The sequence below is a fragment of the Setaria viridis genome, chromosome 2 (genome assembly GCF_005286985.2).
Source record: "Setaria viridis chromosome 2, Setaria_viridis_v4.0, whole genome shotgun sequence".
NCBI classification, from domain to species: Eukaryota; Viridiplantae; Streptophyta; class Magnoliopsida; order Poales; family Poaceae; genus Setaria; species Setaria viridis.
The window spans coordinates 29,972,541-30,040,996 of record NC_048264.2 but is presented as its reverse complement, the minus strand read 5'-3'; the positions used below and the strand labels follow the sequence as shown (position 1 = coordinate 30,040,996).

Here is a 68,456-nt window from a genome sequence, read left to right as displayed (position 1 = left end):
TATGCTGAGCAGTGTATCCTTTTGGGCATACTAATGGTAGGTGTATACTAGTAGTCGCTAATCTTAGGAAGAATTGACAATTGGCTTGCTCAAAAAAGAAAAAAGGATTGACAATTGGCTATGCTTAAGCTACCTAGCTGGCCTGTTGCTGAAACAGTCCAATGCACAACCTTCTACTACAGGTCTTTCTAGTTTACAATAATAGTAGAAAAGTATGGCAAAGCGAACACAAAAGAAAAATTTTGTGCAGGTAAAGTTCCTCTCAAACTGATGTCATAGAGCATTTTCTAGTGAAATATTCCATCGAGCAATATAATGCCAGCTCTGTCACTTCATTTCTGAAAAGACCAAACCGTCGGTCCCGTCCCAGTCACCTTGGATATTTCCAAGCGAACCAGCAACAGTCACCACCACTTCTGGAGTCAGTAACTCCACTAGTAACAGCAATCGCGTTTACTGATTAACATATGTGGGCCTAATCAAGTCATCAGCCCATGTGCTCATGGATTCCATTGAAGTTACACCATTCTCAGTTCATTCAAGTTTTACCATCTTTCAGACTCGCTGTTTCTGACAATGGTAATGCTAATACTCAGACATGCTGATTTTCTTTTTCTTTATCCTTTTCTATCTGCATAATACTAATTTTATTTTTCAAGAATAGACTGGAGAACTGCATTTCATTTTAGGCATGCTAGCGATAGTTGCAATGTTTCATGCTAGTGTCAAGCTTTCCAAAGGAATTAAAAATGATCTGCTTCCATACTATTCAACTATCCTATTACCAAAAAATAGTCCAATGCACAACCTGCAAGTCTTCTTCTAGCTAATCATGATTTTTGGAAGAGTATTGCAGTAAAAAAAGGCAAAGCATCATGTGTTGGCAAGATTTTTTTTTAAAAAAAATAATGGTGTCATAGAACATTTCCTAGAGAATGTTCCGTCAAACAATATAATGCCACATCTCTCACTTTATTTTCTGAGAAATCAAATCATTGGCCTCAATTGTCGGATTTGTATGCCGTGCCGTTATGTAAAGCTGAGATGCAAAAAAGCAATATAATGACTACCAATTCTAGCAACTCCAAACGTAAATGGACCTAAAATGCAGATTGTTTGTGTAAGATTAGAGTGCCAAACTAATCTTTTTTTTATGCCGAATCACACAGTACAAACTAACCTTTCTGAACCGTTGTTATCTAAGAACGCGATCAATGAAAATACTCAAACATGCTGGGTTTTTTTATAATACACTGGAGAATGTCGTGTTTAAGTTGTACTAATGGTAGTTGAATGTTTCACGTTAACATATAACCTTTGAAAAGCGATTGAAAATTAGCTATGTTTAAGGCTTTAAGCTATCTAGCTGCCCTGTTGCGGTAACAGTCCAATGCACAACCTGCAAGTCTTCTCTAGTTTACAATACTTATAGAAGAGTATTGCAAGGAAAAACAAAATAAGAAATTTGGGTGGGCAAAGTTCCTCTCAAATTCATTTCATAGAGCATTTTCTAGTGAAATAGTCCATCGAGCAATATAATGCCGGCTCTATCACTTCATTCTCTGAAAGGACCAAGCCGCTGGCCCCAGTCAGTCCCCTTGGATATTTCCAGGCGAACCAGCAATAGTCACCACCACTTCTGGAACCAGTAACTCCACTAGGAACAGCAAGCGCATTTACGGATTTACACATTTGCGCCTACATCAAGTCATCAGCCCATGTGCTCATGGACTCCACTGAAGTTACACCTTTCTCGATCCATTCAAGTTTTAGCATCCTTTTGGAACCTGATATTGGTGCCCGTAACAATCTGCCGAGCCTTCATTGGCTGGACCATCCATCGATCTATCACTGTCTAATATCTGCTGCCATCGCTAAGATATTTCTCATCTGACAAGGAAGATGCCAAGGACATAGTCCCGTGTTAAGCATGACCATTAGGTTGATAGGAAAGAATCGTACACCGAAGACGACAAAGCAAGATGGTGGTGCCCGGAGTTGTTTTCGGAACCTGGGCAGTGAAAGTGGGAAGGGGTGGATATTTTCAGACGGCACGTTAGGCTGCACTTGCCTCTCATGGGGCACCACAGCTTTCCTATCGCTTCGTCATGGCTCAAGACTTGGAGCCTTCGTCTCCCACCCTTTCTTGGATTACTTCATCGGGGACGGTCAGTAGCAGAACCGTGTGCTACTTTGTGTGCAGTGCAGGACGGGGATAAGTGCAATAGTTTTGTGCAACCCGTCCGAAATGGTGATTAGCTCAACAACTTCAGGTTGGTGATATCATGGCAAGAAAACAGAGTAAAGATTGACAGAGATCGCTGGAAAGAGTAGAAATTAGCTAGCTAATCCTCTCTCTCTCTCTCTCTCTCTCTCTCTCTCTCTCTCTCTTAAAAAAATGGGACTAGCTAATCCTCTGCCGTGTCAAGCAAAGATCTCGTTGTTTCGTGTCAAGCGAAGAAGTTTTGGAAAGAAAGTGGAAAACCGAAAAGCCTTCACCAAAGTAACATGTAGAATAAAGGCATCCACATACGAATATAGAGCAGTATATCAAAATCAACGAACAGCATGTACAAAACCTACTGCTGACCAGTGATCAGATCATAACAAAGTGACTAGCAGACGATAAGAAGCTGTAACAACCTCGACTGTACAGAGCTAGATGAAGCCTAAACATATAGGACGAAAGCGACCGCAGGACAGCGAGAGCAGAGCACTGAGCTGGCACGCTCGACCAATCGAGCAGCGGATCTCGTCTGCTAGGCTCCGAAACGACGGTGGATCGACCAGATCAGGCGTACCCGCCCTTCCAGCCGCCGTGGTAGGCATTGTCCCTGCGGTTATTCCTGAAAGCGCAGCATCCGATGGAGTAGACGATGATGATGAAGACGAGGAAGACGATGCAGACGATGGCGGTGCGCTTCCAGTCCCGCTTGACGGTGGCCACCACGCCGGCCTTGCACGACTGGCAGTCGTAGCAGAGCGCATCGTTGCTCCAGGTGTTGCAGTCCGGATCCGACGACGAGTTGGTGGCGGTGGTCTTGGTCCAGTCCGTGCCGCTGACGTAGGTGAAGCCGCAGCTGGTGGGGGGCTTGCAGCACCCAGACTGCACGAGCAACAAGAACAGCGATGAGCCTTTGAAACAGAGCAGCACATATGCAGGGCTACTACTCAATACTCATGACTGGGAACTTTCAACATCACATGACGTTGTTTAGGTAAATACTACAAGTAAATAAAACAGTTTCAGTTGTTTATGGGGGTGTTTGGCAACTCCCTCATAAACTTTAGTACCTATCACATCGGATGTTTGATACTAATTAGGAGTATTAAACATAAGCTAATTACAAAACTAATTGCACAGATGGAGTATAATTTGCGAGACGAATCTATTAAGCCTAATTAGTCCATGTGGTGCTACAGTAACCATTTGCTAATGATGGATTAATTATGTTTAATAGATTCGTCTCGCGAATTAGTATAGGGGTTCTGCAGTTAGTTTTATAATTAACTCATGTTTAGTCCTTCTAATTAGCGTCCGAACATCCGATGTGACCTCTCCTAAAGTTTAGTACCTCGCATCCAAACACCCCCTATGATAGTTTCAGGTGGAGCCGTTTCGTGAAACGATTGGGTTACGCGACCTAAAAGTTGAGTGCAAGTGCACCAGAGCGTTGAAATGCAAGCATGTGCGATGAACGAAAATTCTTCCTTCAATAATGCAGCGGTCAGAGCATCGGGAGCAGTTCAGACTTCAGAGCAGGTAGTAAAGGTTGATATGGACCGAAGATATGTCACTATAAAATAGGAGTAATCCGTTGACAATATCAACGCTAAGCCCAATGCATTTTTAGACAGAATTCCAAATTGTGTACGTCTGATCGAGATGCACAACCGTACAAGTAACCATCAGCCGGGCCTAAGATAAGGTTTTGCGTTTCACAAGCTACCGTTTCTTCAAAGTCTTTTGGCATTACTACTATCCTCCCAAAGTCACATCGCAATTCGCGACCACTAAAGTATGAATGACACGTGAATGAAAAAGAAGTATTCTTTTTCTGTAAGACAAAACGCCGGCTACAGATAGATAGAGTTTGTTTTAGAATCTGTCTTGGTGATTTGTCAAAAAAAAAACTGAGACTGAAGATTAAGGGAAGAAAAATGCATTTTTCACGTAATTAAGCAAGTACCTCGATCGGGGAGAGGTCGGAACGCATGAAGTCGGTGACCGACTCCTTCTTGTCCTGCAGGTTCTTGCAGACCTTGGAGCCCTGGAGGCAGCTCCTGATCCTGTTCCAGTTCTTGTTGTTCTCCACCCGCTTCTGCAGCCAGTTGGAGTAGTCCCCAAGCCTGTACTCCTTGTACCCCCGGCCCGACACGGCCTCCCCGGCGCCCCGGTTGGTGACGACGAAGGCGAAGACGGTGAAGCAGAAGAGGGCGACGATGAGGACGAACATGGCGAGGAGGTAGACCCAGAGCAGCCAGGTGACGCGGCAGCAGGCGCCGACGAGCCCCGCGATGGAGACGACGAGGAGGAAGACCCCCAGCGCGATTACGGGCGCCGAGAGGTAGCGCTCGCACTCGGTGCCGTCGGCGCGGTGGCCCAGCCAAATGCCCGCGCCCAGGATCGGGATGGAGAGAAGGAAGGTCACCGCGTTCAGGATCCCGATCAGGTTGTTGCTCAGCCGGAACGCCATGGTTGAGACTGGGAGGCGGTGGTTTGGGGGATCGGAGGATATCGTTCTGGGGCTCGGTGGTTTGTGGGGTTTTCGGGGGATGGGCACGGTGGGGTTTGATGGTTTTCGATCGGGAACGTGGTGGGCGGGGGCGTATTTGTAGGGGTGCCGCCGGGTGCTTGGCCGCGTGTTGGGTGTGCGGAAGGAGCCTGGGAAAGTTCGTGGGCTTTTGGGTAGGGGGAGTTGGAGAGGAAAATGGTGCGGCGGATGTTGACGGAATGACATGGCCTTTGGCTCGTTGGGTGGCTGCCGCTGGGGCCAGGGTGGTCAGAGGGCACGCACCCCCACGCGCAAGCGTAACTGACCGGGGCAACTCCTCCGATCCTGCTTGGTTTCACGTTGTTTTCGCTTTTAAAACATGTCCATCGATGACAACAATTAGCGTTAGCAATCCACACGGATGGTTGAAAGATTCAAACGGTGTGGCTGAGGCTGATGAGGGTGAGCATTCAGCGTCCTGCCTGTTATTACGAGCTCACGCGTTCGACCCTCGGAGTCGTTGTCAATGATCGCTGGCGGTTTCCAAGTTGGTAACGACCTGCAGGCAGAGAAGAAAACACAAGCACACGCACCGCGTCAGCGGCCGCTGGCGGTGAGAAACGAAAGGCCTCGACGCGCGGAAGGACAATATGACGAGAGGCACGGGAGGGTAGAAAACTAGTGCACGGCCGTGAGCGATCTGGCAAATCGTATCGCATGCATCAGTAACCGTACCTGGTGCTTTTGATCACGCCAAGCTACCGCGATTTGTCAGCACCGGCCATGAGCGCGGATCGGTCTCACGCGGAGTCTCGTGATCTCGACGGGAGGAGACTTGACACGGGTGCACGCGGCCATGTTGGGGACTTTTTATTTCGTGCGTTTCCGTCACACTGCTTGACCTGCTATTAACAGAGTGATGGTACTTGACCTGCTATCAACAACTGATGGTTGTGCTATTAACGCGAGAGGAGAAGCTACTGACAGAAGAAGGTTGCTAACGGGAAGATTTGGGCCATGGAAACATCCTATGCTCGAACCCAACCCTCGAGGAGTTCGAAAGTCCTTTTATGGGCCATGAAAAATTCTATATGGGCTGACCACCAAGGAAGGGAGGGCAGCGAGACTTCGTGTGTGAATTGTGATGCTAAAATTCTCGAAACCGGTGGCCCTGATTCCTACGAAGGGATGGTTTCATCACCACCTAAGAAAAAGAGGACTACTCTCGCGAAAAATCATCTGAATTCGTAGGCTCCAAACTCACTCAGATGAAAATTGAAATTGAGTGATATGTAGTCCGAAGAATCGTCCTAGTAGCAATAGCTATTTGGGAGCCATTTAATTAGATGTGAGATAAACTGACCAAGAAAGCTTCTTTGGATCATGATCAAGAAACTGACCGTCAAAAGGCATGAAGTGCCAAACACAAACAATTTTGTTTATTTCATACGCATCACAAACCGAAAAGGACAATACACTCCTCTTTAAGGCAAACAAATATACACTTAAATAAAAAGGATTTTGACCTAACATTACACACACCATATTGGCCATGTTTGGCGAGGGTAGTGGGTCGGGGCTATGCCACACGGCAAGATTAAGCAGGGTTCGACTAAATACATAGTAGAGTAAGCATGATAAGCTTTTCCAAAATACAGATTCAGATAGGGTGGTGATCAAGGGTTTCCACCCGAGCCAGCAGGCGACCCATGACCGTATCCCTCACTATACCCTACGCCGACCACCCCATTACCCGACCCACGCCCAGACCCACTACCCTCACCATACCCAGAACCGAACCCACTCCCACCACCCTGCCCATACCCTTGCCCGCCACCCGACCCAGCAGAAGACCCGGCACCTGATCCATTCGACCCAGCTGACGATCCAGCGCTCGAACCCGCGGACGAGCTCGCCCCACCGACGGAAATTGACCCGGACCTCGACCCGGACGTCGACCCCACACCCGCCACAGACCCGGACCCAGAACCGGACCCGGACGCCGAGACGCCTCCCGTGCCAACTCCGACACCCAGCCCCAGCCCGAGGCCCAGCCCCGCGCCGCCACCGCCACCGCCGCCCAGGTCGATGCCGAGGCCGAGGTCCTTCCTCGCCACGCGGGCCTGCGCGAGGCCGCAGGACATCAAGCACACGAACGCCACCAGCACTACTAGCAGAGCACTTGCCGCCGCGCCGCCCCTGCCGCTCGCCGCCATCCCTCTCGCACAGCACGCGGGCTCGAACACCTGGGCGATCAGTGATCACCGATGCAAGAAAAAGCCTCTGGCGCGCCGCTCGGTTATATAGGGGGGCGGCGGGGCGCGCGTGCGACGCCAAGGGGAAGGGGACGCGACGGGGGCGACACTTTGGCCGCGAGACGACGTCCGCCTGCAAAGCTAGGGCGGTTGGGGCGCGACCGCGATCATGGAGTGGTGGTGGCGCTGTGCGGAAAAGGCGACGACGACCTTGATTGGGCTGTAGTGCGGGGAGTGGTTGGTGATGACGGCGTGCGCTGCAGCTGCACGTCTGCCGGACCGGGAGGAGATCAGCGTCTGTCCGGTGTGTCTCGGGACCGACGCGCGCACACGCACAAAGGTGAAAGGGTGGTGTGGTTGGCTGCCTCGTATGGCCATGTCAAAAGTTGGAGATATATAGAGCTTTTTGGGTTGGGATCGCGCATGCATGGATTATTTTCGCGTTAGGAAAAGTTAGGCAGATCAAGTTGCGGTGTAGATTCGTTAACTCACTCACGGACGGTTTTGCACTATGTCATGCTCTGCTCTCTTGATCGATCGAGTCCTGAGGTTGCATTTACTACGGTTAGTCAAAGTTAAGCTGGTCTCAGTGAGCAGTCGCTACTCATCACTAGCAAGGTTGTCAGAATACGATAGCTATATAGTGGCTCCAAGTCACTGGGATTTGAATCGTCCACTTTTTGACTTGGTTGGATCGAGCCATCGGGTCAGGCCCATGGCCAAAAGCTGGAGGCGCGTGTATTTTGTCCTCGGCAAAATTTTCCCCGTAATTTGCTCCCAGTTTGCACCCTGCTATTATGATGTTCCATTTGTGCTGTGCTCCTCAAAGCTAGTAAATTGTGTACGGTCGGCGACACACACACACACACACATATATATATATAGTCGGCCTCTAAACATTACTGTATTGATGGGGATGTATTTCGATGGCATGTTTTGTTTACTTCATTTTCTCAGTTTCATTTCATCCCCTCTTTAGTCCTGGGTCATTCACCCGGGACTAAACAACTTCTTTAGTCTCGGTTGATATTACCAACCGGGACTAAAAGATTTAAAAAAAGTGACCCCCCGTCCATGCTCGCGCCGCTGCTACCCAACGCCAGCGGGGGAGGCCGTCGGCCGACACGGGGCTGGTTAGGGAGGCCCGCACGCCGGTGGCCCGCGGCAAGGCCAAGGAGGCCCGCGCACGGACGGCAGGAGGCGGCCGGGGAGGCCCACGCGCCAGCGACAGGCGCTAGTGGAGGGAGGAGAGAGAGTAGGAGATGGAGGAGAGGAAGCGGTGGAGGGAGAGAGAGGCCGGTGGTGGGGAAAGGATAAGGTAGTGAGGAGAGAGATAAGGTCGGTGGGGTGATAAAGACCGCCAGGCCGGTGCGGAGAGATATAGTCCCGGTTGTTGGTTTCAACCGGGACTAAAGATCGCTATTTAGTTCCGATTGGAACCACTAGATCTAGTCCCGGTTGGAAACGTGGTCTTACTAACCGGGACTAAATGCCCCACCAGATTTTCTTATTGTTCATAGCCATCACAACCGGGACTAAAGGGGACTCTTTAGTCCCGGTTGATATTACTGATAAGGACTAAAGCTCCTTTAGTCCTGGATCCAAAACGACTGGGACTTTTGTAGCCGGATGGAAGTTCGTTTCCCTACCGGTGTTGGTCTGTGCCGAACGCATACAGCATGTTCTCCCTCAAAAAAATAATTAATTTTATGGAGTCATTTCTTTTTCAAAATAAATGCACAGGTATGGATGGTGAGACTATAGCAAGGCAATGCAAATAAATAGCTGTAGAGTTGACCAGCAGCGGCTACAAAAGTCTGAACCAAATAAATGGAGAAAAGGAACGCGCGTGCTTGGGTATCTATCTGTTTACATCGATCGATAGGTATCGTCAGCCATGCACGCAGCTAGTCGTCGCACCACCACTCTACTTGCATGCGGCAGGTAAGCTCTGGCCATTCTCTCCCAATCCCCAGCTTTATTTCAGCCGCACTAACCATGCCACCGCACCGATACGTATCCCACAAGTTTCAGATCAGGGCCGCCAAACGTGTCGCACAGCGCTAGGCAACAGCTCGCCGCCCGGCAGCGACTAGACCACAGGCCACAGCCGCCCACTCCACACCATGCATCATGGCCGTGAGCACACGCACGGCGGCCTGCCGTGCCAGAACTCTCACTTTGCTCTGCAAAGCTAAGGCACAGCTCGCAGCCACATGTACGCACGGAATTCCCCGGATCAAGCACGCGAGAGAGATTCAACTAACCACACCACTCAGGAAACACCCTTATCACCAGGACGCATGGAATCCCTGATCTGATCGAACTATAAATTCCCAGGGGACTGACAAAGTTTGCATCAATCGCCCATAAGAACCTGTTTTTTACACAGTCCAGATCAACAAGGCGCGATGGTCTGCACGAAGGCCATTCCGTTAGGAATTGTGCTCGCGATCGCCGTGTCGTTGCTGGCGGCGGTGGGTGAGAGCCGTGCTGCTCGGAAGGACCTCGGCATCAACCTCGGGAATGGCCTTGGGATCGGGATCGGGATCGGCGTAGGTGCAGGCGTTGGTGCCGGGGGTTCCGGCTCCGGCTCCGGTTCTGGTTCAGCGTCTTCGTCTGGCTCTGGTAGCTCGGGATCAGGCTCAGGGTCAGGGTCTGGCTCGGGCTCTGGATCAGGGTCGGGAGGAGGTCTGGGCCTTGGGCTTGGTGTTGGAGTTGGTATAGGTTTAGGTGGCAGTGGCTCCGGCTCAGGTTCTGGATCAGGCTCGGGATCTGGTTCTGGATCAGCGTCGGCTTCTGGTTCAGGTTCAGGTTCTGGCTCGGGCTCAGGCTCAGGAGGGGGTCTTGGGGTTGGACTCGGTGCTGGAGTTGGTATTGGATTAGGTAGCACTGGTGGTGGTAATGGTGGTTCAAGCTCAGCTTCAGCTTCTGGCTCTGGGTCAGGTTCTGCAAGTAGTTCGGGTGCTGGATCAAGTGCTTCGTCTTCTGCAGGTTCTAGTTTAGGCTCCAATGCTGGGTCCAGTGCAGGATCAAGCGCAAGGTCACGATCTCGAAGTGGGCAAGAGCACCATTGATATGTGTGTTACCTTGAGGACCTGGCCCTCTAATAATCATATGGACAATTAGCTACAGGATATGCATAAGAATGGCAACTATGTGTTTTGCGTATTTTAGTAATCCAATAATCTTTTACATCTGTACATTTTGGCTATACAGGGTCGTATATTTTAATTCCCACGTTAAAAGTAATATAGGTTGCCATTGTAAAGTGTTAAGTACTGTACAAAACTAATCCATGGAAGAAACTATTATACTGTTGTTTATTTGTCTCGGAAACACGTATATTATTGTTACCTTTCATAGCATATATATGTCATATAATATTACCTAAAGTCTTCATTATAGGCCTTCAAAACCGGATCATGGGCTGCAGCCCCTATTAACTAAGCATAAGCCGCTCAACAAAACGATAATGTGTGGTCAAAGCCTTAAACCCAGCAGTCTTTTCCAGCAAGTAGAACCACTGAATGAGAAACCACTAAGTCATAATGATTGAACAAGAAAAAACATGCATTTACTGGTTCATATAACAAAGGATGCATGAAAAGAAGAACAACACTAAGAAAAGTGGGTTTCTCTGTGTGTATAACAGTGGGTTGATAACCCTCTGGCGGTCTGGCCTGTATATGTGGCTGCGAGTATACTGTCTTAGCTTGCTAAAAATTGGAAAATGGCACTGCCAAAGGAGAAGGGATATCATCCGGAGGCGTCAACTCTGAGGTTGATAGCACAAAGTAGGCAGAAGAACAGGACTAGCACTAGCTTGATAGGCTTACAAGTAAGCCTCCACTAATCATACATGCATCCATTAGCTAAAATTGAAAGGATAAAAAGCAAGAGCTTCCAGAATCTTCCAGTGACCTGTTCCATCAGAAAGAGCTAGCCTCAAAACCCCACGTCACTTTTCAACGGTGACGATTACATTCCTTCTCGTAGCATGCATGAGAATTGAAACGTATCACTTAGATGTTCTCAATGTGGAAGGCCATTCATTCCTTTGCACCGTCCTCGCTCCACTACACTGGACAAGACCCACCACCGGAAGCAAAATCCAGCCGTCCAATGGCCACAGCACCACACATTTCCTGCCACCAGCAATGAGCCAAGCACTATTTGTGAAGCTCCACTTCTGGTTCTGGCTTCTATAAATGCCAATCCATCCCAAGCCCATGGGCATGCACACACATTTGAACCGAGTAGCAAGCCAAAACCAGAGCAGCTGTGTTCCTAGCTTCTTCCTAGAGGCTATTCCAGGATGTCTCGCCCCCAAACCATGCCCATTTTGCTCGGCATCGCCATGCTAGCTGCCCTTGTTCTCACTTCCGAGGGCCGCATTTCTAGAAAGGACTTAAGCATCGACCTTGGTGGTGGCGGAGGTGGAAGCATTGGGATCGGGACCGGGATTAGCATTGGCATAGGTGGTGGTGTCAGTGGCTCTGGCTCCGGGTCGGGATCAGGTTCTGGCTCGGCATCTGGGTCAGGATCAGGCTCTGGCTCAGCCTCAGGTTCCGGGTCCGGTGCTGCTTCAGGTGCAGGCTCATCAGCGGGATCCGGTGCAGGCTCTGGTGCAGGATCATATGCTGGCTCGGGTACAGGCTCCGGTGCGGGATCAGGTGCTGGGTCTGGTGCAGGCTCTGGCGCAGGTTCAGGGTCTGGTTATGGTCAAGGGCAAGGTGCAGGTGAAGGCCAAGGCCAAGGATCCGGGTATGGCGAAGGTCATGGCTCGGGTCACGGACAAGGTTCAGGGTCTGGCTCGGGGTACGGTGAGGGGTACGGTGAAGGTCATGGTCAAGGAAGTGGCTCCGGTCAAGGATCGGGCTATGGCGAAGGTCACGGCTCTGGTCATGGCCAAGGCTCTGGCCAAGGATCCGGATCCGGTTACGGCGAAGGCTATGGCTCGGGTCACGGAAAAGGCTCCGGATATGGCGAAGGGTACGGCGAGGGTTCGGGCAGAGGATACGGTGATGGTTCAGGCTCAGGCTACGGCGAGGGACACGGCTACGGGTACGGTTCTGGACACGGCAAATAAGACGATGAACAAGGGGTTTTGTATTACCAACCACTATGTACGTGTTTGCTGATGTTCTCTGTGCATCCGCAAAATAAATCTATGTGATGAACTATATGGATGTACAAACCATGCATGCTCACTGTTTTTTATTCGTCCAAGGCTTGATGAACTGATGAGTTGATTGTTGATGCAAATTGCAAAGCGAAGTCCAATCAATTTCTCTTTCTGTCCTCTTCTTTTCAAAAACATATGCTTGCAGCTACTGTTTCCATCACAAAATTTGCAACAAAACCGCCTTCCTTGCCTGTACGCCACACCGACGGTTATATAACTTTTGTTTCTTGAGGGTGGCGGTTATATAGCTAGATGGGCCGCTCAGCCCTAGCCCGACACTCGCCTAAATTAGCCCAGCCAAGTTAGGCCCAGCAGTATCAAGCCCGATGATTTTTTCGTGCCGGGCCGGGCTAGCACTGCGTGCCGAACTGCTTACCCAGGCCCGGCACTATGGCCTGATGGCCCGGCTGGGACTACAATGCTAGTGCCGAGGCCGGCACTACAAACCAGAGAGGATCAATCGAATCAAGATGCTAAATTCAAAGAAAACCACCACATGAATCACTAAAGTTCATGGATCCATCACAAAAATATACACACATCACACAAATCCAACAACAACAAATCCCCATCAGTGTCTCCATTGGCGACGGGCGGCGTGACTCCTAGCCATGGCACCCGGTGGCAGCAGAGGCCGGCGTGGCTGCCTACCATGCCCTCGTGGTGGAGGTCGGCGGGTCCCCACGGCGGAGGCCCGTGTGGCCGCCTGCCATGCCTCCTAGTAGCGGCGGCCGGCGTGGCTCCCCAGCCGTTGCCCCTAGCGGTGGCAGCCGGCGCGGCTCCTGGTGGCGGCGGTCGGCGGAGATCCCGACCGAAGAAGAAGGAAGGGCCTGGTGGTGCTCGGCGATGGAGGGGCTGAGGGGGAGCGGGAGGGAGCCAGGGAAAGAGAGGGGCGGCTGCAGGGTGAGGGAGGGGAGAAATGAGTGAGATGCTAGGGTTTCTTGTATTGTGATAGTAGTATCGGACCGTCGAGCTAGCCAAAAACCGTGCCATGCCCGGGCTGGCCCCACGTGCCGAGGTTGCGGCCCAGGCCCGTGCATAGGGCTGGGCCAGCCTGGGCACTATTGCCCTCATGCTGGGCTGTGTTAGGGCCGGGCCTCGAGCTGCCCAGCAGGCCTGGCCCATCTGGCCATCTGTATATAACATTGCGGTTCCACTTCCCAAGCACGCGGAGGCATGCCCGTGTTCGCCATTTCTAAGTTCTGAACAACCGCCCGCCCGCCGCCTCTCTTCTCGGCCGTCTCCGGCACCACGACGCAGACAGGCCTCGTCGTCCCGGAGAGATCAAGCGAATCATGGCCAACCCCGCCGCGATCTCGCGGCCCTCAGCCATGTCGCTTTCTCTTCTCCTCTGCATTCCGCAGCTGACCACCTCCCTGGCGCAGCAAGCAGGCCCCGTGCCGGCCTTCCTCTTCGACTGGCTCGAGGGCAAGTCGGCGTTCATCGCCGGCGAGACCGCGACGATCACGGTCAGGGCGCTGGACCTCCCGGACGCCGCCAGCCAGCGCTCGTCGCTATCCTTCTGGGTGTCAGTGAACGGCGCGAAGGGAAACAGCACCTACATCACCGACGTCGCCGCGCACCTCGGCGACGACCCCTCCGCCTGGAGCGTCACCTTCGTGCCCCTGCGCGCCGGGGACTTCGTCGCGCTCGTGGCCGAGGAGCGGCTCAGCGTCGGCGAGTCGTCGCTCTACTTCAAGGTCGCCGCGGCCGCCGTGCACCCGTCCGCGTCCCGGGCGTCGTGGACGTTCGACGACGGCGCGCGTCTCGTCGCGGGGTCGAGGGCGTTCGTGTCCGTCTCCCCCAGGGACGCCTTCGGCAACGGCATCGCGCGCGGCGACGACATGCCTGACTACTTCAGGGTGACAGGATCTTACGTCAATGGGTCAGACGTTGAGTTCTTGGATTTTCATTACAATGGATGGATAGCGGATGGACGCATCGGCCTCGAGTTCGTGCCAACTGTCGCCGGGGACTTCTTGGTGCATGTTTATGGGGATAACAGGGAGCTACGTGATTCGCCTCTAAAGCTGACAGTGAATCCAGGTTAGAGAAATACTTGAATACTCGAAATGGCTTGGCTTGTGAATGGCTTTGTGCATCCATGTTGATGCAGAGTCTTGTCTGCTCCCAGCAAAGTTCCTTTCGATGTGTTTCGTCAGATATATCCATTGCTCTAATTAATGCTGCCCCTGATATTTTCCCTGATAATATTAGGTAGCTTCAATTTAATGTGCAAGTACATAGCAGTGATGTTTTCATTACAAAGGACACAGAAATAGAAATATACTAAGTGATGTGAACCTTCTATTGAATAGATATATATGTGCTAATTATGTATGCGGATGTGCCTTTTGGTGGAAATGTCAATAATCCTGTGATGTACTTTTACATATTGCAGGTCTCCTTAACATAGAAAAAACCACATGCAACTGGAAGCATGGAATCAATACTTTGCAGGTATTTTCCAAGCTGGAGATATTCATATATCAGAAGGACACATTTGGAAATATTGTTCCAGGGAAACATCCATTCGATGCTCAAGTAGTTGACACAGCCTCGAATTTGTCCATCCCGGTAAACCTTATTATGGAAGCGGTAGCTGATGGAGTTCAGCTCCTATCTTTCAATGTTGTACAGACTGGAGAATTTGTGCTCACAGTTTTTGATGCTAAGATGAACCGAAGAGTTTCCAATACCGTGTACAAGTTTGATGTTTTTGTAGGTATGCAACTCTTTTAGTTTTAAAAGTATGTCTTAATTATTTCTCAATATTATCAATTCCTGATCATGGAACTGATTCCGATATGTGGCTTCTTTCAGGATATTGCGACAGATCAAACAGCTTCGCAAATGGTTCTGGTTTGGAACATTCTGTTGCTGGTTCAACATCATCCTTCGCTGTTTTCTTGGAGGATAAGTACAGCAACCCTTCTCCAGTCGAAACCACAAGGCTTCAAGTGAAGATTTTTGCTAAAAGCAGCACGTCTTATGCAGACCCAATGATATCACAAGGTAATGCTCTATAATCATTTAGCAGTTTAGCCTTCTGTTAAATCTGAAAATTCTTTTTGCCTACAGAGACGACATTTATGGAAGGAGAAAGTTCTTTTAATTTAGGACCTGCTGGCCATCAGGAGGTAAGTACCCTTTCTTCTGCATAATTTGCTACAGATGAAAGTAGCATGATTACTGAAATTCATTATGTTATTAGATCATTGCTGGAAACTCAACTGCGCAAGCAAGTCAATTTACTGTTTCATATACTCCTCAAATTGCTGGGGAATATGAAATTTGGGTACTCTGTGGGAACATAGTGCTAAATGGTGGAAATCCATATGCCATGACAGTTTTGCCAGGTTTGGTTAACTCTCTCATGTCTATCAATCTTTTCATATTCATATAATGCATGAATTCACTATCATTCAGTAATGCCGATTATACTTCTTGATTTTTGTTATGGTAAAGCCTTTTCACATGCAGTGTGTAATATGAGAATTTGAATGGGTTATATTCCAATGAAATATCAAACCAATTGACAATTGAAACAATTCATAAATTTCATGAACTCTCAATGAAAGATTCTTCAGTGATTTGAAATAAAGGACGATCACCTTAAAACATGCCAACTAGTCATGCAGCTCACATACAGCCAATTAATGGGTGGTTTCTGTCTGCGTGATACACAGATTGACCTCTAACTTCCCATATCATAACCTTCCTTTTTTCTAGGTGCCATCAATTTGTCATTATCAAGTGTTGTAAAGTTTGACCCCCGAGTCAAAATGGCAGTTGAAAATGAAGTTGATGTTCGGCTCGTTGACTCATTCATGAACCCGGTGGTATCTTTCGAATCAAAACTGTTATTACAGTTAACATCTGCAAGTATCGGAATCCCTGCAAGTTTTGTGGCAAAAGAATTTGTTGACAATGGAGATGGATCATATACTACTCATTATGCTGCATGGAACCTGAGTCCATATAGCATATGTGTTCGATTTGAGGATAAGCAGCTAGCTCCATGCCCATTTGAAGTCAATGTTCTTGCAGGTAATTTTTAGTCAGTCTAACACGAAAAGGAAAAAGAAATTGGTCAGACAAGATATGTTTGTTAAGCTTGGTAGAGAAGTAATTGTCTTGATATGTACTGAAACCTCTTGGCGTTCCCAATTCTCTGCTCGTGTGTCGAGTAACTCTGATGAACTCTATCTCTTTGCAGATGAAAACTTTTCAGATGTTAAAAATGATACTGTTTCAGTATGGGAGGATGAATCAGTTTCCTTTGATGTACTGTCAAATGACCACATTGCAGGAAGTAAAGCCGAAATAGCCAACTCATCTTCCGTAAGTTTATGCTGTGAAATATGCAATTCTTAATTTCTCCAGCTCATAGGGACAGTCTCTTCACTTCGGTGAACCTGTCATCAGCCCTTGCAGCTGCACATTCTAACCATCTAAACTGAGTTTTTGCAATGTCATTGCTGAACAATTCTACTACATGCTGCTACAAAAAAAGGAACTCGTGGCCAAAAAAATATACTATTGCAACCAGTTTGAATTTTACAATATTATATTGAGTACTTTGACTGGAGAAATATGTCAGTTCTTTGTCTTGGTGGTGCATCTTAGCGACGCACACAGCCAGTCTCTAGCTACAGCTTGGCGATACACACATCCTGATCTTTAGTCATGTTCTAGTGTTTGGCTGTGGTGCGTCTATAAGCTTTGTTTTTTAGTTGAGGGTGTGTATGGGTTCTGTACTCAGTCTGGTCCTTTCTGGTCTGTTTTTACTTTTTCTTTATTAAATGAAATGACACGCAACTCTCCTGCGTCGTTCGAAAAAAAACAAGCTATTACAAATTACCAAGTTAGGTTATTTCCTCATCACTTCACATTTTGAATTAATGACAATTTTTCCTTTTCTCCGAAGCCACTTCATGGATCAGTCCTGCAGTTCAACCACATGTATCGTTACACGCCTTTTGAAGGATTCTTTGGGAATGACTCATTCTCATACACAATATCTGATGATCATGACAATGTCGTCACTGCAACAGTTTTCATATCTGTCATCTGCAGACCACCTCAGTTCACATCTTTACCCCAGAATTTGCATGTTACTGAAGATACCATCGGCCCACAATTTGGGTAAGCCATATTGTTTTCTACCTAAGTACTGCATACTTGTATTTATTTTATTGAGTTTATCTAAGCATAAAATTTTTAGCCTATTTTATTCGCTTTCTAAATATTGATATGTTTTGGCAGTGGATTTTCAGGAATCAAAATAGTGTATTCGGATATAACAGAAAACATATCTGTTACAGTGAAAGCGCAGTCTGGAAATGTGTTTCTTGCTGTAATGCCAATGAAGCTTCAACAGTCGTCAGATGATGTACTTTCAATCAGCAGGGGAGGTAGAACTGGCAAAGACCTGATACTGGGAGGAACAATAGACGCAATAAATGGAGCGCTACAATTTTTGCAGTACCTTGGGTACTAATCAAGAATCTGACTCTCCCTAGTCTTGTACAAGCCCTGATTCTACAAGAATCTTGCCAATTTTTCACTTATAATAACCATATCACCATGTGCAGAAATGAAGACTTCTATGGAAATGATGTTATAGTGTTACACGCCATGAGCAGAAATGGTGTACAAGATGCTCGAATCCCGATCTTTGTTGAGCCAATCAATGACCGTCCAGTGATACTAGCTCCAGGATCAATTTTCTTGGGTGGGAAAGAATCAAAGAAAGGACATCAAATCTACGACAAAAGCAGGGATACATTTCAATTTTCCATTTTTGAACCCGATATTCGTAATTTCCCAGGTACGTTGTATGTATTATATTTTGTTGATGCTGAATGAGGAACCTGTTTTATGCATTGTTAGAGAAAAAAAAAGCTATGTTGTTTCTAAACTGATAGATTTTACCAATTTTGCAGGAAACAAATCCCATTTTTCGTTAGTGTTCTCCCTAGAACTGTGTGAGGGAACTTTGACGCTGAGCTTGCCAGCCAGTACCATTCGCACTGTGGAGCTGAAGACAGGAGGCGTTAACCAGTGGCAGCCTCTTCAGACATATGTGAACATTGATAATCACTTTGTGCTGAAAGGAACTGCCATCAGATTCCGTGGGACAGTCCAGGACTGCAACAATGCAATGCAGCAGCTGCATTACCAAGTAAATCTTCAATCCTCTCGGATCATTTCAGCTGTTCATTGCAAGAATCTCCATTCCTTGCATAGATCTTTTTTTAGCAGAATTGCTAAGTTGATACTTTGAAATGGGCCCATGTTCTCCAGGACAATCGGTGACTGATTAAGTAGCTAATTGGCAAAAAAACATGGATAGGAACATGTTGTTTCTTCACTTCATGAGGATGTACTTTCAGAATAAAGTGTGAAATGTTTCTGTTGCAGGGTCCAAGCCATGGAACAACCTTATCCATCACTGTAAACGACCTGGGAAGCTATGGATGCTACCCTGACTGTTCAAAGATGATGGGGACGCCACTATCCGCTGCAAAGAGCGTTCATCTAGTCAAAACAAAACAAAAGAACTCAAGAATAGATCCCTGTAAGTATGAAAACTCATAATATTCTTGTTTTATGTTTTCGCTTTTCCCATTGGTGGTGATTTATTACACAAAGTCCTGTGCTGAAAATTAAAATTCTTGCTCCATATAATATAGAGGAACTCATCTTTGATCTGTTCTATTATATTTTCAGTGCTTGGATCGCTGATCATAGCTGAGATCCTCATAATGATATGCCTTGGCGTTGCTCTCCTGTATTTCCTCTTCAAATGCATTAAGGATTTGAAGGTTGAGCGAAGGGAGCGAAGGGTTCGTCGGCATGTGAGTGCCTCTCTCTCTCTCTCTCTCTCTCTCTCTCTCTCTCTCTCTCTAATGTTTTTGCTTATCCATCGTTTTGACGTTTTTTTCATCCCTTTCTAATGTTTGCTTGTATACTTCTGGGAAAAAAAAGAGGGGTGCTTCACCACCACAATCTGAGAACGTTGGACGTTGCTCTGCAGCTGCAGCTGCGGTCCCATCTGGTGCAAGAAGATCAAGTTTTCGTCAGAGGTAAACACTGTTATTTGTTATCAGAAATTTATGTTGTTATTCAGTTATCAGAAATCTCTGCTGGGATTTGTTTGCGTTTAGTCCCTAATGGCTGTTACTCATGTGATGTTAGGTCTTCACGGTCGCGCAAGCAAGAACTGGAACTCCAGCCAGTCTCCGGGATCAGAAACAACGGAAATCAAGATAGCATTCCTGTAGCAGACAAGGACGAATAGGTGTTTGATAATTTACCCTAGAATGTTCCGAACCCAAAGTATTTTTTTTTCTGTTCAATGGGAATAAAAATTGGAAGACAAGATGGGTTGCATGTAACTCTTATTGACAGCCATTACAGATTGTTAGGATTTCAGGTTTCCTGGGCATATTAAGAATACCCATAGAATAGAAGTTGAACAAAAGGAAACGGCTTCTCAGACGGAAGCTTCTTTTTCTTCTGTGAGCGGCAGATAGAAGCTTCCTCATACAGGCAAAACAGTCGCCTACTCACATGGCTGCCATTTCCATGGCAAGCCAGGGTGCCAGGCCAATGACTGCTAAATTGCTGCTTGGTCTGCTGGATTGATGCATCATCCGGTGCTTTATTCATAAACCAAGCGAAGGCAGCAGTTCAAGGTCCGGTCGCATAGTCTCACACAGAAACCATAGTGGGTACTGCCGCTTGGTTCTCCAACGGAAAAGGATAGAATGAACTAGGAGGTACTGAACAGGCTTGCTGGGACCTACAACATGCAATGTCCAAAATCATTAGTTTAACTCAATATTTTGCAATATCAGCATTCGTTTCCAAGAAAAAAAAACACAAAAACTATCACAGTGGAGACAATTTTCTGATAAGCAGTGTTTCAGTTTCAGTGAAATTTCTAGCTTGGTCCCCTTAGAAGAGTAAAGCAACCAGCTAATTATATCTTGAGCTTCTAGGAAGCAGTTACTGGAATGAACTAAACAGGTTAAATTAGATTCTGGCAATGAGGATTTAAACTACCTTCGCATTGTGTGGCATGATCTTTATGTCATGAGGTGGATGAAGCCAAGATTCAGGGGCATATGATAAGAAGTTCTCAAGCTTGCTCGTGTAAATATCTGCATATTGATGAATGTGATAGGCAAATGATGATTCCCTTCCAGTGTCTGTAAGGAAAGTTGCGCCAAAAGAGCTATTGAACAGATCTCGCATCCCAGATTGACATTGTCGCCTTTCTGCATTCAACTCATCAAGCAATGCTCTGTAAACTTGTCCTTTCTCAGTGCTAACCACGGTTGCATGGACTTTCCCAAGTAGATCATGTATTATACTCAATTTTGCCTGCAATGCAGCATATAGTAAAGTAAATCGATAGGCATTTATGTGGATGGAAAATCAGGGGCTAAAAACCAGCATATGTGGTAGAGGAATAAAGATCGTATATAGCAAATAGAAAAGGTAAATGCCATCATCAATCTATTAGATCAACTTTTGGTAACAATAACAACTGATAGCCAGGAGGATGGAGTGTAAGATTTAGCAACCACAGTGCTCTACTGCACTTCACAAAGCAATAGCAGCTGCAAAAGTGCCTACAGCCTAAGTGAGTCGCCTGAACCAGTCAGCATTTCAGTACTGATCATATTCAACATGAGTAGTTTCCTTCTCTCAATTCCATTATTGGAGTCACAATATTTGTTACAAATTTAGCTGGGCACAATTTTGTTCAAAAGTACTTTTGAAAGTCAATTAAGAACAAACAGAGCTTAAGGCCTAAGGGGAACATAAAATCAAGTAACATATCACAAACACGAGAAGCATATGATACAGTACACACCTGTTGGAACCGGTAGTTCTCACTGTTCTGTATTTCTATTTCATCCTGCAAGTGACCAAGCATGGATCATTGTAATATGGTCTATCTTGTACCACAAAATAGTGTGAGACAGTCAGATACAGTCAAGACAAACCTATAATAAGAGAATCATTCAGGTCTTAAAAAAAGAGAGTAAAAGCATGTTCATGTTATCTAGGAGCGTATCCAACAGATTCAAGATCAAGATAGCACAAGATATTACTTTTTGAACATTTCATTACATCTCCCCCTCTATAATCTTTTCTCAGCTCAAAACTTCTTAGGTGCCAACACTCCAATAGGATCAAGGCAACCTTAGACTGAGACATTATAGTCAATAGGTAAAATATGAAAAAATGTTAAATTTGGTGGTTCTTGAATTTCATGCAGCCATGTCTCACGTGTGTAAAATTAAGTCTCAAGTAAAACGAGAAGCATCTACCTCGAGTTCTCGAATTACAGCAGCTGTTCGCCAACCAGCTTTTGAAGGGCCTCTCAAGTCACTCAAAAGATGATCACCAAAGTATATCACCTAATACATTGCCAAAAAAAGATCCATCCAAGATGAGAAATTCAAATGAAAAGTTTATTAAATTTATAATTTGGCAGTGCACATTTTAGTGCAAGTGAAGACAAGTCAAAAGCTATATCTTTGGTCTTTGGGTTATTATGCCAAAGAAGAGTTTCGCTTCAGGTGTTTCACAGGTGCTAGAGGTCTTAGGCCCTGTTTGTTTGAGCTGCAGCTTTTAGGGCTCCTTTGGAATAAAGGAAAAGAAAAACATGGAAATAGGAAAAACAAAGGAATATTGTAGGAATGTAGATGCAAAACATAGGATTGGAAAATGTAGGAATTTTGAAGGAATGACCCTTTAGGTCACAGGAAAAACGTAGGAATCCTAAAGGAGTTTTAGCCATGATGAAGTTGTTGTTTTCCACTAATTGATAAGACATGTCTAAAGTATACACCAACAATTGAGCTCCACATACAAGGACAGCAATTAACTAGCACCAACAACATTGAGTTTCTAGTTCTTCGTGCATAGGAATTTTACCAAGAGGTTTGAGTGGATGTTAAAATTCCTTTGGAATCAGCATGCAAAGGAGTAAATTCCTATGGAATACTATTCACGTTTCCTGCAAACCAAAGGATAGGATAGGAAGCATTCCTCTATGAACAGTATTCCCACAAAATTACTTCAATCCAAAGGACCCCTTAAGCTTTTCTGAAAAGCTGCTGATGGCTTTTTAGTTCTGAAAAGCCAATACTAGCTTTTAGAAGATGTTTTTAGCTTCATGGACTCAAAAAGCTATGAAAAGCTGAGAAAACTGAGCTTTTTCAGCTTTCCATATAAATTCAGCTTTTTTGAGCTTCTAGCTTTCCAGAAACTACACGAGAAGTTCGCTGTTTGTTTGAGCTTCTGGCTTTTCACGCTGAGAAGCTGCCAGAAAGATCAAACAAACAGGGCCTTAGTGGTCTAGGTCTTAGCTGTTTGGTCTATGTTGTTGTTCGGATCATGTCATTCTATCTTTGCAACTTGTTAAAGCCTCAGTTAATGAGGTGATGCGGTTGCCTCTGTATTGGATTACTCTGTTTTCTCTTAATACAAAGATACGCAGATCTCTTGCTTGTTCGAGAAAAAGAAATATGTAGGATGTTCAAACAAGTAATACCAGAATAAGGCAATGAGCAAGAAACATAATAAATATGCATCTGATGAGCGCAAAGAACATGCAAATACATGACTGCTAGCTTCCACTATGCAACAGTTTTACCAACTACATTTAAGGGAGAAAAAAGAGTGAAAGTTGTATTACTCAGACAGAAAAGAAAATACTGGGGCAACACAAAGAAATCGGTTTTTCTTTAGGTTCAAAATAACCAACCTCTGGGCCTCTCCACTTTGTGATCTGCAGAAACGATTTTAAACAGCCGTGGTAGTATACTTGATCCGGCAGAAACTTATCAACTGCAGTAAAAGCTAATGTGTCCTTTTGAGTGTCATACACCCTGGAAGTAACCACCAAATATAGTTAGGAATGGTGAACTAAAGTAGACATAATAGTGCAGAAGAAGGCAGGAGAAGAAACAATAACTGGTGGCAATATAAGTTCACGCCCTTATGCATCTGTACTTATTAAAACATACTTTCTTCTAGTATTCAAAGTTTAGCGACAGACCTACATAAATGAATCAGTGCAAAGGAAAAAAAATGAACACATTAACAACACTATCTTAGTAGGAAGGATCCAAGTTTAATCTTTTTTCTTTAGTAACACATAGATGTTCCACAGGACCTGAATGGGTGGTCTGAGTTATAGAAAGTGGGTTTATTTGCCTGCGCAATCACAACATCAAAAAGTTCCCGCCAGGAATTTCCATCAAAATGCTGGTCCTGCTCAACCAAATTGTGAAAAAGTCAAGTGGAGAATATGTGCGTGAGCAAAATTAACTGGCCATAATATACTGACATGATAATTTTCTATTCAGAATACAGTACTAGTCGAGAACATTACCAAAAATACACAAAAATTGATAATAAAAAGAATGTTGCTTGCACGGTACAAATGTGTCCCCATAATAGTAGACAAGAAATAGCCTAAGTAGAATACAACAAATCTTAATGAAAACTAGAAATAAAGGAAGGTTGCATTGTGTATTTGCAATATTCACCTTAAGTACCAAGAATGTGTGACAAGGCAGGGCAAAAAGTTGCAGGTGCCCAGTTAAAATATGATTTCACATTCTCAACCAAAAACTAACCCACAAAAAATAAAAGATAGGAGCTCATGTCAAATCTCAGAAAGTAAGAAAAAGATCACATAAAAAGTATATATGTTATTCATCGACTGGATAGAAATATTTTGGCTTAAAATCTTGCTTTTGAATGCTAAACAGCATGGACAAAGCATACGAGCAGATTTAAATTTAGGAAGAACCTCCAGCAAATAACGCATCCCTCCATCCACGAAGTAGAAAGGTGAATTGGTAAGAAGAAATAACTTTTTTCCTTTCTCTCTAAGCATCTTTAAGAAACGAAACACCTGGCTCTGCAGGTCACAGATGAGGCAACAGTCTTAAGAGTTACATGTCAGAAAGAATGCCAGAAGAAAAGAAGCAGAATCAGGTTATATCATGATATTTGAAACTTCAGACATTGAAATCAGCAAAATCAGTGCTGCTTACTTTTTTTATCAGAAATTTCTGGGGCTCAGAAAGAATCTGCCTGTGAATTAAACCACTTCTGTGGACATGCTGGATCGATTGATTTACATCCTCATATACGTAAGAGGCATCAAACTCCAGTTTGGCATCTATAAAGTGTTGAACAATATCAGCGATGAGACATGCCTGTGAAGAAGTGAACATCTCATAGTAAGAAAGTACAAAGGAAATGCAAGTTTAGTTGCACGATATGATGTCACAGCAATTACTTAAAATAAAAACAGTACATGATACTATCAATATGTGATAGTACATCTCATATATAAGTGCAAAATGTCACTCCACATGTGCTAGGTCAGAAACACATGCACAGCTAAATGCTCTTGAAGGATGAACAGATACACACAAAAGTTTAAGGCACTGAAAGTCACTGTCCTGTAAGTAAATAGGTGCATCATGAAAAGAAGGGGATAGAACTAAGGCTCTGATCAATTTAAAAGTACCTCACTAAAACAGAAGACATCCATCAGTCCAACAAGTTGGCGAGCTTGATCTCTTCCAATATGCCGTGTGCCATAGAGCTCTTTTATCTCACTCAAACTCAGCTGATTAACAAGGATTCAGATAAGAAATTGTATTCATAGGCTGCTGGTAGACATAGTTTACATAATGTAATTGTTGTAGGAGAAGACAAAGAACAAGCATAAAAATAGTACAGAAATTCTCTAGAACAGTCAACACGTGTAAATATATGTTCAGCTGTTGACGTTTACCTAAATACATCGGCCAAAATTTTGAATTCAATACGTACACAGCAATCGATCACAAACACAATGATCACCCGTGAGTACAAATTAACAAAGGGATATCCCAAAGATAAGTAAATATAGTGTGAAAAAAGAGCTCAGTATGATTGAGCTAGGTTTGAAAGTGGATGCAACCATTTGAGGGAAATGGAGAAAGGACAATGTAGTGAGTATCTTACCTTCCGCCGCCCAAAGAAGCAACCGTCTGGTTCAATAGAACCGAAGAAATCAAGCTTGAGAAGGCACCCTTTGAGTCTGTCATAGTAAAGGCCCCTGATCGGGAAAGAGCGGTCATACTCGTACCGCAAGCAGCTCTCTGGGTATTTCAACTGCAGTAAACGTCACCACCGCTCAGACACAATAAGCGCACCGATCATCATCAGTGCAACCCGATAAAGAGAGAGCAACCAAACCTCATTGACCAAGTGCTTCTTGGCGAGATCGTAGATGAGGCACTGCAAGTGCTCGGAGTAGTGCGAGAGCGTGTAGTCGTAGTCGAAGCCATAGACCTGCAGGTCATCCAGCTTGACGTTCTTGTTCACGTAAATGCCTGAAAATCAGCGACCCGACCCCACCAATGTTAAAGTCTGAGGAGAATATAATGGCGCTCGGAGCAACACGAATCGACTAGGAAAGTGGAAGCCCAATCGTAAATCCCAGACCTTGCGGGTTCATCTTGGGCATGTCCTTGATGGCGGCGGGGATGCTGAGGTAGTTGCGCTTGGCGTCCTCGAACTCGCGGCGGATGCGCTCGATCTCGTCCTCGCCGGCGCCGGACCGCAGCGTGGTGGAGAGCGTGCACAGACCTGGAAAAAAACAGCACACGCAATCCAAGAGAAGCAGTCAGCAGTCAAACCCCAAGTCCCGCAGCGGCATTCCGTCGAACGGCTCGGGAGCAACCTCTCGAGGACCGCGGCGCCGTCGCGGAGAGCGCCGGCGAGAGGGAGCCGCGGCGAGTGAGCACGCGCAGCCGCCTCGCCGCGGCCGCCGCCATCGGAGCTGGCCTCGGTTCGTCGGTGGGTCGCCGGCGTTGGGAGGGGAGGGGAGGGCAGGGAGAACGGAACTGGGGGCGCGGGAGACGGCTGTTTTTCTCCTAGGCGGCGACGGAGAAGGACACACGGGGAACGTGGAGCCCTTTCGCTGATGTGTGGGGCCATACGTACGGCGCCCCTCAGGGGAGCTCGTGGGCTGGTGGGGCGCGGCCTCCTTTTTCGCGATCCCCGAGGCGGCGAGGCCTGAAATGCCTGTGTTAATGACCACCGACGCCGGAAAAGGCCCGGGAGAAAGATGAATAAAAGCGTGTGCGCTCCTCGTGTGTCGGTTGAGGCCCACAGTGTAACTGAGCGGCCCATTCTCTGCGCGATACGGATCAAAATCATCAGCGACCCATATCAACAACACTGGGCTCCCAAAGTTCGATCGCGCGAGTTGGGCGACCATGGGCCCGCCACGTGTCCGCGCGCCAGCCCAGAGCGTGTTCGATGGGCACGATCAGTGGTAATTTGTCTCCTCTCTAAATGCTGCTGTTCCCTGCCTCTTATCAGTCATCAGCGATCAGTCCAAGTTGGAGGCTGGCTGTGGCTGGGTTCTTCTCTTGATCAGGCATCATCACCTGGGCCAGCCGCCCGTATGCATCCGTCATCCGTGCATGTAAATCCAAATCTGCAATCAGACGTGACGAACGGGAGTCATATACATGTATTTTTTGCGAGGAATATGCATGCATGCATGTATGCGCTTCAAAAGTCAAACAAACTCTGTGCTGAGGAGTCATGGCGTACGTGCTGGATCGTCTGTATAAGCAACCGAGCGGGCCGGGGGTAGGTGCCGGGGCATGCAGCTAGAGAGAACGCCTGCCCAGGCCCGACGGAACGTGGGGCCGCGGCGTGCGTGCGTGCCCGTGCCTCCGTTGATTGGATTTACGTCCAGCACTCCAGCTCCAGCAGGTCCGAATCGAATCGAATCGAATCGATCGGCCACGCACGCGCGCTTCAGCCCGCGCTGGCTTGGCTAGGCTGCCGTGGCGTCTGGCAGACCTGACTGAACCGCCGAGACGGGACGCGTGTCGTCGTCGCCCGGACCGGACGAATCGAATCGCGTCGCGTCCGCGTGATCACGCCCGCGCGATCTCGATGCGGATCCGCCCGCGCGGAGCCAAGCGCAGGCAAGCGCGCGTCCCCGCTGACGGGAGATGCAGCACATGAGCGCGTCCACCTGGCACCTGCTGCCCGGGCGCTGCAGCGCCGCACGCACGACGCGATCTCCGCTGCCGTCGCCCACGCCGCGTGAGCCGTGAATGATTGGCCATTGGGTGCCGTCCTCTCGCTAGTTGCCCGCCCCACGACGGCCCGACCCCGCCCGTCCTCGCGCGCGCACCACTCTCGTATTCATCCCATGCCCTGTGAGTCTGAGCTGAGTGAGATTCTCCCTATTGCCCTTCCTCCCTTTTTCTTTTTCCTTGGTGCGAAGCGTAGGCGTAGGTAATTTGAAACGCGAACTAGCTTTTGCAGATTCGTATCGCAGAAAGTCAGAGGTGGGCCAGTCGTCACGGTCATCGCTAGCGCTACCGGACGATGCTCCAAGCAAACTACGCTGATCCCGAGGCTTTCGCTTTTCTCCCTTTTTCTTTTCTTTGTCGCGTTCGCGTTCCGAGCTGCCGAGCCGAGCGGAATTGCCCGGCCCCGGGGCCGTCCGCGCGGCCTTGCGAGTTGGCGAGTACGTGCGGCGTGCGTGACAGCGTGAGGCGTCCGTCCTCGAGCCTGCCGCCGCCGCCGCCGTGTCGCTTTCTTTCCCGGCCCCGGCTCGGCTCCAATTATTCCGCGGCCCAGCGACGCGCGCGGCGTGCTCCCACTGCCTAGCCGATCTCCTTTTAATAGGCACAAAAGTTGGCATGGTTTACAAGTCTATCCATCTCAAGTTCTCTTCGCGTTGATAATCAGAAGAATCTCCGTCCTCGTGCCAAATGGCACTTAGACCGTGCATAGATATAGCATAATTAAACATGAACATGGTTGAACAGCCACTGATGCACCAGCCACGGTGTGCATGGGTGGTGGATTAGTGGTCGGAAAACTAACCCGCGCATTACATACATACATGGAGGCGTCATTATTGCTCTACAATAATCAGGCATGGCAGAGAATTCTGGCAAGCTAAGGTCTCCATCACACACTCGCGTGCCCCGGCCGCTTGCAGTCCTTAGTGGCCGTGGACACCAGCTCAGCCTCGACGTGGGATAGACGATGAGTTGATGACTCGTGATCGGGGATTAGTAGTCATCTTGCGTAATTGGGTGCCACTGCTCGGCGCGCGTTTGTCGCGAGCAGTTAGCGACGATCGAAGAGCTTCCATCCCTGTTCTTCTTCCTCCTTGTTCTTTCTTCTTCTTTCTTCCTTCCAAGAACACACAGCACTGCGCTCAGCCATCCCACCGCCGCTGGCCTCCCACCACCGCCTGCGGCCCGCTCCGCCCGCCACACCACCCCACCCTTCCTAACCACTGCCGTGACTCACCCCGCCATCGGCACCGCCCACCAGTGGTCCTCCACCACCCGACCGGCGGCGCCATCGCCGCCCAGCTCGCCGCCCACAACCCACCACCGCCACTAGGGCCATCCTCTAAAGCCGCCGGCCATGGAAACCCCCAAACCCAGAAACCCAAATCCATAACCCTAATCCCCCTCCACCCCGCCGCCCGCAGCGACTCGCCGATGTCCGCTCCGCCTACCTCCCGCCGTGGCCAGCTTCACCCCGCCCTCCTATCACTCGTCGGCACCGCCTGCGTCTGGAGAAGGAGATGGAGGACCTGGAACGGATGTGCACGTGGGTCGAATCCTTCTATGACGCGTGTCCATTCGCTGCAACCGTGTAGCGGCGCGTGCACCCAATAAGATTTTCATGCGTAATTGGCCAATAATTGCGATGCGCACTTGCGTAATTAGTACTATATATATTCGGTGCAGCTAGCTAATGACTCCATGATCTTTATTTGGTTAGTCGAATGACAATTCCATGCTTGCAAGTTATAGGAACTAGCAAGGTGCCCCACGCAAATAGCGCGGGTAGCTAGTTTTTTTATACTAACATTTTGCTCTTGTTTTACTTCAAGTGAATTTGTTGTCTACATCATTTAGACCAAGGTATCAACTTATTTTATCATCATATTTTGTGGCGCAAAATATATATTCAAGATGAAAGGGATATCATAAAAAATTATTGAGGGAGATATGGGTGAGTTAGTAGTTTTTATGTGTAGTCTGTTTTTTGGAGGAGCTGGCCCTTTCAATTGTTAGGTCCAACTGGGCTAGCTCATAGTATTTTTTTTACAAATAACAATATAGATGTAGTCAGGTCACCGCGCGTGCACACACATATATTTACTTATGTCTTTGATCTTGTACCGGTGAATGAATTCATTTTCAAGTTCATCGATCTACCCTTCCAGCAACAAAGCGTTGCGTCTTCACTTTTTGTGTAGGTGGTGTGATGTTGAGAGGTTGACCTTATTGAATTCTATGATTTCATCTACACTTCCATCCAAACCTATCACTTTATCCCTGATTTCATCAAATCCTTCCGCACTTGCAGATCAGTTCCAATGAGCCACCGCCCTTATTGTAAATGAAGAAGATAGCCACCTCTGTAGCGTCCTCATCGCCAATCCTAATGTGGGTACCTTATTGCTTACTTTACTGCTTCAAGTGTGTCTCCCAGTTGTGACTCAGCTCGTGTTGTGCTCTGACCCCTGCGTCTGCCGCAAATGGTTGTATGTCATGGACTATGGCCTTTTTTACCCTAGATTGTATAATCAAGTTTATAAAATCTCAAGTGGTCAATAAAAAGTCCAAATTATAATCTACATTATATTATCTAAGTTCCCAGATTATGATAATCCTATAAGCTATCCATACCAACTTGTTTCATATTATAATATGATATTTTACCAAACCGTCCATTAAAATTTTGTGATAATTAATCACTAGTACCTAACTCACCCTTGAACCGGTACCTTTCTTTTCCCTCTCCATTCGGCTTCCTCCTTCCCCTCTCCTTTCCCTAACCCAGCGAGATTTGATCGAATTCTAGTGGTAATAGTACTATATTATTTTAGGAAAGATTGTTGTAATATATTTCTAGTGATAGTAGTCAAATATTTTTTTGTTGATTCTCTCCAATATAGTTATTTTGGTCCATTAACCTAGAATCCAAAGATTTATCCATCATTTTCTCTTTTTTCTCCTCAGATTCTTCTTCCTTCTTCGGTAACTAAGCTGCCCTGCAACTTTAGTACTGTACATCTTCCTGAAGATCCCATGGAGAGTCTAGGAGGTCTGGTTTAAGTTTTCAATCTTGTCTACTTTTTCTCTTCTCTGATGCCACTTTCAACATCATCTTCTCTGACAAGGTATGTGGTGCAATTTACATAGCTCGTCTTGTTGCCGAGGTTTAGTCTGTCGTCACTTTTTTAGCGGCATCATGCTTCCCACCCAGCTAGAGATTGGCCCATCCACCTTTTGTGGCATTCTATAGATGTGAATAAAATTATCTTGCATGCCTTCAAGCCAGGATGGTAAACGCACCATTTTATATTTGTACAAAGATTCCATATAGTCATTGTGTGTATTGTCAATCTATTTTTTATTTTCCTTTGGATATGTAAATATTGGAAGCAAGAATCTCACACGGATGTCTTGATAAAGACTATTAGCAATCATAAACAGGAGAATAATTTATTTGTTGGAACAATTGTGTTATTTATGATGAGAGGAATCCGTTGTAAAATACAATAGCAAAATTTGATATTGAATCATTGCCAAATCTATAGTGACACTGCTTGCCATGGCCAATTGCTATTTCGAAGCAAAATCCAAACAAAAGGATGGAAAACGACTTAAGGAACATTCTAATGTTGCTTGTCTTGAAATCTCGTTTAGACTGTGTTCGCATTGTTTTACCTTCATGGAATCCTGCTTGTTGCAGCCTCACACACAAATGCTGACCACGGCTGCCATGACCAGCCACCCAGGCAAGCAGCACAGCGCTCCTAACCAAGCCTCCGATCGAGCCACAATATAGTTGAACGGGCTGCTGGTTGAAGTAACATTCGACCATGTCAAGCAACTAATCAGGTTCTTCATCTCGCTTGATCCGCCTTTTGAACTTCTAGTTCCAGAGCTCGCGCCATCATCCGTCGAAACATAATCCGTCACTTTGAGATTGTTACTTATTTGTGGTGGCATGCATACATTAGCACTTCGCAGTTAATTCGGCTTTGCCATCATGGAGTCACGCGGAGATAGGCTTTCAAGTCACTCGACACCCTCGATGAAATTTTGCACCAGCACAGCGCCCAGGGTGACGGCTTGCTCACCACCTTGCCCATGCTGGGACGCCCTCAGTCATCCACTTGGTCGCCAATGCCAGCACGGGCGCTACCAACAGTGTTGTCAAGCTTCAGGTCTACAGCCTGCTTCTGGATGAACTCCGCGAACTCCTCACGGACCAAGAATCCATCTACTCGTGTACGTTGCATAAGCCAAATCTGCGAGGCTATGATAGTAACACACTCAAAGCTCTGTAGCAGATGAAACAATGGGGAATTCTATTGGAAATTTTTATACTTCCACTGCAAACCACGGACTCATTAGGAACAGGGAGCACTCTTGTGTGCTATTATTTCTAGGGCTTATCGTCTTTAATCATCCTTTCCTAATAAAACTTCGATTCTAGCAATGGAGCGCAAGAGATATGGATGAAATGAAAAAAAATCAAATATACAGCTGTATTTCTACACGGACTCTCGAGTTAAAATCTTGTATGTCTTATTTCTAGGTCTTAGCGTCTTTAATCATCCGTTCCTAATAAAACTTCTAGCAATAGAGCGCAAAGAGATATGGATGAGGTGAAAAGAAATCAAATATATAGCTATATTTCTACACATACTCTCTAGTTAAAATCTTGTATGTCCATTAGATCATCAAAAATCAAACGCTCCATATATAGAAATCAAACTACTTATTTTTCATATTTTAATTCCGAAATTAATCATTATAGTTGTATTGGATGTTGAAATGTTCGGGTGATATAGATCTTCATAAAATCCAACAGTGTATATTCTTATTAATGTGGTAATTTCTAGACTCTCTCGGCAGGAATTTATTAGGAAGAAGTCCATTTTTGATCATCCAACTATCGCCTAAGGTGGTGTTCGGATACGAGGTGCTAAACTTTAGCAGGGTCACATCGGATGTTCGTATGCTAATTAGTAGGACTAAACATGAGCTAATTACAAAACTAATTGCACAGATGGAGTCTAATTCGCGAGACGAATCTATTAAGCCTAATTAGTCCATGATTTGATAATGTGGTGCTACAGTAACCATTTGCTAATGATGGATTAATTAGCCTTAATAGATTCGTCTCGTGAATTAGACTCCATCTGTGCAATTAGTTTTCTAATTAGACTATGTTTAATACTTCTAATTAGTATCCAAACATCCGATGTGACAGAGTTTAACAGGGGTATCACACACCCCTAAGTTTGGTTTTGATCATTCAACTCTAAAATCAGGAATTTTGACCATCCAACTGTTAAAACCATTCACATTCAGCTATGATGTGTTCAGAGTATAACATGCAGTGAAAGCACTAAGGACGCTAACAGTCAAATCTTGGTGCAGGCACCTTTATGCTTTGACGAGCAATCCGCCACGCGCTCTTTCGATGGTGCTATTTTGTTCCTAACCGCCCGTTGTGACGCTTTTTTGTACACTTAATCAAAGTGGTTCCGTTCGCGTGCTGAATAATTGTGCCTCGATCGTGCAGTATCAATAGACAAATAAATCTCTATGATGGAACTTCCTGCATTAGAGAATCGTATTAATAAATGGGAAATCTATCTAATATCTGGATTTCAGAATTAACCACACGCTACACACAAAGTTGTTTTAAGGTCAATAATAACACTGATATGGTCTAATTAAGGTCCTATCTTTTGCACATGAACAAGAATGCCTCGTTTTCGAAAATATAAAAAGCCCGTGATGTTAACATGGATGGGACAACATTATGTCTTATGTTAGAGAACAACGTCTGTAACAAACACTTCAAATCTTGTCTTGTTGCAATGCATATGGACAGTGGCTTGGTCTTTGAACTCTAAAAAAACAACAGACGATTATTGAAAATGTCGTCTAAATTAAAATAATCAAAAGATTTAGGAACCTGAAATATAGAGGAATTAGTTTTTTTGTTTGGAAGGAAAGGAGTTAATCAGTTTACACTAGCACAGTTCCGTTGTTCGCGGTGCGGCGCCGGTTGCCCGCCGCGCGCGGACTCTCGGGTGGACCCGACCAGGTTTAGGGTTCGGGCCAGCCAGGCAGCCGCTCCGCGTCCGCCCGCGCTCGTCCCGTGGGCCCGGGCCGGGCGCCCTGCCGCCTCTCACCCGCGCACCCTGGCTGCTATAAATAGCGGCGCCGGTCGCCACCTCGTCTCCCCCCAACCCAAGAAGGCACAAGCCGAGCCGCGCCTCCGTTCCTTCGAGCCCAATCCTTCGCCTCGACCTCGCGCAGAGGAGGAAGCCGCCCCCGCCCCGCCGCGTCTCGCCTCCCCTCCCCATTACAACCTCTGTTCCGCGCGAGCGCACCACAAGAACACCGGTGGCGTCCTCCTCCGCTCCGTAAGCCTCTCGGCCGGTCCTTCCAAGAAGCCTGCTGCTGGTCTCGTCTCTGCGCCGCCGCCGGCCGCATTCCTACAAAAGTGAGTTCTTCCTTCTTGCTTGTGCTGTGCTCACGCCACCGGTCCCCTCTGTGCGCGCCTGGGCTCGGTAGCGAGGGGCGGCGGCTGTTTATTGTGTAAATTAGCGTTGGATCGGGATTGCTTGGCACTTGGGCCGGCAGGGGAAGATTTACTCTGTTCGGGCGTGGGATTCTCTAGGTCTCGTTCTCCTCCCCTGTTTGTTGGGAGCGTTGAGAAAATTTGTCGTTCTCTTCTCGGGGGAACGGGGCGGTAGATTTGGATCTCGCCTGCAATTCGTATTCTATTCCTGGTGGTGAATCAATACCGGGCGGTAAAATCTTACAAGTTATGTTCCTTCCTTTCTTTGTCGTATGTGTTGTCGTCGTTTATTATCATAATCAAAGCTTGGATCGCAATGCCCGAGAAGCTAATACACTTTTTTTGTTGTGGGGAACGTGTAGCCTTTCTTAGTTTATCCCAACCTTCTTGTGATCGCCAAGAAGGTCCACCACCAATCTGTTACACGAAGCTTTTATTGCCGTTTCCTTGTTCGTATAAGGAACATAAAAAAAAGATCGTATGAGCCATTATTAAACTTTCTTGCTTTGTTCATTGTGAAGCTATTGATTCGAGCATTTGTTTGGACATGCTTCTTTATGTTGCCACTATGGCGACTTTAGGCACATTGAAGCCACACAGGTTAACAAAGAAACAAACTATTTTGCATAATGGGGTTTGATTTGTATCAATTAGGATGAAGTTAACGTTCTTGTTTGGTCTACTGATTATTCTCATAAATATTGATTGATCTTTTTGGATACTTGTTTATGATTCATGGCTTGATTCCTAACAGCTGTACATCGTATCACTGCGAATGCTAGTTTAGAATTTGGATCTAAATTGTGTACTCTCAATTCTCAAACATTTGTTCACATCCATATCTGCTACTTTAGAATTTGGATCCTGATAATCTCTCAAATCATTTGTGCTGTTCTGCTGCCTAAGAAAGAAACTTACTCTGTTTTGATCAACAGTTTTAGGAAGGGGACAATTGTGGATGCTCTAATGGAGTCGAAAGGTGGCAAGAAGTCTAGTAGTAGTAATTTCATGTACGAAGCTCCCCTTGGTTACAAGATTGAGGACGTTCGCCCAGCCGGAGGAATCAAGAAGTTCCAGTCTGCTGCTTACTCCAACGTAAGAACTGAACTAACAGCTTAAGCAATTTAGTTCTAAACGGAATCTTGATCATTGATGCATTTCGTACTCTGGTTTCTAATGCTTATTATTTGGTTGATCTCTTGTTTTGCAGTGCGTCCGCAAGCCATCCTGATATCCCTTCACATGCAATTCGCTGTAGAGTAGGATTTCCCTTCAATTTTTCTCCCTTGTTTCGATAGTTCTCCCTGGCTGGCTGCATTCTCTGCTTCTGAAATTTCAACTTGTCTTCTCCCATCTCTCCCTCCCTTTCCCACCCTCTCTTCCTCGCAACACATCATCCAATGGCGATGCCTTCGGCTGATTCTTGGGGATCTTCTCCTGCCTCTCCTATTGGGTTTGAGGGCTATGAGAAGCGCCTTGAGATAAAGTTCTCTGATGCACCTGTCTTTGAGGACCCTTGTGGTCGTGGCCTTCGTGCCCTCTCTCGCGAGCAGATTGACTCGTTCCTGGATCTTGCACGATGCACCATAGTGTCCCAGCTCTCCAACAAGGACTTCGACTCATATGTTCTGTCTGAGTCGAGCCTCTTTGTGTATCCCCACAAGGTTGTCCTCAAGACCTGTGGGACGACAAAGCTGCTGCTATCCATTCCTCGCATCCTTGAGCTTGCTGCAGAGTTGTCACTTCCTGTTCTTTCAGTGAAGTACTCTCGTGGGACATTCATCTTCCCCGGTGCACAGCCAGCTCCACACCGCAGCTTCTCGGAAGAGGTATCAGTGCTGAACGGCTTCTTTGGTGGACTCAAGTCCGGTGGCAATGCATATGTGATCGGTGATGCGTTCAATCCCAAGAAGAAGTGGCATGTCTACTATGCCACGGAGGAGCCTGAGCAGCCTATGGTGACACTTGAGATGTGCATGACTGGGCTGGATGCTAAGAAAGCTGCTGTGTTCTTCAAGAACTCTGCTGATGGCCATTGCTCATCAGCAAAGGAGATGACGAAGCTTTCAGGGATTTCTGATATCATCCCTGAGATGGAGATCTGTGACTTTGAGTTTGACCCATGCGGGTACTCAATGAACGGTGTTTTTGGACCTGCAGCCTCCACCATCCATGTGACACCCGAGGAAGGTTTCAGTTATGCAAGCTACGAAGTGATGAACTTCGATCCTAGCTCCTTGGTTTACAGCGACGTTATCAAGAGGGTCCTGTCAAGCTTCTCTCCTTCAGACTTCTCAGTTGCTGTTACCATCTTCGGCGGGCATGGTTTTGCCAAATCATGGGCAAAGGGCGCAGACATTGACTCCTACATGTGTGATGATCTTGTTGAGCAGGAGCTTCCTGGTGGTGGTCTGCTGATGTACCAGAGCTTTACCGCTGTTGTGCCTGGTACTGTGTCGCCCAGGTCGACCTTGGAGATGGATGGCTGGAGCAGCGACGGAATGGAGACTGCTGCGCACAGTGATGAAATGTGTATCTGCTGGGATGCAGAGAAGAAAGTGGTGAAGAAAGATGTGGATGCCTGAGAAAGATCAGGTGGTTACCTCGAGTTGCAAGTTTGAAGATTGAGGTTTCTGAGACCTTTGTTGGCCCTGCTCTTCTAGTTTCGGTTAAGCAGCTGGCTGGGCTACTGGCAAGCACAATAATCTTATGTTCTTTTTATATTTTCCTGCTCAATAAGTAAGTGCTCTAGATGGTTTGCTGGGTCTGCCATAGTGAGCTGCATATTATTGTTTCAGCATTTGTTCTGCTGCCGATGCCCTTGTGGGGAGAATGATCTTGTAATAACTCTATTTTTAATCAAATGTTGGAATCTTCGGTTTATTGTCTAGTTATTGTTATTCCTGCTGTTGTGATGCTATACTGTTCATTTTTATTAAGCAAAATCCATGAAAAAAGTTGTTATGCTGATGCCTTTTACTTTCTTAATTGCCCGAGGCTTTTGGTCTGCTGATACCTTTTGTTCGTCAATCCAACAATTTGACATGATGTTGTTTTCAGCAGAAGTCATGATATCAGTAATGTAACGTTATTTAATTCCCTATTCTTGGTATAAATGTCCTGATCATTGTTACCAAGCCTTTTCAATGTGCTGATTCTCTTGTCTCACATATTTGAAACTGTCAAATTACATTAGGAGTTCGAGAAGATTGTCACTTTGCAGCATTTTAATTCGAGCTGAATTATTACTCCAAGCATTGCTGCAAATGTACTAGTCCTGATTATGCTCTAAGAGTTGAGAGGATGGGATGATCAGGCTGTCAGCAATGCATTTTTCTTCGGTTAGATAATCTGTTCCTGTCTGGCTGGCTACCAGAAAACTATTGGTCCTACTCTGCAAAGCTTGATACATGACACACAAGAGGTACAATAGAATTTGTTCCCTAGAATCCTGGCTGGTCAAGGAGAGACAGACGGCAAATGATTCACAGGCAACTAAGGCCCGGTCCCACCCTTTTTCTGACTATTGAATTGACCTCTCTGTGGCTGCTAAAGATGTAACAAGGGCCTCACAGTGTCTGCAAGTTTTAGGTAGGGATGGAATTCGGATTGGATTCATATGGAATCGGATCTGGATAGCACTTTTTACCGCATTTTAAGTCGAATATGAATACGAATTCGGATATTTTTGAATACGAATACAAAATGAATGTCTCGAATTCGGATATCCATCGGATATTTACTCGGTTTGAAGATAACATTTACCTATTTTATTTGTTGATGGTCTTTTAATAACAAAACTTTTATACAAGTAGAGACTAAAGTATGAGTACCTAACTAGTGCAAACAAAAATCACTCACGAAAATGTTACATTAATTAATAATTATTTGAAATAGTGCAATTTATAAAAAAATAATATATGGATAAATATATATTTCAATAAATATAAATATTTATCAATGAATAATAAAAATTGTATAAAAATATTTTTATTAATAAATAGATAAACTAGAGTATTTAAAATTAAAATTAATATTCACATATATTTAATATTAAATTTAATGACATCGGTCCCTAAAATTAGAGATAAATTTTAAATAGTTTTATGGGTACAATATTAGTAATAATAAAATTAATATAATTAACTTATTAGTTATAAAGATAAATTTTGAATAGTTTCAATGATATACTATCATTATTAATATTCAAAGTAACATCATTTATCATTAGTTATAGAGATAACTAATAATTTCATATGGTCGGATACGGATAGTGTTGGATATTGTCGAATACGAATGTGGAATCGGATAGAGAAAATCAAGAAAAACGAATTCGGATGTATCCATTTTAGTACCACATTAAATTAAATTCGGGTACGAATATAGATATCCATTTATCGTTTTTGCGGATACGGATTCGGATAATTCGGATATCCATTCCCATATTTCCATCCCTAGTTTTAGGTGTTGTGTGCCCACAGATCCTGGGACTATAAAGAAGGCAATGATGCATAATTTCTGTCTCTGCAGATGTCTTAGACCCAGACTCCCAGAGTCATGCTCCATTTAGGACGACCACAAATGTTGTGAAAAAGTAGTCTATAGCCAATAAACATTTCAAAAGTAGTCTATAGCCAATAAATAATTCAACCAGCAGTCCAAACACATTGTGCAACTAGACCATATACCGGTCCATATGTCCAGGTAGCCATAAACCTATGACTTGAGAATTTCATCTCCCATGTCCCATCCATCGCTGCTCCAGCCAGCTCCAAGGTCGACCTCGGCGATACGGTGCCAGGGGCAACAGCCACTGTAACTCTGAAGGCTGAAGCGTTGTTCTTGGCCTCGTGCTGATAGGGAACTCGATTCCGTTGTCCACTCGTATGCTTCAGATTCCGTTTGCCGAGGCCGTGAGAGGCAGCTATCTGGAGGCCACTTCGCCGGACCGGGAGCTTGCCGTCGACGGCCTTGGCAATCTGCTCGAGTCAAGGCTGACGAAGCATAGCATGTCTGCAGATGGTTCGTACCTGTCGCACCTGCTTGTTTAGTGTTCGTGACAGTTTGTGCTAGCTGCCAATCCCTTAGTTATAGACTCATAGCTAACCCCGTGTCTGGCATCAATTTACCGAGGTCAGTTTATGTTGAAGTGCTAATATGAACTTAATAACTTAAACTTGGAGTTGCCAAAGCTTGATTGTTAGGTTATAGACACTCGTGCCCGTTTCTTTTTATGAAATTATAATACAAAAATACAGGTTGGCTTCAGCATGTTCAACCTTTTCTCTTTGGTGTCAGACGCTTGACGATGTTCTCAGGAAACCAAGGCCAGCCATTGGTTCGAGAAACATGGTTTGGTAACTGCCCCCTGAGAGCAAGGTCTGATCGTCTGATTGAATGACCGAATAAACTGAGCTTGCTCCCAATACATAAAAGCTGTACATTCTTGACTTTATTAGCAGTTGCCGGTCGTTAAAATGGTCCTTTTTTAGAGAGAAGATGGGGTTAACTGTTTGACAAGAAAGAGAAGCTTGAACATGCTCCGGCCAACCAGTCTCTTATTTAAATTTTTCTTGGAGCAGGTTCGCACGAGTGTGGTTATAACCTGACGACCAAGCTCTGCTTATTCCAAATTTCCAAGTACTATTTACATGAGCATGCACTTTATCATCAGAATAAATTGATGTCAAAACAGGGCACCTCATGCATCTACCGTTACAAACTGTCACGGACACCACACAGATCCAAATCATACGCAGACCTGATCTTCTTCAGCTTTGAGGAAGCTCTTGCAGAGCTTGAGCCAGAACTCCCTGTCCGGCGCAGTGGCCTCCACCTGTCTCCTCACGGCCTCGGCGAACGACACCTGAAGAGTTGCAAAATCGAAGTCACTGTCAGTGGCCAAGCAAACAGAATGCTTCAGACCCAGGTGTCGGCTCTGGGCATTGTTTCGTTCGTCAGAGCAAGCAGCAATGGCCTCTGAAATCTGAAAGCATGGCACTCACGGTGATGGACCCGGCGGCGAGGAGGCGGTCGACGAGGCTGTGGAGGATGTCCATGGTGTACTCCGGGTGGCCCTGGATGCCCAGCACGTGCTCGCCGACGCGGAACATCTCCACGCCCGTCTTGTCGGAGGAGGCCAGCACCTCCGCGCCCTCCGGGACCTCCCACACCTGCTCACCATTAGACACGTGTCATTCCATGCAGAGGTCTACGTGGAAATGCCAGTATGCAAAAGGAACTAATGCCACCTCGTCCTGATGGATCTTGGTGATCCTGGCGCGGGTCGGCAGCTGGCCGCGCTCGCGCAGCGCGTTGAGGAACCGGCACGGCGCCGCGGCTGCCGCCGCGTCCGCGATGGCCACCTCCCTGACGCCGACGTCCCAGCCGCTGGGGGCCCTGCGGACGCGCCCGCCGAGCGCGCGGCAGATCAGCTGGTGGCCGAAGCAGACGCCGAGGACCCGCTTGCGCATGGCGTGGAGCTTCCGGACCAGGAGGCACAGGCGCAGGATCCACGGGTCGTCGCCGTACGCGTCGTGCGGGCTGCCGCTGATCACGAAGCCGTCGTAGGCCCCGATGTCGTCGTCCGGGCCCGGGAGCTCACCGTCGACGGCCCGGTACAGGTGCCAGGCCTCGCCGGCGCCACCGAACGCCGCCACGAAGACGTGGAGGTAGCCACCGTACCTCTTGAGCACGTACTCCGAGTCGTGCGCCGCCATCAGCAGCGCGTACCGCCTGCTCGGCCTCGCCGCCGCCTCCACGGCAACCATGGCGGATTGGGTGACGAGAGAGACGTGAAGCTTGCAGACCTGAAACGATCGATCTCAACTGAGAGCTTAGCTAACACGATTTGCAAATGAGTGTGCGTGTGGTGTGTGTCGCAGCCGGACAGAGATGCTGCAATTTATAGAGGCCGGGAAGGAGGGCGACGGCAAGGGCAGGAGCTAAGCAGACGTGCAAAGCGTATGGCTGCACTGCATTCAGTCGTCGCCCGCGGGGAGATCGAGAATTTCGCACGATTCCTCTGATCGATCGCGCTCGCGCCGGCTATCAGCTCATTCACACTGCAGTTGCGCGGACAGGTTGGCCGCCGGGTTGCCTGGCCGGTTGATTGGTTCGTCGCGCGCGCCAGACGCCGATGCTTTCGAGCTTTTGACTGTCATCATGATTTGGGACGGTCGGGCCGGAGATGGTCTTGTTGACGGTCAGCAGTTGGTCAAATTTGAAGGTCCAGAGTCTCTTTGTTTTATTTCGGAAAAACAGCTACTGGAGCAGGACTCTATCCGTAATCGCTAATTTTTATTCCGGAATAGTTAACGAGGCTGATTGAGCAAATTCAAAGAAATTCATAAATGCAGTACACATGGTTTGTCGGATATATATCGAGCATAATTCAAGGAAATATTAACAAAAGTTTGAACAAACACAAGCAAAAATTGGTACACATAAATCTATAATTTTTACCGGTTCTACTAATAGAACTAGAAAACTAATTAAGTTTATCGTCACTGCTTGAGGTATCGAATTTCTATCAATTTAATTTGGTCTTTTAGCAGTTCGTAGCCCTTTGATCTTTCCAGATGGCTGCTCGCCACGGCAAGGTTGCTGACAATAATTAAGGATATTGTTAGGAGGCGTTTGGATATCAGGGGCTAAACTTTAGTCCTGTCACATCGGATGTTCAGATACTGATTAGGAGGACTAAACATAAGCTAATTGCAGAACCCCTATACTAATTCGCGAGACGAATCTATTAAGCCTAATTAATCCATCATTAGCGAATGGTTACTGTCAAATCATGGACTAATTAGGTTTAATAGATTCGTCTCGCGATTTAGCCTAGAGGTTGTGTAATTAGTTTTGTAATTAGTCTAGGTTTAATACTCCTAATTAGTGTCAAACATTCGATGTGAGATGTGACGGGGGCTAAAATTTAACCTCCTCCTCCCAAACACCCCCTAGTTTTGTAGTTCGAATAGGGCTTGCCAGAGAATCTAGCAGTTTATTAGAGAGATGCAATGGCAGGTCAGCCTCGCAGTGAGCCAGTGGCAGTTATTAATGGGAATGGGAAATGTGGACGGTCATAGAGATGATGATGGCGGATATGAGGCGGTGGAGTACTAGTAGTGAGAAGGTTAATTAGTGTGGAATAATTAGTTAATTATATTACTAAGATAAGATATAATCCATGTCCATTTGAAAAAAGAGTGTATTATTTTGGCAGTTTTCACTTGGCCCTGTTCCGACTGTGGAGCCACTAGTCCTGCTCCGACGGCTCCAAACACGACCATGTACTGGCATGACCTTTTTTTTCGTTATGTATGACCTTTTTTTTCGTTATGTTTAGTCAAAGATGAAGGAAATGTCAAGCAAGCTCATGCTTCGTTCAACTCTCTCAGTGGCTGCTTTCCATTTGTTCAATGATTTTTTCTGGCACCTGCCGTATAAGTCCATTTGTAGCATGGTTAGGGCCTTAGGGGCGACCAGTTTAGCAGGCGCTTAAGCGTGTGTTTTCAACGCCTGAGACCGTCATCTTTTTTGTCATCGGACTCAAGAATTGGTCGTTTGCTCCTAATTATTCCTAACACGCTAAAAACTTGTTGCCTGATTTTCAAAAGTACGTAGGTTTAAGAAAATTGTCGAACTAGTAGGTTTTAGAAACTAATGGTAGGTTTGAGAAATCGTTGCAAATGTTAAGAAATTGATGAGCTAGAGGTTTCCAGGAAACTCTTTGTCCGGTTTAAGAAATGGTGAGCTAGGCTGAATATGAATCATAGTCCTCGTGCCTCCTTCGATTCAACTCAGACCTATCTATTTTTAGCTCAAAATTATATAGTATTTAAGTTTGATCTTTATTTAGCTCGATCCTTAAATTTGCTAGGTTAAATTAGAGGTCCTTTTACCACACATAGAATTCACAGTAATTCACAGTATAGAGAGGATCATAATTCATAGCACGTACCGTTTAGGACGGGCTGACGCTACACACTGTTGGTAGTTGAAAGTTGTCCGTAAAAATTCTTTGCATGTTAGAATGTGCGATCCATGTGGAAAAGAAAAATGGATACGTTGGTACGGGGAATGTCATGTATAGAATATATGACTTCGAAAATGACGAGACACGTTGGTGAAAAGACATAGAGTCATGCAAAGTGCTTCGCTCATGCATGCCGCCTTCTTTGGCAAGAACACATGAGCTCTTTGCATCGATATCCACACACATGATCATGCATGTCGTCCATCGAGATCCACGAGACAACGTTAATCGATGCTTTCCTTGCATCGATCAATTGGCAACATGCATGCATACTGATCACTTGGTAGAAGCACACCGTACGTACCACACACCCGTGCAGCTAGTGCCCCCCGAATCGAATCTCTATGCACTGGAACAAGGAAAGGTTTCTCGAGGTTCATTGAATCTAGCCATGCCTGCTGCCGCTTTGCTTTGCCCTCAAGATGTGCTGACCAACTTGTAATGCATAATATAGATCCATTTCGTCGTGCAACAAAAGAAGCAGCGAATTTAATTTGTGCGGAAAAGAACAGGTTCGAATTCTTGGACCTTCCAAACGTAGAAAAGAACAGGTTCCATTCCTGTCTTTGGCGGCAGTACCTGCATGCACTACTGGAAATATGAATTCCATGGGGGTAGAAAACCGATAGAAAAATAGGAAATACCAACAGGAAAATTATTTCTATTGGTCAACCAACAGAAAAAATAACGACAAACCTAGCTTAACAGAAAATTTTTCCTGTCAGTTCCGACCCAACAGAACAATTTCTTTGCGACAGGTCTGCCTTTCCTTTTCTGTCACCCGGAACCGACAGTCTCCCATGCACTATAACTTCGTTATTGATGCATGGCTGCTCCTGCCACAACTCTATATTGATATCACCTTTGCCCCTAATCCTTCTCATACGGTAGTTCTCAATCGTCGATAACTAGCACTATCCCTAAGGCATTGCCTCTTGCTCGCCGCCACCGCCAAGTTACCTTACCTCCCCATAAGCTCCCTCTAAGCCGACAATGAAGGAGGGCTCTCAAATCACGCGCGCAAAATGGCGTTGGCTGGAATCAATCACGACTTCAATCGATCAAAATATATAATGGATTTGAAATACAAATTCAAATCTCTCCTTTTGATGGGTTAGGTGACACAAGAAGATGAAACCCGGTTGTACATCAAGGTTCGTTGCCGCCATTTCCTTTTCCAAAATGGAAAGATTTATTAATTTTAAGAATGTTACGTCAAGATGGTATATCATAACTTGAAAATTTCCTGACCTGTGATGGAATGACACACATCCTTACACATAATAAAGAGAAACCAGGAACACTAATGTATCAATCCACAGATAAGACCGCCACCCATGTGCTCGGGTAAAAAAACTCTTGGCCACCTGCGATGCCGCTACAATCAAAACCTGGAAGATAGGCCATGTACGGAGCTAATATGAAATTGAGAAGATGACCTGAGAAAATAAGTTTGTTTATTTTCAAATATCAAGGTGTTTCTACACAACCACAATTAAATACAAACATGTAGCTGCTGCTCCAAGTAACAAATAACAATAAAGGTTTTAGTTCATTGCTAATCCCCAATAGATCATTTCTGCTGCTCTAAACATATTTGTTACACTGCATTATTGCAAGGCTATGATAGATCACAAGCCACATGAAAAACTGTCCAAACCATACGAGCCAACCGACACTCAAAGAATAGATGTCAAATTGTCTCATCCTTATGACAAAAGCAACACTGTTTACTGTCTAGATTGTCTTATGATAGCTTCTCATTGAAGTACCCTAAGAAAATTAATTTTAATTTTTATCGGGACTTTTAGTTTCTAGCTTTTGTTGATATTAGAAACTTCATTGTGAATCAGAGTCATGTAATGGGACGTCACTTAGAAGTCTCCGTTCGGATGTAGGTTCCATCGGAATTCGTGGTCATCGTGGCCATGGGAGAGAATAATAGGGTGAGCCGTCTCAGCGACGACCATGGAGGTAAGGGATCCGACCAAATGCTACATACAGCAGACGATGCGATACAAGGACGGGCGCGAACCCAGTGTGCTGGCCGGACTGGAGGCTACGAATCGACTCCTCTGCTCGTCGCATGGGGTTCCCAGCGAGCTGCGTGGCCCGTGCGCAAACACGTCGTCTGCTGGTCCATCCACCGATAATACCACATGAGTATATGGACATAATAGCCTAGCTCCAGCATTGAATAGATAGATAGACAATAAATCAGAACAATCATTTGCAGAAGCAAAATATCAAAAGGGGATTAGATCGTGTGTGGCTTCATTCAGCAATTTATGACAACTAAAGGCAGCCTAATCTAAATTTATCTGTAAATATCAAATTTCATTAGGCTAGCTGATCTACAAATACCAATCTTATGCCCACTATCCAGACTTATACTCAGTACCAACGCCTATCTAGGGTCCCGTTCCTTTTGATCCTGGCTAAATAGGTAATCAACTAATGCTCAAAGATGCGGCAGCTAGCTTCAAAATGTAAAGAGACCATAAAAATGTACAGAGATGCTGCGCTCATTTGGGGCTGCAGCCAGAAGCCAAAAATGAGCTGATGTTGTTCCCATTAATGAAGATATTGGGCTTACGGTTGGACATGGGCAGCAGGGGTGTTCATTCACTCAATAATACATCGAAAGGACCCTATAGTTTGCTTAGCCCGTTAATTAATTACCTCTATAGAAACAGGATTATTCAAGTTTGCGAGGACGTACTTGAAGCATTTCTTTTGGCGCAACAACAATGTTTCAGCTGTTGATGCTCTTTGCACATTTCTTTGCTCTGAACGCACCATTAAGATTCTTTTAACGACTGCGTGCAAAGGACACGAGCACAGTTGACAGGTAATAATCCTTCCATCCGGTCATCTGGACTGGACGACGTATAGCCTAAGGCCCCAGGAGCATGGCACAGCATGCCCCTGCTGTTTCTAAATACACACGCACACGACACCCGCAAAACACTACCAAAAACCTGTGGGTGAGCTTCAGCATACAATTGGAAAATTCTATGCTGAATCGGTGAGCTTGTGAGACGCTGAGACCCTACATAATGTATGGCGACACGAAGCATGGTAGTTATTTGTCTTCTAATTTATCTGTCTTCTATACAATCAATGGTGCAGAAAGATAAGAAACACTGTGAAATATCAAAGACAGATTACACCAACTTAGGATTCCTTATTGTTCATCAGTCTAACAGCAGCAAAGTTGTAGTATAAAATGGCAGCGGCAGAAGTGATTGAATACAAATAGGCGGCATATGTGTGCAGCAAATACTTACCTTTCTTATATATCATGCTTCGCTACATTATTCGCTCGGTACCGAAGATTCTAAGAAACATGCCACTAAAATAAAGAAGATTCTAAGAGCATGCAGCCTCTTAATTTTTGTTCTTAAGAGGTATAGCATTTACTACATTTGGCGGCCGACCTCCCAGCATCATCACTTGCGGCGGGCAGACGGCCTGCCAGTCCTCAACTGTTTTGTAACAATGTTGCTTCGGCTTTTGGGTCTCACAGCAGTAGCAGGTGAGGTTCCTCGCACATGAATATATTTGTTACAAAACTGCACGGTGAACTTGATCTCTGTCAGTGACCGCAATAGCATTTGAATTTGTACTGTTGGGAAGACTTGCTGGGAAGAAGCTTGTGGTATCAGCAGCCTCAGGTAGCTCAGGATAGCCTGTGTGTGTACTTGCAAAGTAATGTTAGGCACCCGAAATTCACAACAAAAAAGATGGACGTCATGTATATTATGCTGCCGCCGCTGCTCCTAATATTGTATATCTCTGCGTCTGCGTGTTTCGGGGGGCCCTAGCGCAATACCGAACTGGAGATAATTAGTTTGAGCATATAAAGCATAATGTGCTAGCTTGTCGACTGCGTACAAGCAAATATAATACTTCACGGCCGCCGATGGAAAACAAAAAAAAAGGCAATGAACTAATACATACATGATGTAGCCACAAGATCAGGAGAGTTGTTGCTAACAGAACCAACAACAGCTAGCACGATGTTCAATATGGTCTTTCAAGAAAATAAAACACGATGTACAATACAGTATGTACTCAAAACCTAGTACTTGATGAAAATATACTGGATCAGTGGATCATCAGCACCGAGGAACACTTACTCCGAGAAGAAGAGCAGCTCTGTGTGACCTCTGCGTCCATTGCCACGCTTAGGAGGGAGGAGGGCAAGCTGAGGCCCGGGACAATGTCGAGCGCAGTGCGACCGAAGTCACGTCACGGCCCGTGGGCAGGGACCGGCGGACCGCAGCGATGTTCCACATTCCCCGAATGCATGCAGATAAAAAGCATACGGGGTCGACGACGGGGAGACTTGACGACGAAACCGAAAAATGCAAATGCTAAAGGGAGAAGGAAACAGCTAGCGCGGAAGCTCACGATCAAACAATTGCAACGGCACCTCGCGATCGCAAGAGTTAGAGAAGAACCGTCGTCGGTGGATGGCGCTCACGATCAAACAATTGCAGCAGAGCGAGTGTGATTCGATCTCGGTATGGTAGTAGGACGCGATTTTATAGGGCGAAGGCGCCTTGGGACTCCCAAGTTGGGAGGCATAGATAGAACCCGGCGGGAGGAGAGACAAGAAGGAGCGGGCGAATCCTTACAATAATTCTCCCTTAATTTTCTTTTCTCCGACAGTAACGGCGCGCGTAACAGGTACAGGATTCTCGGAGACAGTTGGCCTCCGGCAGTCCCGCGATTTTCCGATTCGATTTCGGTCAAACATGCACGGTCGGCTGCAAATCGTACGTTGGATTCATGGGCTCACAAAGTTGGTCAAACAGTTCTCTGGCCACTTGGCCCATGGACTAACAAACAAAACAATTGAACAAGCACATGGCCCAGATGACAGTTCAGTGAGTTGATCAGTGTGGAGTTTTTATAGTACAAGTTGGGGCATGGTTAATCCGGATTTCTTCTTCCGGCGGATAAATAACTAAACATCTGTAACCTAGTAGGAGGGGTAGTACTGTAGTAGCCCAATAACTGATCCACAACAGCTCAACAAACTATCTCGACACATTAGATAAACTATTTCAATATTTTTTACGCGAAAAAGTTGGTGAAGGTAAAAAAAAGTGGAGCAAAAAAATATTGGTGAATGGGAAAAAAGCTAGTGCATGTAAAAAATTGTTAAAGCAATAATGTTGGTGAGTGTAAAAAAGTTAAAGAAAAATGTTGGTCAGCAAGACTTTTTTTAAAAAAATATTGATGAATGTCAATAAATGTTGATGGATGTTAAAAAAATATTGTATCTAGGCTTAATATGGGCTTTGAAGTAAGTTGCTTATCTACATTCCGGAAGTCACGGAGGAGCCCCTGGTTAATCTCCTAACGGTTTATAAAAAAAATCCTAACGAACTCTAGCAAAACTAGGACCACTCGTGGACAGGAGATGCCATGAGAACCGGTCAAGGAGCAACCGTGCACAACGTCTACAATTTACTACTATAGGGCAGGTGAAAGTGGTTTGAGCATGTTTGGATGGTGACCCTAGCCAGCTAAGCCAAAATTTGGCCATAGTTGAATCAGGATATGAACAAAAAATTTGCTCACAGCAGACATGTTTCGATGGTGACCAAAGCTAAATTTCTAAATATGTGTTTGATTTTAAGACACGGTGAGATGTATGTGTCCCTTCTTTGATTTGCAGAATCGGGCGGACCTTGTTCTTGTTTGGTTGAAAAAAATGGGATGAAACCAGTTTTCTGTTTTTTTCTAGGAAACAGGAACCCATTTTTCTGTTTAGTTTTAGGTTAAAGATAGGATGTAATCTAACACCATTAGTTACAGCCACTTGCGGGACTCACATGTCAGTTGAAGCTAGGTCTCACATGCCAGCCTTTAAATCAGAGGGAGCACCATGGTAACCACACATCGCAAGCCTTTTGCCGGCCCACTCTCCGCCGCCGCGAGCTCGAGCGCCGAAGCCACTCGATGCCGATGATTTGCGCTGCCCCCTCCGAATTTGCGTCGTCAGGAGCTTGCAGCAGGTTTAGGACTAGAAACTTTTCTTTCCTTGTCTGGTTTTGCCCTTCAGTAAGTCGCATGCTGTTAACCTGTTATGCGTTAAGTGGATGGTGCTGTACGTGTTTTGACGCCAGCATAATGAATGAATTCCCACACCAACGTATGTAGATCGTCGCATAAACAGTTTCATCAGTCGCTTTCAATCACAGAGATTCGTCGCAATAGAACAAATGGGCAAAGTAAGTTTTATTGCATGAGTTAAGCTCGAAAGCAGAAGGATACATGAGAAAAACAAGCAGGCAATACTTAAAGAAGCACGTCGTTATGCTAAATTTCACACACCCCATGCATGTTCTTTCTACGTAAGACCAGCTACGCTCAAGTACTGATGACACGCTCACGTACTGATGCCAGATAAACCGACAACTCGCGCGTCATGCACGTGATTCAGCCACGCCCATGCGCCGGGAAACGGCTCGTGATCCAGAGCACCAGGCGGTGGAGTGGAGGTAGCCAAGGGTTAGGAGCGTGGAAAGCCCTGCGGTGAATGCTATGGTCGCAATAGTGGCCAGGGTGCCTTCCATTGTTTCATTGCTAAGAAAAGCGAAAGACGTCGCGAGAAGAGCACAGACCATGAGTACTAAGAATGTGAGCGTGGGGAAGACGCTGATGGCCGTCGCTTGCCTTCGAACGAGCAGCAGCATAGCGAAAACGGAAAGCAAGATGCCGACGGCATTTGCGTTCAGGCCCGTGTAGATGCGGCTGAAAGCCACGCCGATGAGCTGCGTCGTGCTTGTGAGCAAGTGTCCCGGCATATCCTCTAGGCGAAAACCCGACCAGTTGACGTTGATAGGCGCCTGCGCCTCACAGTCCATGTCCTCCTGCACAACTGCTAACAAAGCTCGCAATCAGGGATAACATAACATACGTCGATTGGAATCGAAAGAATTACCCGACCGATCGAAGACAAGCTGCTGGTTGTGAGCAAGGCGGATCGGTGCCGAGTGCCGATGCAAGCTGCAGGGGACGCCCGGCCCTGTCCCCAAGACCCCAAATATATAGGTAGCCTCCGTGCGCGGTCAGTCGTCGCTCTACTAGCTAGTAGCTACAGAGATATGCCTTGCATTGTGCAGCCACATTCAGAATATCCGATCGGTGCCGAGAGAGAGAGAGAGAGAGAGAGAGAGAGAGCTGTCTGCTACCATATTTCTTTCTTTTGTTGCTCCAAGCAAGTCTACACTATTTGTTTGTTGCTCCAAGCAAGTCTACACATTAACAGTGCATTAGCAATGTTTTTACACCTACACCGTCCACATGGGTATATGTCTGACTACAACATAAGATTGCATCACTCCTGATTGGTAAAAAGCGGAGAACAATAAGGCCCGTTTGGATCCTTGTAAACATAATTTAGATATAAATTAATTAAGCTAATATAGTTGTACGTGGTATATATTTGTATATTATTGTTGGTCATATGGGAGAGATACTTATGTGCTGCATTTCTGCTACAAGGAGCGAGTCGAAGAGCGTGCTATAAGTTGCACATTAGAAACATAGCATGAGGATCTATAGAATCAATTTCCATCTCCCACCTCATGAATTTAAGATAGGTTTGTATCTAAACTTTGAAAAGTTGTGGAATGCCACATTCCAAGACAAATAGCCTACTCCATTAAGTAAATTCCACTTCCTTCAAAATGAAGGGATCCAAACGGAGCCTAATGGAAAAGTATTTGTTCCTCATGAAACAGAAGGATTTCAAGCACCTCTCAAAAGCTATGCATGCATCCGCCGTACAAATGGTACATTGATTCAGTAAGGTTTTGTGTTGTGGGTTAGGCGAAAACATGTTTCTTCCCATCAAAGTCATGCCAGAAACGTTAAGGTTTCCCCTGCCTACGCTGGTGGACCCTCAAGAGAATGTCCGTCGTGCCGAACTGCCGTCGGCCTAGATTGAGCCAGTCAGCTGGTTGCAATGGACCAATTTGAAAATTCGTTAGCCCCCACGAGATTTTTACGCAGGTTCGCATCTGTGTATTTCGTTGTATAAATCCCGGAGTGCACGGACTGAAAGTTTGAACGCAAACAAGTGAACTTTTTATGTCAGTATAGTTGTGACATGTTATTAGTTGAATACGGTTACACAGTAAAACCGTCCAAATTAAACTAAAGGAACTTGTGGTAGGGGCTACCTTCCACTCTAGCGAAGACGCACCCGACGGAATTCGAGCTGGGCTGCTTACTCCACGGATGGAGCAGCTAGCCATCCAGGTTTCCTCCCGCTTCATAGCTAAAGGAACTTGTGCGCGTATATGAAAAACTATACAAGTTCCTGTATTTTTACATGGCTTGTGTCAACAACCTGGCGGGCCATGCCTGATGTCGCTGCGACCTTTACACGGCTGCATCCATATATGATATATGAAAAACTATCAATAACTGGCAATACTTCCCGACAAGCAAAATCGAAACCAGCATAGATACCTAGTCACATGGCAGACGAGACATTGAATTCACCAATCTTCTGTGCCGGCAACATCGATCAGTCTCAACATCGATCAGTCTGAATTGACAATCCTGATTCTTGTGACATTACGGAGTAAATTCAGAGTTTCTGTTCGTAAACTCAAGGGACGATCCTAGTGGAAAAGAGGTGGTTGGTCCTGTTTGTATTCGCTTATTTTCTGCTTATCAATGGAAATAAGCGATAAGCCCACTCAAACGTCTAGCTTATTTTTCGTTTACCACCCAAGCCGCTTAGCCCACAATTTGGAAAACAACTAGCGCCCCGCTTATTCTCTACGCGGTCTCGGGGCACTTCTCAGGCAAGCGAAGCGCTTTTTCCCGATACCCTCACCCGCCCACCGCCTGCCGCCCTCCGACGCCGGCGCCGGCTCCATCTGCCGCCCGCCTGCCTCCACCGCTTCCCTACACAAATCCCGTCCAGATCCCATCACCATCGGTCGCCAGCACTCCTATCCAGATCCCGTCGCCACCGGTTTCGTTCGCCGCCCGCCGCCGGTCGGCCTTGCGCTTGGCCCCCTGCGCTTGGCCTCCGGCCGGCCCTGCTGTTCTTTTTGTGAAGGAGGTGGCAGAGTGCTGGCCGTGAGTGTTGGCCGTCTGCTGCTGAGAGTTGGCCGTGAGCAGCATTTGAGCTCGCCGTGCGTGCTGCCGTTGTTGTTGAGAAGGAGCTAGATATGGGTGCATTACGTGATGTCATTGCTGTCGTTATGATTTCATGATTTGTTGTTGTACTCATGATGGATGTTTCCATACTAGACCGATCTATCATATGAATTTCATATTATTGTAATGAAATTTCTATTTTACAAACTCCAAAAATATTGGAATTATTATCTTCTCCTCAGATTCACAACAAAAATGAGCTATTATCAGCCTCAGAGGCATTCAGGTCAATTTACCAGCGAGGACAGACAATCGACACAAAATAATCAGGATTGCCAAACACCCAGCTTATTCAAACAGCGGATTCTCCAAACAGCAAACAGCGGATTCTCCAAACAGCAGGCTTATCAGATAAGTGAGTTACAGAAAAGCATATACAAACAGGACTATTCATGTGAACCTCACCATGCCCTTTGTACCAGCTAGTCCGTCAGCTCACTGCTACAGAAGGTTTGACATATGTTTGTTTGTACAGCGGGCAGAGAAGAAACATGCTCTTACCCTTACCCAGATCATGGCAAGTCGGTAAAAGAGCAAACGATTGGAAAACCAAAAGGTAGCAGAAGAAACATGCTGTTATATTCCAGATCACGGCATTAGCACCACTTATTTAGGCCTTGTTTAGTTGCCCAACTTTGGGATGTCAAAATTACTGTAGCAACACTGTAGCGTTTCGTTTGTATTTGTGAATTATTGTCCAAATATTGACTAATTAGGCTCAAAAGATTCGTCTCGCAAAGTACAACAAAACTGTGCAATTAGTTTTTGATTTCATCTACATTCAGTACTCCATGCATGTACTGCAAGTTTGATGTGATGGAGAATCTTCTTTTTGCATAGTGTCAAAGTTGGGATTTTGGAGTGAACTAAACATGGCCTTATCTCACGCATGTCATATCTAAGTCAACTCCTTTATTTATGACTATTAGCTGCTAGCTAGCATTGTTGTAACTTGTAACGCAGTGAGGCCCATCTTTGTAAGCCGGGCCGGGCCCCCTGCCATCAGGCTCTTGGTGGCCCTCCACGCTACGGCTCCAATTTGACCTGGGGGTATATATATATAGTAAAAAAAAAAAGGAACGCAACTTAAGGAGATAGGTAAGCTAGCTGAGAACGGGCACACCTGCATGTACAATTGAATGTTGTACAAAAATCCAGCCTCACTGCCACAAATAACAGCGGACACAGTCATAAACGGAAAACGTACTAATCGTAAAGACAAGGCACTAAAAGGGAAAACAACATCTATTGTGGATGCAAAAGATGGATAACCCCAAAAGAAATAATTGCTCAGCCGATCTGGATGCTAAACATGGACAACTTTTTTTTACTTGTGTTGGAGACATGCATGCGAGAACCTCTTATATGAAAAACAGTCATAAATGAAAAACCAATGGTAAAGACAATGCACTAAAAGGCACAACAAAACAACATCTATCTATGTTCCGACAGATGGTAAATGTGCAGACCCGGAGGCATGTCTAGGTCTCCAAACCATTTAGCCTTGTTATCAGCAAAAAACAAAAAGGAGAAGATGATTCTGGTTTGCGCACCTCTAAATGACGATCGTGCGGTTGCTGCTTGACTCAGGCGTCGACGGTGGGCTTCCAGCCAAGTGATTCAGGTATCTCTGAATGGATCCATTGATGCCGGGAAAAAGGTTGCAGGCGGAGATGACAACGGCTAACGCTATGGCCATCAAAAAAGGTATCCACTCATCAGTGTGGAGTGGTGCACTGCGGACTCCTCTCCAATCGCGGCTCCAGCAGCCGCCCTCTCTCCTCAGGAAAGCCGGGGTGAGTTTGCACACTCCAGCTGAGAAAACCTTCATCTTCCAATGAATATAAAGAGCACGGAGGCGTTTCTGGCAGGCCGGCCGGCGGGAGGGACCAGCCCTAGTAGTGGTTGGTTTGTTAAAAGCCTTTCTCGCTACATACTCCCTCCGTTCCAAATTACTATCCATTTTGAATTTTCTAGATACATCAATTTTGCCGTAGACATAAATATATAACTAGATGCATATCAAAAGGTATCTCCTCTGACAAGATAATAATTAGTCTACAGACCATTCAAAAGCTGACTGACTTTTTTCAGTTTTTTGTAAATTGTAGATTGACTGGGGGGTCGTCGATGTCAAGGGAGGTTGAGTGATAAAGGAAAACCAAGTGATACAGCAATATTTACTATCGAAAAAGCAGCGAACTTGGATAACAAAAAGTTGAGTGAGAACAAGGGGGAGAAAATCACTTGAGAGAAAAAATTGCTCTGCTGTGCTGTGCTGACAGGTGAGATCCATCGTTCGTTTAGAAGTTGACCCTCGTCACGTCTCTTTCAAGTGACTTTGCCTCCCCGCCAGCCCAGCCAGCCAACGAAACAGATATGTAAGTTTCAAGTAAGATATAGTAAAAATCTAAAAGGAGCACAAAATTGAATTGGGTTGGAGACCGAGCCCATGACCGAGATGCTCCCCCCCCCCCCCCGAGGCGACCTCCAGCCATAAACCCAAATCCCACCAAGATCCCCCACCGCCGTCGACAAGATCACCCTGCCAGTACCAAATCCGGATGCGCCCGAGGAAGATCTACAAGCCCACCGCCCTCTCGTCGTTAGTAGTTTAGGGACTGAGGAGATCAAGCTGGTGCTTGGACCAGTCCATGGCGCTCCCCCCGGTGGCATGGAGGCCACGGCGGAGCCACCGTCAGTGGAGCGACGGCAACTCGCCAACGCTTCCCAGGTACACCAAGTCAGGCCAGCAGTAAACGTCATTCTCCCAGATTTTGCTCGAGAGATTCACATTCATGAAGGATTCAAGTCATCTCGCGGAGGCCCAGAACTCGAGAAAGACCAAGATCCAGTGCTCCTCGACCTCATTCAAAAGGCGCACCTACCCAGAGATCCTCTCAGCTCCACCAATGGATTGCTACTCCATGGCGGCCTCAAATCAAGGTGCCCGCGTCAAGGAATCGGAGAAGAAGAGATACACATATGAAGAGAAGGGGAAAGGAATGGCTACTGCAACCCCATAAGGACATGAGTCACATCTATTCAAGGCAAGGAAGGAGAGCACCACGGCTTCACACCGGCTGACACAACAAGGCGAAAGCTCAGTAGCAAGGAGGGTGGAAAGCAATCAATCCCCATCTTCTCAAATTCGTTACCAATGAATGGAGGACAACAACCATGGCATCAGGATCCTTCCCCAAATCCACCTCAGAGAGCTAAAATGTGGCCGAACTTGACAGATGAGCGTGGTTATCAAATTGTGATGCCAGCCTACCGGTGGTGCATAACCTATTCAAGCAAGGAGGTACCATTCCAACAACTAGAGGAGGATGAGCAGAGAAGGAAGAGATACTTGGATCATGTTAGGGGAAAATGCCTTAATTGCTTCTCCACTAAGCACAAGGTTGCAAAGTGCAGAGACAGAACCAAATGCTGGCGCTGCCTTCCATTGGGGCACAAAGATCAATCCTATCCTTCCTGGAGAAGTCAATTTAAGCGCCATCCCCCAGAGCAACGGCAACAACACCACACTTTGACCCCCACCCCTGCTCCTCTCTCAGGCAGGGCTCCTCCACCTACTGCAACCCCGGCCGGCTGCACGGCCGGCAGGACCTACCTCTAGGTGGCTAAGGCAGAGGCGGCGGCCATGGCCATGTACCTGGGCGATCCCCGGGTGCGCCCTGAGCTGGCGTACGACGCTATCTCGGTTTCCAGACCAATTAAGCGCAAAAGGGAGTCGCTGATCGGCAAGATGGCGGTTTGTTGGCTCACCAGCAACAGCCACGACATCGGGCCACACCACGTCGTCGACATCCTTGAAGAGCAGCTGCACATCTCCCGCCATGAAGTGAAGGTTGTCAAGCACTTCCCCGAGCAGTACCTCGTTCTCTTCTACGACTCCAGGGCCTACCACCGGGTCCTCCATCACAACTTCCGGAACAAAGGAAGGGTGTTCAACTTTGAGGCATGGATAGAGCGGCGCGACACAGTGGAAACCATGCTGGAGTACCGAGTCAGGCGCGCATCAAGGGCATGCCGGTGCACGCATGGTCCGAGGAGGTGGTGGCCAAGATCATCGAGCAACACTGCACCATCCACTACATCGAGGGGCATTGGCGTCATCAGGACCACACCAGGACATACGACCTTTGGTCGTGGTCCTCCAACCCAAGCAAGATCCCCAATAAGGTACTTCTAACCATCACAGACCCTGATAGGGAGCTAGCGGCCAATGAGATGCACCACGAGCCACCACATGCAGCGAAGGGGGCGTTCGACTACAAGCTCCACCTCGACGTGGTTGAGGACCTCTCCTTCCTCCACGATGGGGATGGAGGGGACTGGCCGCCCAACAGGAAGGCACGCCGTGAGTTCCTCTAGAACTGTGGCGCGCCGAACTCGCTAGGCGAACGATGCAGCGGCCAGTTCCATGATGACCATGCCAACCGTGATTACCGTCCATGCCAAGACCGTGACGACCACAACGACAACTTCAACCGCGGCACACGGTGCCACCGCAGCCAATTCACTTGGGGGAGGGCAACAAGATGTCGTGGGGCGATGGAGGACTGCTACAACTCCACCCGTACTCGCCATCACGGCAGCAACCAGGGCCATCGCAACAGAACCTCCACCCACAGCATCAAGGAAGACAGGAAGGAACGTCGGATGACGACAACCAAGAAGGCCATCTGGAGGAAGAAGGGCAGCAAGAGGGTCACCTTCACTAACCTACTCTTTCATGGTGAGTCTACGGCTGACCCTAGTTGTTACTTGTTCCCTGTCGAGTCGTGTGATGATGCAAAAATGGTCAGTTGGTTAGATCCTATAACAAAGGAACCCTTCATCCCCCACTCCCTTGTAGGTCACTCATCCAAAGAGAGCCGCATCCAGGGGATGCTAGAATCGGCTACAGGATGGACCCCGATCTGTTCACCGCGTGGCCTAAGAGGAGCTGAGGAGTAGGACATGGAAGGAACAATCACGGCAGCAGAAAAGACCAGTAGCGCCACAATCAACTAGCAGGTTGCTCCAAACTCTGAGCGAACTGCATTTTCGTCTGGGTAGAATATAGGGAAGGGGATCTTGGCCACCAGCATAGTACTACCCAGGGACTAGACACCATTCAGTTAGAATTGCACAATCAGTCTTTGTTAGAATAGGTTCACTCACATAACACAAACAGAATCTATTTATCTCCCTGCACCTGTACATTTGGATGATAATGTCTCAATGAACATCACACAATCAGAGCAACACATTCAAGATGATGCACTCACCACTCCTAACATCCTCTAGTTTGAACAGCAAGTGCAAAATCAGGCAGTAGAGCACCAATTAAAAGCCACCATTTCAGAAAATAATCCTGCTAAACCACTCCCAAAAGAGATTATACAACCTAGGGATAACCAACCAGTAACACCTCTGCAACTAAAGCAAGCAAAAACTTTGATCACACTGAGCATACAACATTGGTTCACAACACCCCTGAAACCTCTGAATCGCCTATGGTACAAGCTCCTGAACCCACACCTCTGCAGCAAACAGAGGTGCCTCCTGAGACTCATAATCCAAATGAACAGAACAGTTTTCAGTAGCCAAGCCTCTCACTGACACCTTCTAATGCACCAGAAACTGAAGGTGTTGATGATTTGACATGCATTCTAAACTTTGTATCAGGATCACCTAGTTCACCACTACTCCACACACCCCCATGAGTAAATCCCAAAGCACACTTAACGTCGTACCTGATAGTAGTGAACCAAGTACACAACAACGAAAGAGCTCATGATTAGCCGATAAGGCTAAACCAAACCCAGGCAAGGGGAGCATTCAACTGGTTCAACAAGTGTTGATTAATAAACTCGGTGACTTAGTTTCTGATTCACAGCAAAAGAAAGACACTAACTTTGAGTCCTTGGTGCGGTGCCTCCCGCACCCCTTCAGCAAGCACACTATGGAGGCTTTTCAGGTGATGGTGGAGGAAGAAAACAAGCCCTAGAGTAGGAAGAAGTCCAAGGTGGCACCGTCCCCAGCTATGGAGGAGTTGGCGCTGCCAGCATAGAAGTGCCATGGAAGCCAAATCAAGCAAGATAGCTTCAGTATCGTTGAGTAGTTTTATTTTCAGAATGTTATGCAAGAAACTCTGGAACTTGCCTCGATCTGTAACCTTATTGGGCTAGCAATTTCGGCCCACAGCTTCAGCGGTGGTATGGGTCTGGCCCAACCATCAACGTTCACGAAGTCTGTCGATCAATCGTCGTCGCTGCAGTCGTTGTTAGCCCACTCGGCTGAGCCGCCACCAGCTCCTAGTCAGGCCGGCTTTGTATGTGGCCTCTGCGCCAAGCCCACTAGACCACCATATTTCGATGTTAATCATGAGTCCAATTTGAGTTGCTTCTGTGTTCTCCATGTCACAAACAAACTATAATCTGCTATGCTAGAATGTGCGGGGTACTAGAAATGCGGTCATCGCTTCGGGCGCGGTGATCATCTGCCTGCGAGAAACAAAAATTGCTCACTGGACTTCCAAACTAGTTGAGGACATGCTTGGAGCTAGCTTTGTAAATAACTTCACAACTCTGCCAGCCGACGTAATACGGGGAGGCATCCTTATTGCGGCGAATGAACACTTCTTCTTCCTACAAAACGTTCATACCACGACACATACCGTCTTGGCCGATGTAGTGATGCGTGCTGACAACACCACCTGGACCATCACGGGCATCTATGGACCTCAAGACAATGTTGAGAAAGAAGCATTTCTGGAAGAAATCAAGAATCTAAAATCTCGAGGGAAGAACGAATGGCTAATCCCAGAGGACTTTAACTTAATATATAAAGTAGAAGGTAAGAGCAACATTTGACTTAACAGACGATTGATGGCCTGTTTCAAAGGTACCCTAGACGAGGCCTAGCCTATGGAGCTTGACCTACGCGGCAAGGCGTACACTTGGAGTAATGAACAAAATGACCCAACGTTCACCCAAATTGATCGCGTTTGTGGTTCACCCGAATGGCACCTGCTATTCCTAAAAACTCTTATAGGCTCTGCCTACGCTGGGATCAGACCACGCACCTTTGTTTCTTACGGGGGATGTGGCCAGACAAAACTATTTAGGCTTCCGCTTTGAATCATACTGGGTCAGCATGCCGGGCTTCAAGGAGACTGTCCAAACGGCTTGGACTCAGCTAGTCAATACGCAGGACGCCATTCTATGATTGCATGTGAAACTCCTTCGCACAGCCAAAGCACTCAAGTTATGGAGAAGACAAAACTTAGGAAACCTCCCATTATGGATGGAGATTGCAAAACACTGATCCTCCTCATGGATGCAGAACAAGAAAAAAGAAACTTAATGAGTGATGAACTGATCTTCTGCCGCTACCTTAAAGCAAAATCAGTTAGCCTAGTAGCCATTCTTCGGTCACGAGCGAGACAACGCTCGAGGCTTACCTGGATTAGAAAAGCAGATGCATGCACCAGATTATTCATGCTCCACGCCAACAACAGGAGAAGAAAGTTGTTCATCCCATCCCTGCAAACGGCCAATGGGGTGGCAATTCACCAACAATGCAAAGAAGAAGTAGTGTTTCACCATTTTGTGAGCTTTATTGGCTAAACCCAAGAACGCTCTACTAGTTTACACTGGACACACCTTGGGTATCAACAACATGATCTAAGCGAACTAGAAAACCCCTTTGAGGAAGCTAAGATCAAGAATGTTATAATGCATTTACCAAACGAGAAATCGCCCGGCCCTGATGGATTCATAGGAATCTTCTAAAAAAATGTTGGCTGATCATCCAAGCTGATTTAATGGCGGCCCTCTAGGCCTTCCACTCACTCGGAACCCAGCGCCTAGAGCTGATCAATGAGGCCAACGTGGTCCTGGTCCCAAAAACAAGTGACGCCGCCCGCATCACAGACTTCCGACCTATCAGTCTCATAAACAGTTTGGCTAAAATCATCACAAAAATTCTCGCGGATAGGCTGGCCCCGAGACTTAATGAGTTGGTGTCTGGTTGCCAAAATGCTTTTATTAAAAAGAGATGCGTCCATGATAACTTTGTCTATGTGCAAAACATGATTAAGGCACTGCATAAAGCCAAACAACCGTCGCTCTTCATAAAGCTTGATATATCCAAAGCATTCGACTCAGTATGTTGGGTGTTCCTCCTAGAGATGTTGCAAGCACTGGGTTTTGGCCAATGATAGAGAGACTGGATTGCCACCTTACTGGCCACTTCTTCATCCAAAATTCTTCTCAACGGCATCCCTGGAAAAAGATTTAAACACGCACGGGGTTTACGACAAGGCGACCCCCTCTCGCCAATGCTCTTTGTTCTTGCTATAGAGCCACTTCATAGACTAATTGAGTTGGCCACTAGCACAAGTCTGTTGCATCCGGTCCTCCTGCGGGCTGCCTTGTTACGGTGCTCCTTATACGCGGATGATGCGGCCATATTCGCCAACCCGGAACGAACGGAGCTGCACCACATCAACCAAATTCTAACCCTGTTTGGAAATTGTTTCGGACTAAAAGTGAACTTGACCAAGATAGAAATCTTCCCAATAAGATGTGATGGCACAACGCTTACAGAGGCATTAGTGGACTTCCCAGGTAAAATTGAAAAATTCCCCGGCAAATACCTGGGCCTCCCCTTACACACACGCAAACTCCAACAAGTGGATATCCAGCCTCTGCTTGATAAGATTGGAGGACGCCTCCATGGTTGGAAAGGTAAACTTTTATCAATGGCTGGTAGGGAGACGTTGGTCAAGAGTGTATTGACAGCGCAACCAATTTATCACCTAACAGTTTTTCCAATGCAAAAATGGCTGCTGAAACAAATTGACAAATTGCGGAGAAGCTTCCTGTGGAAAGGAGAGGAACCGGAGAAAGTTAGTGACGGGCATTGCCTTGTCAACTGGCTGACGGTCTGTACACCAAAAGACCTCGGGGGTTTGGGTATATTGGACCTGGAGCGGTTTGCGCGAGCTTTGAGACTGAGATGGCATTGGTTCAAATGGAAGTATGCTGATAGACCATGGGCATGTGATAGCGCCGACAGAGACCTCTTCAACGCCTCAACAATCATCACGGTCGGGAAAGGAGACAAGGCCAGCTTTTGGCAGTCCAACTAGGTCAATGGACAGGCTCCTAAAAACATAGTTCCCTCTCTGTACCGCAAAGCAAAAAGGAAAAATATTACAGTGTTCAAAGCCACCGAGAACAACAATTGGATAAAACATATCTTTCCTATCCACACAACGGATAAACTTCAGGAATACTTATCGCTACGGGACGAGATAAGGCTAGTAGCTCGTGACGTAGACTCGGAAGATGAGATTAAGTGGAAATGGATACAGGATGGCCAGTACACTACACAGAGTGCTTACCAGATACAATTTTTTTTACGGGATGGTACAAGAAACTCACTTCCACGCAAATTTGGAAAGCGCGAGCGGAGCCTAAGTGCAGAATCTTCGCGTGATCCTCCTTCAACACAAAATCCTCACAGCCAAACAACCTAGCAAAACGAGGTTGGCCACATGAACCCCTATGCAAGCTCTGCAATTCTTGCCCGGAAACACCCACACACCTCTGCCTGGAATGCCCATTCACCCATGCAGTATGGACCCAATTGATAGCTTGGCTAGGCAGGTAGGATTTACAAGCACCATCATCGCACTCCATCCACAACTGGTGGAAACAACTGCGACGGAACTTCAATAAGAAACAGAAACCCGCTTTCAATGGACTCATTCCATATTTTTGGTGGAATATTTAGAAGAAACGCAATAGAAGAATTTTCTAGCACGTACCAAAGGAAGTGGCTTCGTTGATTAAAAATGATGCTCAATACTACCAAGCTGCGACAACCGGGGAGGTACCTTTGGCTAGTTCTGCGCCTTCTAGCCCAACTTAGTTGTGCTAGGCTGACTCTTCCCCAACCCCCTCTTGTTTTGTTCCTGTTTTCTTTTCTCTTTGCTAATAAAATTTACGGCAAATCTCTCTTGCCGTTCCATTCAAAATATAGTATAGAAATTGAAGACTTGTCAAGGTAATTCTGCCTCAAACTTAACATGGTAATTCAAGAACTTTCATCGTTGATGCACATGCAACAGAAATTGCAAGGATGCTGTAGACAATTTGTCGACACTACCGGTTAGGTCAGAAGGAGTCAGGACCGGCCTCCACCTCCAGTCCAATTGGCCGGGTCTTGTTACACGTCGCCTGCTCGGCTGCTCCCATTGAGATAGTCACGCTCGTGCTGGACAGAATTAGCAGTAAAAGAAAGCAAGCATCGCACGCACAGGTCATCAGTGACAGCTGACAAAATGTTGCAAGGACCAACATTCCTTTAGGTCACAACAACAACGTTTAAGCGTAGGTGACTGATGCTTTTACACCTTTCTTTGCTCTGACGGCAACATTAAAATTCCTTTTAACAATGACTGCGTGCAAAGGACACGATGACAGGGTAATTCTCCATCCAGTCATCTCATCTCGACGACGTATAACCTAGCTAGGCCCCAGAACCATGAACGCATGGCGTACCATGCCCCTTCTGTTTCTAAAACACGTGCACGCACACGACACCCTCAAAACACTGCCACTGTTGGAAAATTCTATTCTACTCCCTCCGTGACGAAACCGGTGAGACTGAGACGACCCTACATGTATGGCGACAGCAAACCTTCTTCGTGACGAAAGCCTGTCGTGTTCTATCTTTGGACTGAAGCGCCAGCGCCTTAGTTCTGCTGCACGACTCCGTTTACTTCAACTGGAACAGGTATAGGCGGCTCCTGGATGCTTGGCGTGTGGCATTTGGCGGAAGCACAGCACTCAGATATGTCGATGCCGGCGACCTCCATCGCGTTACGGACCCACTGCGGAACATCTCCCTTTGGGAACTGCACAACACGGTTTAGGCAGTAAGAAGCGTCAAATATGAAAGAACACAATAGGTTAGATTTTAGTTTCTGGATATAGAGAGGAGGTAGCCTGTAATCTGGCCTATCGTTCAATTCAACCATATAACATAAAAGCAAGACAAACCTGCGCCCTCAAGAATCCCCGCACGAATCTACAAGAGGACACAAAAATCATGTTATTTCCCTATATGCAAATTTCTACCCACGATTCAGAAAATTGGGTTTGATTGCAGAACATACTCTGGAAATCGTCCTTCAAGAATTGACGTGTGGAGATCTCTACTCAACTGCAATTGACAAGTAAACAATCAGGGGCAGTGGTTAAAAGTTCAAAGGAAAAATAACTTGGCAAAATAAAGAATTAGCATACCCGCATCATAAATGATAAGTTGTGATATGACAGGAGTTGAGAGCCCATAGCATCTTTTGTGACAAGGCAATGCAAGTAAGCACGTGTATACTTTTTGCAGACCTGGCAAGATGACCAATTTGACCATGTTACACAACACTAACAAAGAAGATTGACAGACAGATAAATTCACCACTTTGTTCCTGGTGCTTTCAAGCCTTACCATGCATGAACAGGTAGGATCAATTGGTCGTTCATCAGTTGCCATTGCATTTTGTTTCAACTTCAGGAGACCCTAAGGAGAAAAGGAGATACATAAGAAAAGTTGGCTTTGTACTGAAGCCAGAGAAAGGGGCAAACAAAAAAAAAACTTCTCAGAATATGTGGCTACCTGTAAAAAGGATAAAAATGACAAAAAAAAAATCAAACAGGTTCTTCTGTGATGTGATTCAATGGGAACACACTCTAGTTCGAATTGAATAGATTAGTCAAGTGGATATACCTCAGGAACAAGTGCAGTCCCAAAGCGAGCTGTCCGTGTTGGATAAACACAGTCATACATGTCTGCACCCAAAGCACTGCATACTACAATATCAAGTGGATAGCCAACACCCTGCATATTAGCAAAGCAGTGAAGTTAACCAAAGAAGAAAGTATATGTACGTGCCACATGATTGAAACTAGATAAAATCTTATGCAGGCAGAACATAATATTTGAATTAACATGGCCACTTCAACAAGACAATAAATTCAAACTTATGGCATATACCATAACATATCGTGGTTTATTTTCAGGCAATCCAGCAGTGCACTGGGCAACGACACGCCAAAATGAGTCCTTATCTTCACCACCAGCAAGACCACCAATTGCATATCTAGCAACAAAACATAAAAATATGAGACAAATAACTAATAGAACATACTGATATACGCAATTACAACAACAACAATAACAACAACATAGCCTTTCAGTCCCAAGCAAGTTGGGGTAGGCTAGAGTTGAAACCCAACAAGAGTCACAAATATGGGTTCGGGCACATGAATTGCTGTTTTCCAAGCACTCCTATCCAGGGCTAAATCTTTAGGTATATTCCATCCCTTCAAATCTCCTTTTATTGCCTCTTCCCATGTCAATTTTGGTCTTCCTCTGCCTCTCTTCACATTACTGTCACGCCTTAGGGTTCCACTACGCACCGGTGCCTCCGAAGGCCTTCGTTGGACATGTCCAAACCATCTCAGCCGGTGTTGGACAAGCTTTTCTTCAATTGGTGCTACCCCTAACCTATCAGTATATCCTCATTCCGGACTCGATCCCTTCTCGTATGACCACAAATCCAACACAATATACGCATTTCCGCAACACTTATCTGCTGGACATGTCGTCTTTTTGTAGACCAACATTCTGCACCATACATCATTGCGGGTCTAATCGCCGTCCAATAAAACTTGCCTTTTAGCTTCAATGGTACCCTCTTGTCATATAAAATTCCTAATGCTTGGCGCCACTTCATCTACCCCGCTTTGATTCTATGACTAACATTCTCATCAATATCCCCATCTCGTTGTAGCATTGATCCCAAATATCGAAATGTATGCTTCCTGGGCACTACTTGGCTTTCCAAACTAACATCTCCCTCCTCATGTGTAGTAGTGCCAAAGTCACATCTCATATATTCAGTTTTAGTTCTGCTAAGTCTAAAACCTTTTGACTCTAGGGTCTCCCGCCACAACTCCAGTTTCCTATTTACTCCTGCTCGACTTTCATCAACTAGCACTACATCATCCGCAAAGAGCATACACCAAGGGATATCCCCTTGAATGTCCCTTGTTACCTCATCCATCACCAAGGAAAATAGATAAGGGCTCAAAGCAGATCCTTGATGCGGTCCTATTCTAATCAAAAGTCATCTATGTTGCCATCACTTGTTCGGACTCTAGTTACAACATTGTTGTACATGTCCTTAATAAGTCCAACGTACTTCGTTGGGACTTTATGTTTGTCCAAAGCCCACCACATAACATTCTTTGGTATTTTGTCATACGCCTTCTCCAAGTCAATGAAAACCATGTGTAGGTCCTTCTTCTTCTCCCTATACCGCTCCATAACTTGTCTTATTAAGAAAATAATTTCCATGGTTGACCTTCCAGGTATGAAACCAAATTGGTTCATAGAGACCCATGTTATCCTTCTCAAACGATGCTCAATAACTCTCTCCCATAGCTTCATAGTATGGCTTATCAACTTAATTCCTCAGTAATTAGTACAACTTTGAATATCTCCCTTATTCTTGTATATTGGTACCAGTATACTTTTCCTCCACTCTTCCGGCATCTTGTTCGACCGAAAAAATATGGTTGAACAACTTGGTTAGCCATACTATGGCTATATCCCCAAGGCATCTCTACACCTTAATTGGGATACCATCCGGGCCCATCACCTTACCACTTTTCATCCTTTTCAACGCCTCTGTGAACTGATATACGCAATTAAAGCAAATAATACATTTAAAACAGAGACAATTTTGAAAGTATGCCATAGGTGCTGGAGATAAAAGTAAAGCCAAAATCATTGAAATAAATTGTGTTTGTCAAACTCAGCAATTCCATGAAATTCTAGTCCGTGACATACCCAGGAAGATTCCGCTCAACCAAGCCCCTTACGCAGATATCTCTAGAATTAGGGGGGAAATATAGCACAGTCAGTTACCAATCTAATTTATGACCTGAAGAAACAAGGATACATGTAGTGGATATAATAAGGTAGATGAACTCACCTAAGAACTGGATCCAATCCTCCTTGCACAATCCCAAATAAGTTCTGGACATCAGGTTTCTTGTGAGCTACAATTGAACATTGAACAGAACACACACCCATAAAGCATTGTTGTCATTAGATAATACATCACTATCAGTTTCAAATGTTCTTTTGGTTAATGCTCACATATATAGAGCCAGTAAGTGAAATGATACAAGTTCTAACTAGACTCTCACTTAATGACAGATAACTCGGTAGTTCTGTCAGCCAGATTAATAATCATACCAGCTATGCACCTGTCAATCCAGCGAAGGGTGCGGTACATAGCTTCTTCTATCCTTGGGCCAGTAATTGTGGTCTTCACAACATCATCAAGAGCCATGATTATATCAGCTCCAATATTGTTCTGCATTCATTTTCAACAACTATGGGTGGGAATTGGCAGTTGGCACACATACATAACTAGGATTTTGTGATAGGACAAATCTAATTATTTGACAACTTAAAGCTGCCAAGAGAATGCCACACCTGAATATGGATAGATTCCTCAGGTGTCAAGAGCATGGGCTTCCCATCAACAGGTGACTGCAGATTTGGCATGAAAGAGCAATAAAATCAGAGAAGGTATAAAAAGAAAATTTTACCAACACCAATAAAATTTACCAAGACAATCAAATTAGCAAATGCATGAACAACTCCCTTCTACAAATAAGGCAAAAAGATGGCATCAAAATTCAATATTATATCTCAAGCTACTTCAACTAAAAATGCATCCCACCAACCATGCAGAAAGGAGAATATATTTCCTGATTATCCTATGATAACAATATGAAATTTGTTTGTCTACAAATAAAAGGTATGGTGGTCGATTAAAACTGAGATATGTCCTCATACAAGATTCAATTCGATGATATATGTCCTCATACACCTGATTGATCAATTTTACTAATATTGCAATAGAGCACTAAGAAACATAATTTAATCTGACTTTAATAAAGAACAAGAGCATCACACAACAAGTGGTTACAAAAACTCTACCTGAAATGTAACTCCTTCCTCAGTAATATCAGCCAAATGCAGCAATGAAACCTAAATGAAAATTTCCAAGTCATTAGCAAAACAGAAGCAGAACAACAATGCAGAAGGGACCAAACACTCAAACATGGGTGCTCATAGTACGTATGAAACTGGAAAGATGAATGTTGATGCTTTTGTATGGAAATGGGCTTCAACAAGTGTTGTACGTTCCGTCTTTCTAGTATTATATATGAAGAAAGCATCAAACTAAGGAGCCAATGGTTTAGTTCTGCATGTTAATATGGTCTACCACAACATTTAATGTGTTAAAAAAACAAATATTTGGACCAACCATTTGGAAACCGCCTGAGTCAGTCAGCAATGCCCTTTTCCAATTCATAAATTTGTGAAGGCCACCCAATTCATCAATTAGTCGAGAACCTGGACGGAGTTCAAGATGGTAGGTGTTTCCAAGTATAATCTGGCAACCTATATCCTCTAGTTGGTCAGTAGTCAAGCCCTTTATTGTACCTAAATAAAAAGAAAGACAAAACCATTGTGAGATACCAGAAATGCGCACATGATTCCATAAAGCTCAAGCACAACCAAAATCTCTTAACCATATTGAACTATTTGAATGAGAAGACACTTTGGGAGCTATGATGATTCAAAGGTTGGAAGAGAAGAGGACAAGAAAAGGCTGAAAACTGCACCTGAAAAAAATTTGAAGTACAGTCAATCTTCATTAACTGGGGATAGTAAATCATGGCTGAAGCCTTTATTCTTTCAAGTACAGAAATACATAAGAGTTATTGCAACAAAAAAAATAAGGATACTACGATGTTTATCATCATGGGGACACTCATATTTCAAGATATTATCCAGTCCCCAGGTCCAACATATGGTGCGGAAAACTTCTGGTTGAACTTAGCAGTAAAAGGTCTATAAAGCCTGACTATTTATTTCAGATCTTACAAAGCACATGTGTATCACATAACCATACAATACAAGGGAAAATGGCAGACCGAACTTGCATATGAAAAAGACAGAGAACAAACCTTGAGTTCCAACAGGCATAAAAAGTGGTGTTTGGCAAGTAAAGTGAGGAAGAGTTAAACGAGCGGCCCGGGCACGATTGAATCTTCCTAGTATCTGCAAGAACAAAACAGAAATACTTCCACATTAGATTCCATGGACACATTTAAATTTAATTCTCTATTTGAGCTCTATTGTTTCAAATTTTATTGATAATTCACATTCCAGAATTATAAGGGCATAGCTCAACA

General features: G+C 45.8%; 7 protein-coding genes across 9 annotated transcripts in view; 3 read left to right on the top strand and 4 right to left on the bottom strand.

Annotated features, from left to right (window-relative positions):
* Positions 1–2,530: 2,530 nt before the first annotated feature.
* Positions 2,531–4,815, bottom strand: LOC117843518 (tetraspanin-8). Its single transcript, XM_034724130.2, has 2 exons — positions 4,191–4,815; positions 2,531–3,106 (listed from the first exon to the last, which is right to left on the bottom strand). Exons 1-2 carry the CDS (start codon positions 4,695–4,697, stop codon positions 2,792–2,794), a joined length of 822 nt encoding a protein of 273 aa, XP_034580021.1. The 5' UTR covers positions 4,698–4,815; the 3' UTR covers positions 2,531–2,791.
* Positions 4,816–11,198: 6,383 nt separating this feature from the next.
* LOC117844537 (uncharacterized) lies at positions 11,199–12,193 on the top strand. Its single transcript, XM_034725236.2, has one exon. The coding sequence runs from the start codon at positions 11,289–11,291 to the stop codon at positions 12,060–12,062; it is 774 nt and encodes a 257-aa protein (XP_034581127.1). The 5' UTR covers positions 11,199–11,288; the 3' UTR covers positions 12,063–12,193.
* A 1,148-nt stretch (positions 12,194–13,341) lies between these two features.
* On the top strand, positions 13,342–19,561 carry LOC117844535 (protein GAMETE EXPRESSED 2). Its single transcript, XM_034725231.2, has 15 exons — positions 13,342–14,204; positions 14,560–14,883; positions 14,982–15,173; positions 15,240–15,298; positions 15,373–15,517; positions 15,891–16,208; positions 16,378–16,502; positions 17,089–17,306; positions 17,427–17,654; positions 17,756–17,991; positions 18,107–18,345; positions 18,585–18,741; positions 18,894–19,021; positions 19,152–19,249; positions 19,362–19,561. Exons 1-15 carry the CDS (start codon positions 13,454–13,456, stop codon positions 19,462–19,464), a joined length of 3,321 nt encoding a protein of 1,106 aa, XP_034581122.1. The 5' UTR covers positions 13,342–13,453; the 3' UTR covers positions 19,465–19,561.
* On the bottom strand, positions 19,535–26,141 carry LOC117844536 (uncharacterized). Of its 2 annotated transcripts, XM_034725234.2 has the most exons (13): positions 25,936–26,134; positions 25,698–25,841; positions 25,449–25,585; positions 25,215–25,364; positions 24,733–24,834; positions 24,251–24,415; positions 24,004–24,114; positions 23,362–23,459; positions 22,951–23,074; positions 21,509–21,598; positions 21,049–21,093; positions 20,232–20,552; positions 19,535–19,968 (listed from the first exon to the last, which is right to left on the bottom strand). In XM_034725234.2, the coding sequence occupies exons 1-13, from the start codon at positions 26,027–26,029 to the stop codon at positions 19,939–19,941; spliced, it is 1,611 nt and encodes a 536-aa protein (XP_034581125.1). In that variant the 5' UTR covers positions 26,030–26,134; the 3' UTR covers positions 19,535–19,938. The 2 variants fall into 2 exon arrangements, with proteins under 2 accessions (XP_034581125.1, XP_034581126.1); XM_034725235.2 differs by lacking the exon at positions 21,509–21,598 and having other exon boundaries at positions 25,936–26,141.
* Positions 26,142–35,095: 8,954 nt separating this feature from the next.
* On the top strand, positions 35,096–36,759 carry LOC117845727 (S-adenosylmethionine decarboxylase proenzyme). The gene has a single exon (XM_034726792.2). The coding sequence runs from the start codon at positions 35,270–35,272 to the stop codon at positions 36,452–36,454; it is 1,185 nt and encodes a 394-aa protein (XP_034582683.1). The 5' UTR covers positions 35,096–35,269; the 3' UTR covers positions 36,455–36,759.
* Positions 36,760–39,272: 2,513 nt separating this feature from the next.
* Positions 39,273–40,980, bottom strand: LOC117844244 (gamma-glutamyl peptidase 5). Its single transcript, XM_034724996.2, has 3 exons — positions 40,121–40,980; positions 39,875–40,042; positions 39,273–39,735 (listed from the first exon to the last, which is right to left on the bottom strand). Exons 1-3 carry the CDS (start codon positions 40,637–40,639, stop codon positions 39,619–39,621), a joined length of 804 nt encoding a protein of 267 aa, XP_034580887.2. The 5' UTR covers positions 40,640–40,980; the 3' UTR covers positions 39,273–39,618.
* A 21,473-nt stretch (positions 40,981–62,453) lies between these two features.
* The window catches only part of LOC117845654 (uncharacterized), a 7,484-nt gene continuing 1,481 nt past the window's right edge, over positions 62,454–68,456 (bottom strand). The window contains exons 1-15 of one of the 2 annotated variants that reach the window (XM_034726718.2): positions 68,229–68,244; positions 67,884–67,953; positions 67,523–67,701; positions 67,192–67,242; positions 66,682–66,738; positions 66,439–66,559; positions 66,173–66,239; positions 66,028–66,069; positions 64,168–64,273; positions 63,901–64,011; positions 63,622–63,693; positions 63,420–63,521; positions 63,290–63,336; positions 63,174–63,201; positions 62,454–63,028 (exon numbers count right to left, since the gene is read on the bottom strand). In XM_034726718.2, coding sequence (XP_034582609.1) covers positions 62,867–63,028; positions 63,174–63,201; positions 63,290–63,336; positions 63,420–63,521; positions 63,622–63,693; positions 63,901–64,011; positions 64,168–64,273; positions 66,028–66,069; positions 66,173–66,239; positions 66,439–66,559; positions 66,682–66,738; positions 67,192–67,242; positions 67,523–67,570 — 1,014 coding nt within the window. In that variant the 5' untranslated portion in view covers positions 67,571–67,701; positions 67,884–67,953; positions 68,229–68,244 and the 3' untranslated portion in view covers positions 62,454–62,866. Of the gene's footprint in view, positions 63,029–63,173; positions 63,202–63,289; positions 63,337–63,419; positions 63,522–63,621; positions 63,694–63,900; positions 64,012–64,167; positions 64,274–66,027; positions 66,070–66,172; positions 66,240–66,438; positions 66,560–66,681; positions 66,739–67,191; positions 67,243–67,522; positions 67,702–67,883; positions 67,954–68,228; positions 68,323–68,456 lie in introns of those variants that run through there. The other variant, XM_034726717.2, reaches the window with a different exon arrangement.

Excerpts from the sequence above, each read along its gene's own strand:
- LOC117843518 (XM_034724130.2), bottom strand. The coding sequence starts at position 4,697 with ATGGCGTTCCGGCTGAGCAACAACCTGATCGGGATCCTGAACGCGGTG. Across the intron at positions 3,107-4,190 it reads CCGACCTCTCCCCGATCGAG|TCTGGGTGCTGCAAGCCCCC; the intron begins GTACTTGCTTAA and ends TTGCTCGTGCAG.
- LOC117844537 (XM_034725236.2), top strand. The coding sequence starts at position 11,289 with ATGTCTCGCCCCCAAACCATGCCCATTTTGCTCGGCATCGCCATGCTA.
- LOC117844535 (XM_034725231.2), top strand. The coding sequence starts at position 13,454 with ATGGCCAACCCCGCCGCGATCTCGCGGCCCTCAGCCATGTCGCTTTCT. Across the intron at positions 14,205-14,559 it reads AAAGCTGACAGTGAATCCAG|GTCTCCTTAACATAGAAAAA; the intron begins GTTAGAGAAATA and ends TACATATTGCAG. Across the intron at positions 18,346-18,584 it reads TGCAGCAGCTGCATTACCAA|GGTCCAAGCCATGGAACAAC; the intron begins GTAAATCTTCAA and ends TTTCTGTTGCAG.
- LOC117844536 (XM_034725234.2), bottom strand. The coding sequence starts at position 26,029 with ATGGCGGCGGCCGCGGCGAGGCGGCTGCGCGTGCTCACTCGCCGCGGC. Across the intron at positions 24,416-24,732 it reads ATGTCTTCTGTTTTAGTGAG|GCATGTCTCATCGCTGATAT; the intron begins GTACTTTTAAAT and ends ACTTCTTCACAG. Across the intron at positions 23,075-23,361 it reads AACTCAGACCACCCATTCAG|GGTGTATGACACTCAAAAGG; the intron begins GTCCTGTGGAAC and ends GGTTACTTCCAG.
- LOC117845727 (XM_034726792.2), top strand. The coding sequence starts at position 35,270 with ATGGCGATGCCTTCGGCTGATTCTTGGGGATCTTCTCCTGCCTCTCCT.
- LOC117844244 (XM_034724996.2), bottom strand. The coding sequence starts at position 40,639 with ATGGTTGCCGTGGAGGCGGCGGCGAGGCCGAGCAGGCGGTACGCGCTG. Across the intron at positions 40,043-40,120 it reads CCAAGATCCATCAGGACGAG|GTGTGGGAGGTCCCGGAGGG; the intron begins GTGGCATTAGTT and ends AATGGTGAGCAG. Across the intron at positions 39,736-39,874 it reads TCGCCGCCGGGTCCATCACC|GTGTCGTTCGCCGAGGCCGT; the intron begins GTGAGTGCCATG and ends GCAACTCTTCAG.